This window comes from Zonotrichia leucophrys, chromosome 20 (genome assembly GCF_028769735.1).
Source record: "Zonotrichia leucophrys gambelii isolate GWCS_2022_RI chromosome 20, RI_Zleu_2.0, whole genome shotgun sequence".
NCBI classification, from domain to species: domain Eukaryota; kingdom Metazoa; phylum Chordata; class Aves; order Passeriformes; family Passerellidae; genus Zonotrichia; species Zonotrichia leucophrys.
The window spans coordinates 13,918,962-13,982,060 of NC_088189.1; the positions used below are offsets into that span (position 1 = coordinate 13,918,962).

The following is a 63,099-nucleotide window of genomic DNA, read 5'->3' on the forward strand; positions in this document are numbered from 1 at the left end:
GTTCCTGAAGCAGTTTTTTTTATAAGCTCCAGAGGAACTGAACCCAAGGGTTGTTCAAGGCCTAGTAAGCATTTTTCAGATCATGGTGCAGCCTGGGGGGGATGCACCACCATTTATTGGCATCCAACCAGTAAGAGTGGGATAGACTGAAGTTCCCATTCCCCAAAGGCTTTATCTGCATTCAGTGGGGTACAGCTAGATGTTCATCCTTAGTATTACTTCTTTCTGTTGTGAGGGAAGTATCTCCACTATACATTTTTCCTTATCTTGTCCCATAAACATTTCAAATAAACATTTGTTACTAGTATGAATGAGTTTCCCTAACCTTTACATGTAGAATTTTTATTTTAAATCTTATCAAATAAGAAGTGGTCAGAATCTTCAAGATTTGAGGTTCCCTTTTGTCAAAATAACCACAATTTAAGTTATTTTAGTTTAAAAAAAATTAGAGCAGGCAGAGTTTGAGAAGAATCACTCTTCAAAAGTCAAGTGTCAACTCGATGATGGCAAACTTCTTACAATGCTCACAGAAAAGCTTACCCTTTTCTGTTGCCTAATGAAACCTGCAATACAGCAACTTATTGATTGTCCTGCATGGTTCACCCAAAAAGGCGGATCCAAAAAGACTGACAGTAGCCAAGTTTAATTCTTATGTGCAATTTTTTATCACTTTCAAAACACAAAGAACAATTCCTAAACATATATTTCTAAAACATGCTAGGAAAGCATGTTATCACATGCTTAATCCAGAAAATATGTGGGGCCCAAGGATGAAAAAGAGTACATACAACACCTCCAAAATGTATTTATGCATATGGTATTTTAAAAAATATTGTGATGAAATATAAGGTGCCAGCACTATAATATTAAAACTGCTAAAGCTTGTAATTTTGAATAGAACAACCAGGGATTAGCTTTGCATTACAAACGGCTAAATCTGTCCTTAGTTACAAAAAATGCACAAGCTTCTGTAACACAGTCCATCTTGTGAGATTCAGCTTCAGCTTTTACACAACATGGTTGATCCTCGAGGTAGATTCCATCCCATACTGAAGGTGAACATGTTGTCTATGGGGTACACCAAATTCAGCAGCTCACACAGCATCCATCAATCAACACAACTAATTTGAGAGCTTTTTGTTTATGCATTGACAAAAAGGCACTTTGCCATACACAGGGTTGGGTTTCTTACTGGAAAGATCACCAAAGGGAAGAAAGGAGAAACACTGCTACAAATTAATCTCATCAAACCCTCTTTAACAGATACTTCCCCCAGCATGTGCAGGGAATGGATTCCCATGTGAATCTCTAGTCAGACAGTACAGTCTGTGAGACAAAGAAAACTTCAGTGCCAGGTGTTCTTATCTTTCTTATGTCCAGTCAAAATATACTGGCTGAGCTGGGCAGACTCCTTGCAGCGACAGAAAACAAGGGCCCATAGGCAAACCAAGTAACAGCAAAGATCTCATGACAAGGGGAGGGAAAAAAAACCCAAAACCCCAGACTGCCTTAAGACATTGCACTGTATCTGCTCTCCCCACCACCTCTACCACTCATGCTCCCACCAAACTGGAGCTGCCACCAAAGCTGACATATTCTGCCTATCCCCTCCCCCAGTCATTCAAGTTTTATAACCTCACTAAGGAAAAATTGCATGGAAGAAAACCAATGGAGGGGACAGCAAAGTGCATCATGATTGTATCATAAACTCTGGAACACAGAAGAATCTTTTGAATTAATGCACACACACACACAAAAGATGCACACACAAAGAAACCAAGGAAAATATGCCAAAAATACTAAATTTCAGGGAAAAAATTGTTCTTAACTATACATAAAACTTATCTGTGAAGGCACATGGCCACACTGAGGCATTGCTTTCCTCTAGAGATCCAAGTGTCCTCCTATCTGAGAATTTCTTGCAGTACAAGGCATTTGAGAGGCAAAACCCAGCTGATGTTGCAGGATACCTACCTCAAACAGAACAAATTTGCAACAGGTCTGTGGTGCAAACACAACAGTGACATGGGATGAATCACACCGAGAAGCAACCTCTTGCCAGAATTCACTGGCCTAGGAGTAACACACTGATTTAATTTTCTCATTAGAAATTTCATTTCTGAATAAATTACATTTTAGCATAAATTTCTGTGTGTCAACAGAAGCACAGTATATGCTGGATCAGCCTGCCTTTCTCCATGTTAAAAACTAGTTTTATTTTTGGCTTCTTAGAGCTTGTGGTCTGTAAAGATAGTTCTCCAATCAAACTGCAAGTGTCAGAAAACAGAAGTGCTGCATAATTTGCTCAAGACTGTGCAGAAAAATGTGTTTTAATCCATATCTAGTCCACGGATAGCAATGTTTTCTCAGTGCTGAGTCCATTTAATGCTTTTGAGATCAATTCCATCCTGCACCATTTCCCAGAGAGGGCTGTAAAGAAAAGCAGAAAACTGAGGGTAGCTAAAATGCACAGGACATCATCAACAATAATTAAACAGATTTTTTCAATGACACAAGGAATTAGGAGATATCTATCTGCCTGTCTTGCCCTTCTGGAGGTCAGTGAGCTTCAGGTGATCAGCCCTCAACTGTGTTCTCAACCAAAAATACAAGAGATGAGAGGGCAGATGCTCCACCTCATTTCCTGCTCCTACTTTCAGCATAAAGCACTGGTGTCTCCGAGACTGAGCCCTAGCATTTTTACTGTCCAGATTAGTCACCAGTCTTTCAGTTTCATCAGAATAAAACAATTTATCAATACATTAACTCAGTAATACCATCTCTGGCTTAAAATCTCCTAAGTACTGCCCTATGTGTCTGCCGTACTCGTATTCTTTCTCTGAATAGAAAAAGTTTTGTGTCAGGTTTGTTTCCTTAGAAATTTGTCACTAATGTTAGAATCAGGCTCCTACCCACCTGGGGGACAATGTTGCTAATATAGAGAAACACCAGCAGATTCTTGAAGCAAATTACTTGCAAGTAAATAAATCCAATTCTTCCCATGATTATCACACCTAAGAAGTCTTTGTGTTCAATGAGACAATATCTCACCTCATTTCCCTCAGCCTCTTCACATGCTGTATGCACTTCTGCACTGTATAATCCACTTCTTCTTCTGTAGTGAAACGACCGATGCCAAACCTAAACCAAAAGAAAATCTTAAGGAACTGAATAACAAGTACATGAAGAGGGTGGAACAAATCTACCATTTATTTTTATCAGGAAAGAAAAATATTTGGAAGCATAAGGGCAGACCACACCACACACCTTATAGATGAGTGAGCCAAGTCTTCATCTGTTCCGATTGCCCGCAAAACATAGGAAGGCTCCAGAGAAGCTGATGTGCAAGCACTAGGAAAGGGTAGGCAGGGAAATGTCAGACTTTTGCTTCATCTCCTCCAACAAAGAACAGGTCACTTACCTCTTTACAACACCATCTATCTACTTCCCCAGCCCCCTAGAAACCACAAGTGAATACAAGCAAGTAAAGTGATATTTCTGCTACTGCAGAAAAAAAGAATACAAGAACCAGGAATGATTGAGAAATGAGAGTAATAAATTAGGAGTATAAGGAAAGGAGAGAGAATACAGGTAATACACAAGAATAAACACAATGCCACACAGAGGCAGCAGGAATGCAGATTAAGAGGTAGCTGATGTAGAGGCTGTGAAAAAAAGACAGAAACTATCCGGAGAAAGTAATACACCCAGAACATAAAAGGAAAAAAAAAAAAAGACTTCACAAGCTGCTGTTTGGCAGCAGAACAAATAAATGAAAAACAGTGCACAGAAGGATCCAGAGTGAGATGATTGCAGTTGTCAATAGAGAGAGCTTCCACTTTGCAGCAGTATACAGAACTGGTTACATGACTCAGTTGGCCATGACTCCGTTTTTACAGGCAGCAACTTGCAGTGCCAATTGGAGAGCTGTAAAAAGCTCCCCAGTGCACTAAGTGGAGACTCAAAAGAGATCTTCACATTACAGAAGTGTTTGGCTTCAGGGGCAGTCATGTGGAGACTTGCTCTTCCTCCTCATAGTGCCAAATAGTTTCTAATTAGGATATGTTGACCACTTTGTTCTCAAAGGTGAGAGAAGGAGAGGAGGGGCATCTTTACACTCCATTCATTTCATCCTGAACATCAGGTTTGTCTGGGTAACTGAAATATTTCTCATCATTCCTGTAGTCAGGAGAGCTCCATAAAAGCACATGCAATTTTCTCTCTCAGTTTGGCATTTAACACAGGAACTATGAGCTGATTTAATTCAGATATGTGCCCAGCTTCATTAATCGCAGTAAAAATCTGCCGAAGGACAGAAGTTGTTCAAATTTTGGTGGCCTTTAGAATAAAAGTGTCACCAGTAGAAGTTAAGGTTACTCAAATAACCAGTTTGCAAGGCTAGTAGGTAGGAATTTCTGGGTTAATTTTGTGGTTTTGTGGGGGTCTTTCTGTTAGGATATTTTTTTGGTTGGTTTTTGTTTAGTTTTGTTTGTTGTTTTTTTTTCCCATGATAAAAAAATTTGACCTTCAGTTGAAATGTGTCCCTAAACACCACTGTAGAATGTAATCAATGCCAGGCTGACTCATTAACTGAATATGTGAATACAGGGCACAGAGGAAACTACTACTTAGCTTTTACCTTCATTAGCAGATGCTATTTTCTCTCAAAAATATACACTGCTATCCTTCCCATACATTCCACATACCTTCCTGAAGACAGAGCCACATCTTTCAGAGCCATCAGAAGACTCTCCCCTTCCACATATGCAAAAGATAAATTGATGCATCCTACATACACATAAATGAAACAGAAAAAAGAATCCATCAACTGAAATCTCAGGCAAATTGTCCCCTGCAAGGCAGGATTTGCATCATGTGCTCACGTGCATTATTCAGCTACGGCCATTAACACCAAGGAGCCAACAGGCTCAGAATTTTGCTTGAGTTACCTGGATAGCGATGCTTTTGATCTCCATTCATCACCACATCAGGAACTTCACTCATTATTTTTGTAACCAATCGTTCTGCCAATTGTGAGATTCGCTTATGATCATACTAACAGAGAAAGCAGAAAAGACACAAATAATAAACAGTGTACAGTCAGACCTCACTCAAACTGCTGCATGTCACCAGCTGCAAGCAGAATTAAGTAACTGGGTTTCATTCCCAGACAAGGGAATGAACATAGCTGAAACTTAAACTGTTAAACTTTGCCTGCTCTGGAGACTGTTTTAAAAGAGAATAACCCCTTGGCTTGTAGCTAGCTCAGTCTTCACAAATGTTTCAAACCATTCAGAAAGATCTACCTACACAAGCTGCCAAACCGACTTTCATAACAGCATTGAGTTCTTTGGGTTTCAAGACAAGTTAGGCAGTGCAGAAGATGATGCATTTTGCACACAAGAAAGGGCTCCTATTACAAGTGCCTCTTATTTCCCAGGAGCTCTCTAACTGTACCACAGAAAGACATGGACTTGCAAATGACTATGAACTCAGCTTTTACAATAAGTAACCTGCACGGCGAGACACATGCCCATGTGCAGTGTCTTTCTCTAGACTGAAAAATGAGGTCATTTATACCAAGAAAGCAGTAAAGTGTAGGATCAGCTTTGGCACACAGGACTGGCCACATGCACACATGCAATTCATGCTTGTTTACACTTGAAAAAGTTAAAAGAAAACCAGGCTAGCTCCAACACCAGTTGGTTTTAAAATGCCGTAATTCTGCCAGGCAAGGAGGAGAATCCAGATTGGGGGTTTGTGCAGAATTCAGACTCTGCAGGCTCCCTAGCCTCAACTTCCATAACCACACAGCTCAGAAGGTGGAATTCTTCTGCTTATCTCCTGGAAAGAAGCCTGATCCTTGGGTGCAGGTATCTGGCCTATGCATCCCATTGTCACTGTAAGTATTTTTACTTTCCAGCTGTAAGGAAAACATTGGTGCTCACAAACCAATGTAGCACCATACAGAGGCTCAGACACCAGACCTAGCAAGTAAACTTTACTGTCCAAGCTACGAAAAAAAGAAAAATAAATTCTTAGTTGCAAAGCTGCAGTAAACTTGAAATTACACTTAATAGGTGCAATACATATAATAACAGACTGGGAAGTCTTATTTTTTCAATATACATTACATAAACATGACAGTAATTTCAAATATGTTGCTAATACGCATGTGCATAATGGAGAAGTAAATACAAGCACATAAAAACCATATTTCACTAAAACTGTCAATTGTAGCCTTGTTGTAGAAAACTACGACTCTTCAAGAAAAAAGAAACTTTAGAAAGAACTTACAATCACCCAAAAACATCCCTTAAATTCTCAAAACATTCACTTAATGCTAAAACATGAGAATCAAATTTAATTCAGTTACATGGCTGCAAAAAGACCTAAGGAATCCAAAACTTAAATGGTGCTTTTACCCTATTTTCTGGAACCCAGGAAAAGTTTCTTGCTGCACATACCTCCATCTCCTGCTGTGCCACTTCACATGCTGCCCCCAGTCCCACTGCTAGAGGTGTGGGCACAGTCCCAGACCGCAGTCCTCTCTCCTGGCCTCCCCCACTCTGCAGGGGCTCCAGCCTGACACGTGGTCGACGGCGAACATAGAGAGCACCAACCCCTTGGAAGCAAGGAAAGCTGTTTTACCATATGCCCAGAGTTCTGAAATTATGAACAGGGACTCCAAGCTTTGGTAACATTTCTTATTTCCACAGCAAACACACACGTGGACACTTAACGGGAGAAAAATAAAGTGAACAAGTTCAGTATTACTTTCTAGGAAATGGTGCTTGTCCCCAATAACCATGTTGACGCTTGCAGAGCTCCAGCCATGGGAGCTCAGTTTCTTCAACTCTGCTTCAGTCACCCAAGGACTCAGTGCTTCTCCTCCTTCCCACAATTCCTGTACACAGCTGAAGTTCAGCCCCTTGCACTAAAGTTTTTATGGGCATTCACCAGTGTTGTCTTACTGACTTCCAAATTCTTTCCCTCGATTACTAGACCAGCACCAGTTCCAGGAGTCCTCTCCCTTTCTTCTCATTAGGAAGACTCATTAGTGGCAACAATTTTCAGCGAGTGGATTAGATAAGCCAGTTTTGCTAGTCAGTCACTTTAGTGCTCTACTCTCCTCACCTTGAAACCAAATTTTCATGTCTTTGAGTGCTCTGGTAGTACACTTAATAAGTGACTGTCACCACAGGAAGGACAGCTGCAACTTCCCAGCATAACAAATGGTGAAAATTTATGTCTATCACTTGTCCAAAATTACTAGTTGAAAACTTAGTCCTTGTCCAGAGATAATGTCTTCAGCTCTCAGCACAACTCAGAAAAAAAACCCCCTTGTTGAAAAATAAGAATTTTGGTTTTTGTTTCTGAATAGGATAACAAAAGTTATAATATTAAACTTATAACATTATATATAATATAATGTTATAAGTTAAAATGCTGTATGTATAGCATACAGCAAACCTGATTTCTGGCTCTCTAACACCCACTGTCACAAGCCAAATAGACCTTGACAATAATAATAGCTGGATTTTTAGTATTTGTCAGTCAACCAGAAAATGTATAGCTGGATATTAAACCCCATTCTGCAAAGAAAATGCACAAATGGAGTTGTTGGAATGCAGCCACTGGAAGTAGATAACAATCAAAAATCATCTATCAGTTACCTTTTGGTCTCCTTGTTTCAAATCACACTCTGGTCTAAACTTTGCTCTATAACCAAGTGATTTCATTTCAATAATTTCAGCATTAGTTCTGCTTCACACCAAGCAGATGACTCCTGAAAAACCCACTGCTGCTATGCTGCCACCATCATACAACACTCTTTCTTCTTTCAGTGAAGCCACCTCAACCCATCTAGCATTGAAGATCTACTTCCTGCAGCTCTACGCTGGCAGCAGTGCCTGAGCTACTCTGCAGTCTGTCCAACACCATTCAGAACAGCTTTCTACAGCTCAAGTAACTGACACTGTGACAAATGGCTTTGACTTCACACCTTGTGTTGTTACCTTAAGGTAGGCATGGAAACAACAATTCCCTATGAAGCACTTCAGTGAGTACCTTTGGGCCCATAAATTTTATGGCCACTGATGCTCATTAAGTCAATTTTCATGTTGTTGACGTCCATAGGAATTTTACCAATCGCTTGTGCAGCATCCGTGTGGAAGAAAACGTTACGTGCACGGCAGATCTCACCTGCAAGAAAACACCAAACCAAAACCAGATTACCTTAACTAATTGCTATGATCCCAAAGATTCCAGCACTGGATCTAAAGCATGACTGAATCTAAACCAACAGGAAGTTATTGAGCTATCTGAGGTGACAAAGGCAGAAATGGGGGCTGTGATGTTTCTTTTACACTGAAGTGGCTAAAGCTGTGCAGGGGCTACTGTAGTTTGATGCTTTGGCACAGGTTTAGGCAGGTAAGACTACAGTGAATTTCTCCAGCTGAGAAGTTAAAAAGTCTTCTACTGTTCAGAATTGAGATTATTTCCAAACCCACACCTAACAAGCTTAAGAACAAATGTTTACATGAAATATCAAAGTCTCCACACAGAAATGACTCCACAGTTGGAAAATATTGGTTTTTCTTGCTTCTTTTGCTTTTCAACATCCAGTACAAGCCAGCCTTCCTTTCAAGTTTCTATTTGCCATATATTTTTATGTCATTCCCTCTATTTTCCAAGTTTTCCAGCACTCAGCTTCAAAAACATTCTCAGAATTGTCACACACACACACACTTATTACTACCACATGAAGTCAGCTGAGCTGGTCACCAGGCTAAAATATATGAAGAAATAATGTATTGTTCATGGACAGAAAGCGTAAGTATTATTTATTTGTATCATCAAAAAAATCACAATACATCTTCCACAGGATCTGCACAGCTGTATCCGAGACCTCTCCTCTGCACAAGAGCTTCAACGTGGTACTTCACAGGATAAGTAACCCCCCTATGGTCCAGCAAGGTCAGGCCACAGGCCACAAGTCACACAGTAGCAGGGCCTCAGGTTCCCTCTGCAAGGCCTCAGGCCTGGCCTGTTGGACCTGTTCAAGGTGTCAGGAGAACATACCAGGGGAACTACAGCTGGCACCAGCTGTCTCTGGCATTTAAACATGGGACCATAGTAAGGACCTTGACAATATAAGCACAGGAGGAAAAAAAGAATCCCTGGGGCTATAAGCAATTAACTGGTGGTCAAATGCTTGTCAACAAAAAAACACAACCAACCTTGAAAAACTTTGGCAAAAATAATGCTTTGAGCTTAAAGAAAAAAGAAATAAATGCAGCAGCTAAGGAAGAAAACCAGATACATGAGATGCCTGCCACATGCCTAAGAAAACAATACCCTACGGAATATGTACTCCAGAGCAGTCCAAATATTGTCCAAAAACTCAAACATCTTATGAAAGGCTATCTTGAATATGAAGGTGTGCTGGGTTTGGCTGGAGTAGAGCTAACTTCCTCCACAACGGCTAGTATAGGTCTGTGTTTTGGATTTGTGTTGAACACAGGGGTAATAACAGATGTTTCTGATATTGCTGACCAGGGCTTGCACAGAGCCAAGGCCTCTTCTGCCCCTCATATGGCCAGACTGGCAAGGGGGCTGTGGGTATGTGAGGCTGGGAGGAGACACAACCAGGACAGGTGACCCAAACTTACCAAAGGGACATTTCAGACCATATGACATATGCCACACACTTTCAGTATAGAAAACTGGGAGGAAGAAGGTGGAAGGGGGAGACATTTGGAGTGATGGTGTTTGTCTTCCCAAGTCACCACTAGGATGGGGCCCTGCTCTCCTGGAGGTGGATGAACACCTGCCTGTCCATGGAAAGCAGTATGGAATTCTTTGTTTTTCTTTGCTTGTGTGCACGGTTTTTGCCTTCCAGATTAAACTGTCTTTATCTCAATCCCTGTGTTTTCTAGCTTTTACCATTCCAATTGTCTCCCCCGTCCTGCTGGTAGAGGAGTGACTGAGTGGCTGCAAGGTGCTTGGTTGCCAGCTAGGGTTAAACTAGGTCAGAAAGGGTATCTGTATATGTTTTGCTACTGTCACAGTAAACTATCAACAAATCACATGGTATTCAGGGATCTGGAGGATCATCAGGGAGGCACATGCTCACCCTGTTTGCTCCAACAACCGTGGTTCTCCAGGGTCTCCCTTCATCTGCTCTGAGGTCCCTGTCACTCTACCTGCCAGCTCAGAGCCTGGCTCACCCTCTCCCTGCCTCCTGTTCCAGAAGCATAGCTCTTCAGTGGGCTTTTGGCCTACAAAGCAATTGTTCATGACTCTATACGGCAATACTGGGGGAAGGATTGTCCAAGTGTGGTGCTCACTATCCTCTCCCACTCCAAATCCTGCACATTTCTCCTCTTAAACACTACAAGCGCTCAATAAATCATTATGGTATATAAGCTCAATTTTGGCCAGTTATTCTGTACAATTTTTTAATCCATCGTACAATCCAATGAATTGCAGTTGATCCGTCCAGAGCAATGATTGCTGCAATGCTCACCATAAAGGTAGTACATTTCATTCCCATTTCCCTTTGAAATCAATTTTTATTTGGGACAGTAGTATTATTTATTTATAGTACATTTTTTATTTTAAAATATTTATGTTATTATTTTTCCTTTGCTATATTACACCTAATCTTTTGCATCAGTACCATTTGGAGATTAAAACATTATCTAAAATGAAGCACAAGCAACCTTAGTTGGCATCTAGAAGCCACAGTGTACTTACCAATGTCATGAATAGGCTGCTTTACTCCTATTTCATTATTTACAGTCATTACAGAAACCAAACTTGTATCAGGCTGGAATGCAGCCTCCAGCTCCTGGCGAAAGATTCAGAAGGACAAAAGTTGTGACTAACAGAGAAGCAGGATTCCTGTGCACATCTTCAATTTACCAGCAACTCAACCACCAGTCCCTCATTTGCAACAAACACCTAGGTTTCTGACACACAGCTCTGGGGAGAACACTAACCCACGTGAACATCAAATGCCTGTTGGAAGAGGAGTGAATCAACTGTGTCTCTGCATGTCCTAACCCTTCAATGCACCTGGCACCCCACTTGATTAAATCAAATCTCAACAGGCTTTGCTATATCCCATATATGTCTCAGAACTATTTTCTTTAATGAATTAACCATCCACAGTACAGCTTAAGCCTCCTCCAGCCAAGGTGAGGCTGGCTGTAAAGGAACTGCTCTTTAAACAAAGTCACATCACATCTGCAGCAACATGCTCAGAAAACACCACTCATTGCTGTGCCCACAGGCTGATCCCTTGGTCCCATCACAAACCATGCTCTCCATGGCAGGTGAGGGACTGGGAATAAAACTGTTGCTGCCCTGTGCTACAGGACGTCAGCGATGAACTGAAAACATACAACTTCTAAATTTTAGGGCTGCAGCCAGTACACATAGAAGGGCTGGCTCATGGACAGCCATAGGAAGTACTGTAATCACTGAAACAGTGCCTCAAGTACTGGGCTCCTTATAGGGGACTCAACAGCTCCACCTGCACAGTAGCAGCTGAAGGGTGGGACAGAAGGTGGATGTTCTGGTTGAGAAAAAGTGTAGGATGTTAAACAGAACAGAAAATCCTTTTCCAGGTCTGACAGATTTAACTATGATTCTCATACTACTTTGTGATATTTATTATCCTTTTAGACAACATAAGGTTTTGAGCATCAACTTGAAGCAAAAACCTCTTCTTTTTTTAGTTTCTTTCTGTCAGTAACAACTTACCTTCAGATCTACGAGCCCATTTTTTTTAACAGGTAGGTATGTGATGTGAAAACCTTCTGTTTCCAGGGAACGACACGAATCCAACACACACTTGTGCTCTGTTTGCGTAGTAATGATATGCTTTTTTCTGGATTTATAGAACCTTGCAACACCCTGTCAGGCACAGTCCATGAAAAAGAAATTGGCCACTGAAGAAAGCAGGCATTACACAGTATGATTGAAAATAAGAAATTACTACCTAGATATAGTTCATTTGGATCTTTCCTGTTTGACCCAAGTCATGAATCTAAAAGGTACTGACAGATAATCCACACTACATATCTCCATCAGCACCTGCTTTTCAATGCATCTTACTTCTCAAAAACTCTGTGAAAATCTTTATTGCTGTTAAGCTGTAGAAGCCATTAACCAAAGCATTTTTTTGAAAACTTTTGCAATGGAGTCATAAACACTGAGAAGTCTGAACAACCACATACTACATACAAAACCTAGTCTTCATAAGAAAAAGGTTTCTAATCTGCATGTCCACTATATTTCACAATAAAGATTTTAATTATATAAGCAGAAGGAATGTATTTAGTGCATGCGAGATAAACATCAAATATTTTACATTGCCCTCAAAATCATGTCCCAGGCATCAAAACATTCATCCATGTATTTCCTCCACATACGTAAGAGAGTATCACAAAAAGTAAATCCAGAAATGCACATATGTTATACTCCAACATATTATTAACGTTTCAATTGTTGAGAGACGCATACAGTTCCTAAATACAAAATTTTAACATAATAAATGAGAATCAGTATAAACTTTTTACCTTAATTGCCATATTATTGGACTCTGTTGCACCACTGGTAAATATAATTTCCCGTGAATCAGCTCCTATTAAATCTGCAACTTGCTGTTTAAAAAGAAATACAAATTTAACTTGTTAAGAAAACATAGAATAAATTCACTACAGCAAAATACATGTGAAATGTTTTCAAGAATACTCCCTTGAGCTTCAAAGGATTACAGCTGGTACCTAACAAAGTTATGCTAAAAATAGTCTAAATATCTGAATTATAAAATACACAAGGAATCTACAGTCATTAGAAGTGGTATTAAGCATTAACCTGTTATAACACAGATAAAAGCTTAAGAAGACAAAAACCCACTACATATTACTTAAAAAAAATGAAAAACATCCTTCCCTAAAATTAGAAGAATGATAAGATATGGAGTTAGTCCAATGACTGCAGCAACGTGCTTGTGACTGCAGGAAACCAATAATACTGTGGCACTTTTACTTACAGTATTGGTTTCTGCCATTTCAGTTGCTCTAATCTCACTGTTGGAGCAAGTGCCGGCTTCTACACCTGGGACTGGAGAACCCTGGGAGCCCAGACAGACTGGGGAACAAGAGGCTGGAGAGCAGCAGCACAGAAATCTGAGACCTGGAAGTTTGGGCTGAGGGCAAGTGCAACAGAAGCCAGTAGTGCCCTGGCAGCCCCAAGGGTCAGTCTGTCCTACGGGATATCAGGCCCAGCACTGCCAATCGAGCAAGGGGGAGACTGTCCTATCCTGTCCTGCTCTGGGGAGGCTGCACCTCAAGTCCTGGGGGCACTTTGGGGCAAATCTATATAAGGATATGAAGTTATCAGAGAACATCCAGAGGAGGGCCATGAAATGGTTAAGGGCCTAGAGGAGAGTCTGTAAAACAAACAGCTGAGGTCACTTGGTTCTTTCAGACTGAAGAAAAGGAAATTGAAGTCAGACCTCACTGAGGGCTGCAGCTTCCTCATGAGGGGCATCAGAGAGGCAGCTCTCTGCTCTCAGTGACCAATGACAGGGCTTGAGGAAACAGATAGAGCTGTGTCGAGGACGTGTAGGTAGGAGAGTAGGAAACAAGTTTTTTACCCAGAGGGTGGTCAGGCACTGGAACAAGCTCCCCAGGGAAGTGGTACAGCCTGACGCCTACCACAGTTCAAAGAGTGTTTGGAGAATGCTCTCAGGTGGTGGGATTGTTGGGGCATCCTGTGCAGGGCCAGGGTTGGACTTCATGATGCTTGTGGTTCCCTTCCCACTTGAAGTATTCTATGAGTCTATCTTTTCCTACAATAAATCTACTAAAGTTCAGCTAAGCAAAGAGGAAGCTGCTAAATCCAGCCCACAGAGAACAGGGGTTTTTTTCTTCCTTTTTTTGTTAGGTTCTTTTGACCCTAATTTTCCTCAACAGCAGGAAAACCAACGCAACCAACAACCAACAACTCACCCGCCTCGCTTTCTCCATGGCAGCCTCACTCTCCCAGCCATAGGCGTGGGTCCTGGAATGGGGGTTGCCATAGTAGGCTGTCAGGTACGGGAGCATGCTGTCCAGGACTCTGGGATCCTGTGGAACACAAACCACCCAGCCTTAGAAAAGGAGAAGGGAAACTATATGTGATCTCTCTGGACATACCCCCTTGCCACAGTATCAGCAGCACTTCTGTGGCAGTGTCTTGCTTTAGCTTAGACCTGACCTTAAAAACTTGAGGCTATTACATGTTATGTGTAACACAAGTATTCAGCAGTTATGCTCTGTGCACATAACCCTGATCTGCACCGAAGGTTAAAGAAGAGCAACATAATTTGAGAAAACAGAATCACAGACCAGTATGGGCTGGAAAAGACTTTAAAGCTTATCTTGTTCCACGCCCCTGCCACGGGCAGGGCCACACTTTCCACTAGGTCCGGTTGCTCCAAGCCCCATCCAACCTGGCCGTTCTTCTGAGCAGAAAAAAAACCCCAAAGTCTTAAAATGTTAAGAAAAATGTCAGATCAGTATTTTGGCTGAATTCACTTCTTGCTTCTCTCAACTGTCTCCACTCCCGCAGGGGTCGGTGCGAGCCACTTCGCGGCTCGGCCACGCTCCGGCCCTGCGGCACGGGGGCTGCCCATGCCGGGGGCTGCCCCGGCGTAGCTACAGCCCTACCGGGGGATGCCCGCACTGCCCTGTGGTGACAGGAACAGCCTGTGTCGCTACAGGTGGCGCCGAACGCCGCCTCTGTCCCCCACGGCAGCTCGAGACACACGCGACCGCTCGGGCAAGAGAACCGGGAGTGTGGGGCCCTGCTCCGTTTCCCGTGCTCGGTACGGCCCTTACCAGCGGGGTGGTGGCCTGGACATCCATGTAAAGCGGCCGAGGAGCACCGCCGCCATCGATGGTTCGCCCTGAGGGGAGAAGAGGGGGAAAGCTGCTGTCAGGGGCCGGCAGGAGCGGGGGAGCTGTTCCTTCCCAGACAGGGGCTCTGCCCGACCGCGGCCTTACCCGATCCTGATCCGGATCCCGGTCTCGGTACTGGTCTCGGTCCCGGTCCCCCCGCTCGGAACCGCCGCGGGGCTCGTTGGCCCCTCAGGGCCGCCAAGCGCCGCCACAGCAGCATAGCGCGCGACGGCCAGAGCGGGGCGTGCCCCCCTCTTCCTGTACGTCACGGCGCGCGCCGGAAGCGAGGCCCAGACAGGCGGAGGTGCGGTGCGGCCTAGCGAGGTACGGGCGGGGCTGGGGAACGGGAACGGGAACGGGAACGGGAACGTGAACGGGGGGGGGGGGAGGGGTAGGGCGCAGGAGGGCGGGGCGCTAGTGAGGTGAAGCGCGCGCTGAGGACCCCGGTTCGCCTCCGAGAGCTCTTGCGCCTCGCAACGGCGATGGCCGCCGTTCCCGGGGAGTCCACGCCTCCACGGCCTGAATATCTGCACTAAGTCCTCGGCCTGGCCTCGATCTCCCTAAGGGAGGGTTCACTGCCCGCTCCTCTGCCTCCGAGACCAAGCGGCAGCCGGGAAGGTTGGGCCAGCAGTGGAGGCTCGCTCAGGTGCCGCGTGTGCTGCTCGCTAGGGACTGAGAACACACAGGGTGAGGCCCCGAAAGAGCCTCGGTAGCCACAGCGGCGCTCGCAGGAGCTTGTTGAGGGGAAACGAGGCCATCGTTCCCTCCTCCTTCCTATCTGACACGCAAGGAAACAAGGCTGGGAGCCAGCACAAGCTCCTGCGCTGCACCCGCGAGAAGCTCTGAGCTGCACAGCCTGGCCTGCCAGCCCAGTTTGCTTATAGAAGTCTGTTAGACAAAGCAGTAAATCGGTGTGGGTATTGTCCTTTCTGTTTTAGATGCCTGTGACCGTGGGCCCATATGGGCAGTCGCAGCCCAGCTGTTTCGACAGAATAAAGATGGGTTTCATGATGGGCTTTGCAGTGGGCATGGCTGCAGGAGCGCTGTTCGGCACATTTTCCTGCCTCAGGTATGCCAAGGAAATGGCTTCCACAGACAAGTGGTGACAGGGAGATAGCCAGAGAGAAATGGTCATGCTGTGGGGTTGGGAAGGGATTGGTTTTGGTCCTGTGCCGGTTCCATGAATGGAACTTTGTCTGTGACTCCCAGCTACTGCAGTAAGCCCCTGGCCTACAAAATGTGAGTGTGGTGCTGGCAGGGCATCACCCCTGGGTGCCCTGTATGCCGGGAGGTCACAGCTTCACAGACCTTTTCTTGCCTCTTGTAAGGAAGGTTCATTGGGAAGCTGAGGCTGTGGAGGATCACCTCCAGGAGGAACCAGATTAATTGTCAATGCAGATACCTGTGCAGCCCTCTCCTGGCCCTAAGGCTTCCTGAGGTGCTCTGTAAGCTCCCAGTGTCTGCATCGTGGTCCCTTTGTGTGTCCCATGCCCTGCACAGAGGCAGTTACCAAACTGACCCTGAGTCTGAATGGCAGGAGTGTGGATCCACCCATGGCTCGCATTGGCACAGTCCCACTGTGCAATGGAGAGTGACAATATTCCACCTTCCCCTGGAACTCAGCATGCTGACATGAAAACAAGCTGTGTTTGTTGCTCTGTGTTTGCTCTGGCACTGTTGACTGGTGTTGCACATCATCTGTGACAAAGAATCACTAAAGTCAGCTCTTTCATACTTTGCAGAACTCTGTTTGATGGTTTTTACCTGTGATTAAACATGGGAGATGATTTGGTAGTGGGGTGAAGGAGGAAGAGGTACAAATGTTAATCCAATGGGAGTTTGAAGTTTTCTAATTTCTCTCAGTTCCCAGAGGATAAGCAGCATGGTGCTGGCAGAAGATACATATTAAGAGCATTTAGAAGAATCAGAGTGGTTCTGTTGTACTTGAATGACACAGCTGCAGTACTTGTGCTGTTCTATTTTTGAGAGAAAATCTCATGTTTTAAGAATGAAGTGCATGAAATTCCTTAGACTCTTAAGTCACTGCACTGTTTAAAAGCCAAATATTACAAGAGTTTCTTGAGACCGAACAATTCTTTTTGTTTTAGTCTGACCTCAGGTAAGTGAAAAATGGAGAACAGAAACACTTTTTGAAGTTTCTAGGCCTTTCAGGTGTCCCACATTAAAAATGCAGAGTCAGTAGTAAATAAAAATTTAAGTTGATTTTAAAATTTTAAGGTGATATTAAAAAGATTGCCACTGTAGCTAGAGAGGATGGCAGTACAACAGCTCAGACAACTCTTTGTACTCTGGCAAGTGAAATACTTGGCCAGCATTTTTTCCCCATATTAAGGGTATTTGGGAGACCAGGATGCAAAGCTGTGCCTGCTAAGGGTGTGGCAGGAAGGTTCCACTGCAGGAAAAATACACATGGGCCATGTGAGGTGGGGGCCACCCAAGAGCCCCTGCAGTAGCACAGGGCACTGCACCCAGTCTCTGGGGAGGCAGCTGTACAATTGCACAGATGTAGACGTAGAAGTGTTCAGTTTGCAACCATGAGCTGATTGTGTCAGATGTTTTCTGCTGCATGTCTGTGATCTGTCAGGTTTCAGCTTTTATATAATCCCTGTGATTTTCTTTATCTCAGGATTGGCATGAGAGGACGAGAGCTGATGGGTGGAGTTGGCAAAACGATGATGCAAAGCGGTGGGACGTTTGGGACATTCATGGCCATTGGTATGGGAATACGCTGCTAATCTGGAGTTTGGGATTTATCCCAGAGTGCCCCCACCCAGCCATTCCTCCACTGTACAATAATAAAATCTTTAGATACCTGGAAGTGAGAGCTCTTAATGAAACAGCACAGTCCTACCCTCTGTGCTCTGCTGATTGTAAGCATACCTTTTACAAAATTTCTACTTTCTTCCCATCTCTTTCTCCCAAAACAATGAGAGTTAATAATCATTTTTACTACATTGAAGTTCCTGTTTTACAGATAGAAATACGCCACACAAGTTTCCCCCTTTGGCACTTGGGCAGCTCACACTGCCGATGTGGATGTGGAGCTGCTTTGTCCCTTCTTGCAGTCCTCAGTCTAGTAAAGTTAGATGGTGGATACTTCAGATTAATTATAAAATTTCTGTCCTCTTGCAAAAATAGGTGGGTTGAAGCTGGTCACATTTCTGAATTCACAGTGTCATGAGGCAGGTGCCCGCAACAGTGTAAGGGACCCCAGGATCCAGGCAGCTCCCACAAGAGCTGTGCTCCCAGAAACAAAGCCTTTTCTTTCATTCTGGTTTAGCAGGCCTACAAGGTGGTCAGGACTTCCCTAGGAGAGCATGGGAATCCCTCCTCATCCTCCCCACCCCCAGAAGCACTGCCTACAGCTGTGACCTAGGAAAGGTGTTGGGTGTTGTAGTCTTCCACTAATTGCCTTTTGAAATAAGGCCTCTTTCTGCTCCTCCTTTAGTTCTGTGTAAGGAAGACATGTGAGCAATAGCACTACCTCAACTGGCACCTGTACAGCCTGGCCCTGGTACAAGTGCCTTTTCCCCAGTTTTTAAGGCAGAAACACAAATTCATGACTCAAAGCCTGTTCTCAGATAAAGCACACCTAGAGAGCCAGTTTTACTTCTTCAGCTGTGTTACTATTCCCAGAATCCTGCTGTATTCCCAGCCCCTCTCCACTTCTACCTTTTGCTTGCTCCAAGTTCTTTGATTAAGGACAGGCCCTTGCCACACTGTAGCTCAAGGACAGCCACGGCCCTGGAGGCTGCAGAGCAGATCCTCTCCCCGCAATACTACAGAACACCCGTAGCACTGCTGCCTGCCCCACCTTCACCCACTGCCAAGGAATGCTCTGTTCTCCCTACTCTCCACCTTGGTCTTTTCTTAGTGGTTAAAAAGGCCAGGGAGGTGGGACAGGGATAGAAGGAGCAAAGCACAGGGGCAGCTTCCCTCTAGAAACCAGACTGAAAGCAAACATAACTGACTCCTCCAGCCCCAGGACTCTCAACCATTTGTGAAGGATGGGAGTGGAGGAGGGCAGGAGGGCTTTGTCTCTGGACTGAACTTTAAGCATGCCTGAGGACAGGAGTTGTGCCCAGATCCTCAGCAACCATGGTCACACTGCACAGAGGGCTGGGAACAGCTTCTGCATGTACTCTGAGCACATGACATCCCAGGGCGTACCTGCATCCTGTGTAGTCGTATCCCAGACACTGGGCACTGCACAGCATCTATCACTCGCCTCCAGGCCTAAGCACACAACTGCCTAAATCACATTGGGAGAGCAGAGAAATAAAACTTCATGAAGGCCTTTTTAAGAGAATTTTATTTGAGTGGTTCTTACAAAGATTGTTGCAATATGAAAGTCTTTGATAGAAATATCAAGCTGTCTTGTCAAACACACTGAAGTAACCCAAAAATATATTTCAGAGCTCACAGAGCTTAAAAAGAGCAAAGATTATATGCAACCAGAACAAAACACTTTTCTGTATTTCCTACCCATTTTCAGACTTGGCTGAAATCCTCCAGCTCTGCCCCACTGCACTCATCTGGAAATGCAGAGATGTTTTGTTTGGAAACTTAGACACACCTCACAGTATTTACAAAGAAACTTTTACAGATACAATAATCAAAAGTTACCATCAAGAAGTAAAACCCTTCAATCCTCCTATTCTTACCAATTATTCGGCACAAAGCAAGCTGAGTAGCTGTCTGCAGTCAGCATTCAGTAGCTTTTTGGATTTTCCCTTTATACAAAAACACTAAATATGTCCCTTCATCCAGTCTCTCTCTGATACTACCCTTGTGCAGATCACCCACATTTAGTGAAATGTAAAATGTCTTTGCTGCATTAAAAGAAAGGCTCATGAAACATTAAAAATGTCATTATGTCCCATCTGCCTTTTACAGAGTACTTGTTATCTATGAGCTACTTCTCAGTTCCTACAGATCACCTTTGTCAATGTACAAGAATTACAAGGCAGAACAAGAAGTCAACAGCTTTGTATACAGTGGAAATGCTAGTTAGGGAGAATGAACACACTGCATTTCTGCTTACTTCATTTTATTTTTAAAGATAGCAGGAAGTGTACACAAAATGACATTAAATCCTTTCCTTTAGTTTTATCTAAATAAAAGATAACTCAATCTTCCTCCAAAAAATACCTATGTACAAAACTGACTAAATTAATCTTCATCGTCGAACAGGAACCAGTAGTTGGGTTGCAGTCATAGAGTCTGGGAAAAGGCTGTGGTATGTTGGAAGAGGTACATACGCTGCTGTAATCATTTTACCTAATCACAAGAGGAAAAAAGTAAACATCAGTGTTTGTCATTTCTGTAATGGATGACTAAATGTAGGCGTGTACATGGAACACTCACCTGCAAACCACCTCCCATGCAAAGCATTGACAGCTGCGATGGCAGCAGCGATGGAGGGACATTTCACATACACATTGCCCTGCAAGACAGAATAGTGCAGCCCATGAGAAGTCAGAGACACTTGCCCAATGCTGTTCCTCAGCTACCCCTGGACCTGGCTGGGACAGAGCCACACCTGCTCCACGGGCACCCGCTGGGATTAATCCGTAACACAGAATGAGCACAAGAGAAGGGTTGCACTGCAACCTTCAATTTTTCTAAATAGGATTTTGCAAGATAGCCCAAACATGCATTTGAGCAGCAATCACTGAGCCATGAATGGCTGATCTGCTCCTGAGAGCCTTTTAGAGAAAGGATCTAAAGGCTCCTAACCATTAACACCGTGTGAAAGAAAATAGCACAAGGGGTCTTACTGCCCCCAAGGCAGCCCAGCTGCCAAGGTCTATAAGCCACAAACCTCAACTACATATGCTCCACTCAACAGGCAAGCTCACAGCCTGTATTCCACAAGAACCAAGCACTCCCCGTTCCCCCAGACAGAAGCAACACTTCAAGGGAGACAGATTCCCTAAAAATTCTCCTCCATAAACATCAGCATGTCTGTCTTTACTCGAGCAAGAACTAAGGCAAAGGGAAAATCCCATCCCTGCAGGGCAGGAAGAGCTTGAGATTGTTCCCAAGGCACATGACAGACTGATCTTTCAACTTCACCCTGAGTTTGCCATCTGCAGATCAAGCACTGTGCCTCCCTAATCCAAAGAACCACAACAGTCACACCCAACAACTCCAAGACACAGGGATGCCCACAGTAATGTGTGGCATTTTTCTGGTTGTCTGCTAAAAAACAGACCATCAGTAATACCCAAAGAAGATCGATTCTAGCTGAAACAGATTTTTCAGGAAAATAGTGCATTAAAAAATAGATTCCAGCCTTTCCTTAGCAGCTTTAGTCAGCTGGTATTAACTCTTCCCACTGCAATCTAACTCATTCCTTTCTCATGGGGCGAACCTGAGCTTAGGGGCTGGTGTTTAAGGCACTAAGGAATCAATTATCATACAGAGCTCTGCTCTCAGCCTCCCCCTGCAAAGGCACCTAAACTGCTTAAATGCCCAGTTGAGGTGCAGGAACACAAAGCTGTGGCTTTCCTTAACACCAGGCAGAACAGACAGATGTGGTACATGAGCCATACAGTCAGCTGGGACTGCAACTGTTTAATCCTCAACAAATCACATGCTCATAAGCCAACCCCTGACAGGCCTCAGCACAGAAGTCTGGGACAGAGCCCTGAAGGCACCCAGAAACCGAGCCTGGAAAACAGAATTGTACAATGGAAACTATCAGTGGGTATTTTATATCTGTGTCACTGCTGTGCTACTATGACAAAACAGATTTCATTTTTTATGAAACATTAACTCATTACTTAGTATGTTGCAGTTGCTTTTTTAAAATCCACCTGCTAACATGAAACAGAATTTTGCAGCTCCATGGGCTTAGAACCTATGTGAGGTATCCTGAGGGCTAGTGTAGTTTTGGGGGTGGTGGTTTTCTGGGGGGTTGTGCAGTGATTTTTTTGTGTGTTTAGTTGCTGAGAGGGTTTTTTGGAGGTGGGAAGTGTTAGGGGTTGTTGGCTATTTTGGAATTTTTTTTCTGTCAAAGAACACTTAATTTTCTCTAAGTAACAAACACATTATGGGGAAGGTTTCTTCCTCTCATCAGTCCAATGGTCCAAGACCACAGGCGTGATCTTGAAGATTACAAGATGCTAGGTAAGGCAGCACACTGTTTTATGTGCTAGACTGCAGCTCCTATCTAACCTCTGTGTAACCCACAAGAAAGGGTTTTAGGTGATATTGGGGCAGCTGCACAAGACAGCAATGGTTGAGTGCAGGGCAGAACAATCCCACCAAAGCACACCAGCAGGAACATGAGTTTCAGCCTTATACCTTAGCATGGAACACAAGATGACACTTTTAGGGTCAGATAGATAGAAATTAACCCAACTGTGAAACCACCTGAAAACTGAACTTCTGTTTGGGCTGTGAATTCTTTTTAAAAAGGGTTCAAGAGAATTAATCTATTTACAGACCTTCCAGAGTTTATGCAGTCTAAGAGCTGAAATACAGAGAAGAGGTAACCAGTCTGGGGTTGATGTAAACAAGGTCAATTCAGAAGAAAAATATATTTACCAGTCTAAGATGCAGGTATTAATCTGGAATTCAGTCAGCAGCAACGGTGTTTCTCTTCCCTGTTCTAACTCCAGGCCCTCAGACTGCTCATTGCAAGACTTTAATGTCCATGAGTAACCACAACTGTTTCTAAGCACGGGATGAGGCACATATTTACCTTATGCTGTAATTCTGCTGGAGCAAAAGCTCTTTTCTACTGAAGCCTGTGCTCTAGAAAGAGGAAACTGAAGTCCTTGACTTGAGGGAAAGGCACAACTTAAGGGAAATGCCAAATGCCTGAACTAGTCACTGCTCTTCTACAGCAACTTCAGCTGGGTAAGCCTTCAAGAGCAGCACCAGAAAGCTGCTCATCCAAGTTACACACAATGATTCGCAATCGGAGAGAACCATCTACATTCTGCACAAACTAAGAAATTTAGGTACAGTTTAGGAAAAGCCCCATATTTGTAATGCTCCCCCTGGACAAAAGAAAGCAACAGAGCTCCTAACATCAGCTCAGTGTGTCATTCCCGGAAGCAGGCATACCTGAGCTGAGTTTTTGTCAACATAGATGTGGATAACTCCTCCATGTTTGTTACATTCCTCAATCACATCATCTTTAATTTCTGTGTCCCAGCCAGCTTCTTCTTCACTGTACAGGGGAAGGAAAAACAGGACAGAGATCATTCACACAAAATCCACCCCCAAAACCCATTAAACACATGCCTGCAACATTCTGATTTCTTTCTTACATGTTAAAGTCATTGACAAATGCCAAACAGACGACAAATCACTTACGTTTGAGGATTAAACATGTTGGAAAGCTGGAAGCACTGTGTTGCAAGTGGTTGTACAGAAGCAGCTGCAGCCAGAACTGTTGTAATGAAAAAAAAAAAAATTAGCATATCTAAGAACCCACTATGCATGGCTCTGATTTATTCAGCATAATAGAAGCAGCTCTGACTAAACAGAAACTGAAGGCAGGAAAGCAAAACTCAAAACCAGGCACTACTGATGATAGATATATTTAAAATGATCAATACAAAAGCCAGCACACTATGAATCACAGTTGAACCTGAAAAGTGAAAATATCATCATGTACATTGATTTTGGCAGATTTTCCATTTGAACATTAAAAGGCACGCATCTTCATTTGCATTTAAAATGTCTGCCTGAGTTGTATGTCAGCACCTTTAATGTTTTGCTCCTCACAGATGCCCAGCAGCAGCTCAGGACAGCACCACCCCAGCTGACTGGACAGCAAAGGACAGACAACCTTGGGGAATTCCTAAAACCTGTTTTAAGCACGTTGAATTATGCTTCAGAAGTGTACCTGCACTTTCATCCCTTGAAAACGCAGACTGAAGGAAACATTTGACACCTGAAATTGCTCTTTCCCTATAACAGTGAAATTATTACTTGTCATTTATTGCTGCTTATCATGCCAGTACATTGCATTAAACACTGTCCCACAGGCTGCCCTTCCACAGACTTCAGACTTCTGTCAATGGAGAAACTCTGAGACAGTAAACCCAAACTTCTGATTCTCAAATAACCCCTCTAAGGCAGGGAGAACACTGCTACCCAATCACAAATACCAGTCCACGCATTTTCTTGGACTAGTACATGGCTGGAGAATGCTACCAACACTGGAGAAAATGCTACCAAGAATTTTCAGTCAAAAAAATAACAGGATGATTCCCCACTTCCCCACAGATGACTAGACAAGTAGGAGAACACAATTTCTCAGGTATGGGCAAACCCTATACCACAAGAATTGCCCCTACAGACACCTGAAATAAAATCTACTAATTACAAGTCATAATAAATGCTAGTTTACCTTCATTCTGCTGGGACAGTCTCGTTTGTAAATCTAAAGAAAAATACAGAGAAGTAATTAGAATGCTTGCTAGCATCACTGTATCATCACCTGCCAGCCAGGTTGTTCAGCTTGTTTTTCTGTGGTTAAGAACTTATTTCAGTATCACTGTTCCTCTCTAGTTGTGAGTAGTTTCGCTAATTTCAGCTTCTGTACTAGAATGTTCTGTACTTGACAGATTCTGTGACAACAAAGCATTTTAAAGAGCAACAATACCTTAAAAGGACAGACATGACCATGTACCTTTAATTCAATGTATTACTCCCAACTTGCTTTTGCTGTGATTGTCTTCAAAAGACATGTTTTACATGAGAAAATAATTACAGCAATTCTGACATGCATTAGAGGCGTCAACACCAACATCTTTACTACCAGAAAGCAGTTAAGCACACAGCTATCCAAACCTGACATGCTTAAAGCAGTTACCAAATTTCATTTCAAGTAGAATAAGGCAATACTTTGTCTGCTTTGCTTTCATATAGATGGCATAATGATACAAGTAGCTTTGGTATTTTTCAAATTCAAAACATTTTCCAGTGTTCAGAACATGTGATTTGCCTGGAAAACATGATTTACTTGTTTAACAACATACACTTGTCCCAATCCAAAGTGATGGGAACAAACAAATGCAGACTTTCTAGCCATTTCCAAGTAACATGACATCTTTAAGCTAACATAAAACTTCAGAATTCAAGACTGTAAGTATAAGCCCCTTCAATCATGGTTCCATTTAAGAGACACTCGGTGTGAGCAAACAATTGCCTTAATTCACTCATTTAGAGAGTAGCAAAGTGATGAGCACCAAGTAAGCTTCCAAGCTGACCTGGAAATACCTGAAGGCACCAGGTATCAACATACTTTTCCCCTTTCTAATAAAACCTCCTCCATGACACTGAAGAACCAACAGAAATAAATGTTTTTCTCTAGATTTTCCTGATGTGCCTTTCCAAGCGTTTTGCAAGGAACATGTACCAGGAACCATACTGAAAAGCAAGGGCTGGAAGGAGTAAGCTCTGAAGGCTGAGTTGTAAAAAGAGCTGGTGATATTTGGCATGTTTTCCATCCAGATCTGAACCCACAGAGTCCTCACCTCCACAGAATGAGAAATATCACAACAGCAAAGGCTGTCTTAGCCTGTATTCTCTGAAGAAACGGCATGGTCTTGGCCAAATCTGTAACTAATTACCTAGTTAATTAATATTCAGACTCTTGTGAAAACAAAGGCCTTTTAAAGAAAACAGCAAATATCCAAACTCCCAATTTAGAGGAGAGACACTTTTCCTGCTACAATTCCAATCCATCATGTCCAGCAGAACTCGTCTATGTGGGTCAGCCTGGGGCTCTACAGCCAAATCCCTGCACCTAATTTGGTAAACCTGCACATATCATCACTGCAAATTCTGTCCACAGCCAAGATCTGTTCTAAACACAGCAAGGTCAGCCACCACTATCTTTTGCAACAGTTTCACAGGTTAATTATTAACCATGTTTGAAACATAACCTGCTGCTCACCAGATCTTTTATCAACAAACTGGATTCTTTTGTTGCTCATGACTCAAGAACAGTCCTGTCCTCTCACTTCTAAAATCACTTAGATTTAAGAAATTAATTGTCACTCTATATAGTCAATTCATGTTTCCCTACACATAGTTTTAAAGAGTATGCAGAAACTAAAATTAATACATCTGACCAATTCAGATCAAAGTAACTCTTTCAGTATATTCTTGTGTAACACTTGTAAGAGCAGCAAGTTTAGCACAATGGGAGTACATGTTTAGTGTACACAGAAAGCACAAATACAGATAAATCTATCAAAGTAATTTGTGTCTTAAAATAAAAAGTTTATTTTTAAATCCAGATGGCTTTAAATAAGCCAAAGTCTGCCAAACATTGCCTAGCATCTTGAGTCATTTCTTAGAACAGAAACCAAACAGAGGTCCAGGATGATAATAGCTATCTTTTCCTCTTTTACAGCACACCATATCAATTTTTTCCATAAACAGATAGCTCCTTCCACAAGTAAGGAATGCTTTGTCCCACCAAACATTAGAAGCATGTTCTATAGGCTGATTATTTTAAATTTTCTAGTTGAGAAAGAGAACAGGGAGTACACAGCGACAACTGTTCAGCTTCAAATTCTTTTTCCTGCTGGATGGCCAAATTCTCAGGTGTCCCCTAGAACTAATTCTCTACCTTCCCTACTTGAGTTTTATTGACTCCCTCTTGAACATGGATTATCAGAAGTGTTTGCAGATGTATACATTACACCTCAGATGCTCAGGCCTGCTTGCCTCTAGGAACACACCTAATATTTTAACGATATATCATGCTGCCAGGTCATGTTCTGGCACTGATAAACTGAAGCATTTAGATATTTTTCTCCTCCCTGGCCATTCTTCCATTGCTAAGCTCCCAGACTATGCGACTGGAATTTTATTTAACCCTGAAGAGGTGAACAATATACAACACCCCAAGAATTTCTTGTCGACAGCACCTGCACATTTATTCACCTCATTTCTACTACTGACCATTTTCATTCATGTAAATATTACTGAAGACCAGATCAACACCTAAACTTTGGCTTTAGCAATAGCCTCCAACTTTCCCAGCTTTCACCTGTAAAAAAGTCCTTCTTTCTCTGAATCAGCTTCCTGACACACCTTGTACTTCCTGTATTACTCACTTCTCCAGTTTAATAACTTCCAAATGACAGGAGTCTAAAGATCAGCAAGAAGCTGCTCCTCGTCTGCCAAGGAAAGGCAATTTAATCAATGACTGTTGGTCTTTAAATACAGTTTCTGACAGTATGCTATACTTTCATAATATTCTCCAGTTTACCCATCTTTAGTATAACCTCTGAAGGAGCAAAGTCTACTCAGTAACGAGACCAGAAACTGGCCAGACCACATTCTTCTTCCTTCAAGTGTACTTCAAGTCTAATTTAGTCACATGTTTCAGCTATATACCACATCATGGACTTAAAATGTTTATCAACAATACCAGAGATGAGACCACATGTTTCATACATGTATTCCATCACTCATTTCATGGGACTTTTACTTCTCTGACCTGTTTACATTAGCCTCTTACTTTTAGCTTTCTTTCTACCTTGGGAAGAATAATTTTCCTTTTTTATTTTTGAACTACATATTCCTAGCTTACCTTCCTCAAATTCTAAACTTTATGACCAGTATGCCCACTACAAGTTGAGGCAACTAAATACATACAAACATCTTGGGAGTAGTTTCTCATTCACCTGAGTCCCACTTCCTTTTTTCTTCAAGAGTTGGTAAACCTTCATCTATTGCTTTCATGACTTTAACAATGTCTAACTCAATCTGACTGTTGGCAGACAATTATCTTTTATCTGTTTCCCCCCAAACTAAAAATCTTGTTTTATTATCAGTCATTTTTCCTATTCTTCATAGGCTGTGTGGTCATTCCTTATTTCTTTTGAGGTAGCTGATCACCCAGGTTCAGCGTGGAGCCCACACTAACAGAACGTTTTCTTCTTTCTGTAGAATACAGATCCAACACAGCATTAGCAATGTAAAACATCCTGCCTATTCAAACACCCAAGTTGCTCAGACCAGATAACTTAACTGCCTTGTTTCTTCAACCATCAGCGAGACCTGTTTGTGTATCCTTCCATTTAAATGTGAGCAACTCATGATCCCTCAAGTCAATGGTCATTTCTATTCTCATCCGTAACATCTTCATTACTTACCAAATTGAGTTTAAAATAGCATCCCCTCTTCATGAGTCAGTGAGTGTTTGATGAAGAAATTTGTCGGATATCACATCCAGGAATATCTGGGCCCCACCATTATTACTAGCAATTCTTCTCCAATCTGTATCGGGGAAGTTAAAGTCTCCCACAATGACATAATTCCTGGTAGTAATTTTCTCTAACAAGAGTAAAGAGATCTTTAATCCATAACCAAATCTCACTTTGGGGACAGCTCATTGACTCTACGGCAGCAAAAAAGCTTTATCTTTTTCCAAAGTTACTTAAGTTGCACATGTCTGCATTATTGCTTTTGTACAATACAAGTGGAAAGAACAATGCTACCCCTACCACCTTTATTTCCACAGTTGCTAACATGCATCTTCTTCTAACATCTGTACTCAGCCTCATGTATTTCTCTGCAGAGAATCATGTTTTCTCATGCTGATTGCATACTACCTGAACCATTCAGCTGTGTCAGACATTTATGGCCATGTTCTTGATTTAGTGAGTTTGGATTTCTTCAGACCTTGTTTGTTTCAAATGCGGGAGAGGAAAAGGACTGGTGTTTTTTTAAAACACTATTCTCATTTCTAATTGCTGACATGTTTCTACATGAGACTGCCACACCACTTTATAACCTGCATAAATTATGATCTAACTTCAGCGGTGGTTAACTTTCCTTCTCTTTCTGGACTAGACACACTTTTTCCTCACTACTGTATGTTTTTCATCCTTCTCAAACAGGCAACCAGCATTTTTCTGTCACTGGCCAGTTCATTTTCCTTCCAAGGGCACATCTCTAAAACAACTCTATTATATTCTTTTAGCAACTGTCTACAGCTTCATATGTATGCTCTTCTTAAGACTGCACCTGACCTTCAGTAACATGATTCAGACCTATCTTATTAAGCCTGAATCATTTCCATCACATGCTCTGCTGGAAGGCAAACAAGAATGCTACCTTTTCTTTGCTACTTTCTGACACATCGCACACATTCCAGCATCTGGTTATTTGTGACATTCAGGTCCTTTCTACTGTTGGGACAGTTTCATATCCCTTGTTCATAGTATTAATCAAAAGTAGCAAAAAGAAAAAAAAAAAAAACAACATTCAGGGAGGCGACTCCCTGCTCTAGCTCTGAAGACCCCATGAATAGTTAGTTTTTCAGACCAGCTGTGAACAAAGCAGCAGCAATCACATCCCTCAGCCTCATTCCAGCACACCCACCTGCAGAACACACATACAACTATTGCCAAATCCAAGCAACAGACACATTCCCTGACATAAAATGTCTTTCCTCATGAGGACATACGCTGTAAAAACGCTGCTGCCATCTTTATGATGTGTCCCCCATAGAGTCCTAATAACCTTCCTGCCCTTTGTACAGCTCTGATTTTTCTACAGGGGTCAATCCCCTTCCAATTCTGAGCCTGCCATTTTCAACAGTCAACACATATTCTGCAGTAGAACATACAAATCCCCACTAGCCCAGAGAACAGTGAAGAGAGGAAGGTTTGGGGTGAAAACCAGCAAATTTGGAAAAATATGGAAAGTGAATCACACACATCCAAATTGTGATATACCATTATTAGTTACTTGCTTATGATTTTGCAGTGTTTTACAGTGCGTAAAACATGCTGCAACACCTCATTTTAAAAGACCAAAACGCATTTTCATTTTAAAAGACAAAAAAACCCATAGTTAAGTACCTCCTGTCTCAAATTTATAAAGTAATTTTGAAAAATATATATAGGTCATGATTTCTTACCTGTCACAGCTCCAAAGGCCAAAGATCCACTCATCTGCAGAGCCTGCTGTGCAGCTGGAGGAATCTGCAAACCAGTACCTGGAACACAGAGACACCTTGGAGCAAACCCTTTCATTTATTTAGGAATGCAGCAACAGAAGCATCATAAACATTCCTCTTGTCATAAGATAAAAAATACCACACATTTAAATATTTCATTCATTTATCCAAACAGTTCTGTGGAGTGTTTTAATTCAAATTCTGCAAACTTCTTCACACACTTGTTATCCAACATTGCACACACCTTCTGCAAGTCTTGCCATCAACTGAAGCCGACCAGTTGTTCCCAAATCAATTCCAGTCCGTTCCAACTCATCACTGTCCAAAAATGAGCTAGCACTGGAAGCATCAGTACGCTCAGTTACATGTCCAACTTTCATTGGTCTCCCAGCCAGCTCAAATCCATTGAGTTGTTCCAGGGCTTTTTTGGCACACTCAGAGTCTGAGAACTGTGGTTTGGAGAAACACAAATTCAGTAATGCTTGCCTATAGGATTCAGCAACGCTTCTACTGTATGTAATATCCACAATTACGCAAACAGGAGAAACTCTTTAAGATAATAGCAACAAGCTAATGTACATGTGCTCAGAATTTTTCATTTAAACCAAACACACGCATATTTTGGTATTTACTTTCTCATGGTTAGGGTACTATATATTTAAATATATTTTTGAAGTTATAGCATCTAGATACTCCAGAAGTCATGACTGTGGCTGTCTTTCAAGAGTGACACTCAATTCTTCTGCAACCTTACAACTGCCACAGTATTTACAACCTTACAACTGCCACAGTATTTACAGTTTATTCCTAACAGATATTCTGCTTTATGCTGCAAAACATCAAAATAAACACACAAGCATTTTATCAGTGTTAAAACTGTCAAGTATGAACTATATAGTAAGTTTGGTTTCATTTGTGTCCATGTGCCAGAGGTCCCAGCCAAGACTTTTTCCTCATGACAAATTGCCAGGTCAGTTAAGAAACTCAAGTTCACAAAACTGTGTACCTGAGGGTAAAGAGGAAAGACTTTTTAACTGAAAAAATTTTAGCCCCTATTATTTCCCCTATAAAGTTCAAATTAAATTATTTTCAGCTATAAAAACACCAGTCTTTAGAAGACAGCATTTGCTTTTGCTGGCACTGACTACAGAGGAAACTATTCCCATCTAAACATATTCACTGCTCATTCTCAATACCCAGACAACCATCAGAAACAAAGAAAAAGCCAGTGCTGCATCCTGCAACAGGACACTTCTGAAATGAAATATACAGTTATCGAGTGGCAATTTAGTACCTCCCATGCATATGTACCAAATTTAGATTGTGCTTAGTTTAGTATGTTTAGATTGCTACTATATAACCACATAAATATACACAGGAAGGTTCATATATAGAGATATTTACTCCTGCATGGGAAGGTTACACTCAGAAATCATCTTAGAAACCCAGCAATTCTAGTCATACCGTAATGAATCCATATCCTTTTGAGCGTCCAGTTTCACTGTCCATCATGAGCTGAATACTTTCAATCTGCAGATAAGAAAAAAGCTATTTACTAACAGACATTTTGGAACAAACTCCAAGATACCAGAACACAACATGAAAACAGCCCTGTCAAACTGTCAAATACACAGACACGAATGTGAAACTATTACTTTTTTTAAATTAGTTTCTCATTCCTTCCTCATTTCAAAATTAGTATACAGACAGCTAAATAGGTACTTGGATAGTAAGAGAAGCAGGTAAACATAAGGATTTTGAGCTCATCTATGGGTAGAGGCTTGATGCAGCATTCTAACAGCATAAGCACACAGAGATGATCAGATCATAACTGAAATGCACTCATCATGGCACTTCATATGCTGAGAAACTCTGTTTTACAAACTAAGAAAAGGAGTATGCCTGACAAGTGCTTTGTGAGTATGAAGCTGAATTATTTCCAGAAGCTGCTAGGGCTCTAAAACTAAGCTAGGTTTTTCAAATAAACTACTCTGAACAACATGCCAAATTAAAGTTTACCCTGCCAAATGGCTCGAAGATTCCTCGAAGCATATCTTCAGTTATATTGAAGTGTAATGATCCCACATAGAGCCTCATAGGACCAGCACTGCCCTTCTGCAGATTATTTGCCATTGCTGCTGCTCTGTTTTTCTCTGCCTACGGAGAAAAAAATTCACCTTCAATAAGAAATCAATAAAAAAACCCTAAAATAAGAAGTAAATACCTATCAGACCTAAACTAGAAGATTCACCAAACAAACAGAAGCTGTTGCATGATCTGCAGTCTATGAGACTTGAACTTAAGAGCTACAAAACCCAAGATCACGACCAAGTACAGAGACAAGAGACTCCAAAAGTGTTCAAATTGAACAACTTCATGCAAAATTCTGACTTCTACCTAGGAAATTATCTAGAAGGCATACACAATATAGCCTTCACTTCTGTAACACTATTAACAATTTCTTTACTGTTATTTGTTTAAGATCAGCATTTTCCTAATACCTTTACACAACTTCCAATCACTTTAATTTGCCTGTTATCTACTGACAACAAAAATCCATTTTACTAGCTTAAATAATCATCCTTGTTATGGTTTTCCAAACATTCAGTAGTAGCCAAATTTTCAAACAAAGTTTCTCATCAAAATACAAGAAGCATAACTCTGCATGAACAAAAATGAGGTTTACAATTCCTTACCTGTGATGCCTGTACTATGATAGGTACACCCAGGACTCTCTGTCCAGTCAGTCCTATTGCCAGGGGCACTGAACTAACATCAACAAATTCAACATAAGCAATCCCCTTTGAACGTCTGGAATTTCTATCTGAAATCATTCGCACATCACGAACCTGAAAGGCAACAACAGAGATGGAAATACTTTTAGAGAAAGATGAAAAAACCTAATGCAGCCTATTTCTCAGACACAAATTAATACTGAGAATTATTTGCCAAGCCAACAGCTTTAATTCTACAGTAGCATACACTTTTTGTAACATGCATATCCCAGAGGCAAGCTAGCACTAAAGCTGTTTTGTTTTGTACGTGACAGAGCTTGCAGCACTCTAATGCTTTACACCAGAACCTTACAGCTGATAGAACAAATGAAGTTTTTCCAACTCAAAAGTTACATGAATTTTCAAATGACACTATAACTGACTGACCTATCTAAAAAAAGAAGAAAATACGAAAAATGAAGTTGAGTCAGAATTGCATCAACATGTTTTGCCTCACATCACATGAACACGCAACTACTCAAAAACTACATTTTTGTGTTCAAAGCTTTTAATAATTAGTTCATCATTAATCCCTCTTTGCACAGGCACAGGAAGCTCCAGAAAGCCACATGCTTACAATTCTGAAAAAATACTGACCCTGTACTAAGTTGTACTAGGGCAGCTTGTGGCAAAATTCAAAATTTTTTTAACTTCCCTATCAATTACCTTCCCTACTGTAGAGAAAAATTCTTCCAGGTCTCTTGGTCGAATTCTTGCAGCCAACTGCATGCAGAACACTGTTCGAGCATCCCTCTCTTCAGGGGTAAGATTATCAATAGGTTCTCTGGAAAGAGTAAAGTTCAGCTAAAAAATCAACTGAATTGAGATAATTCATCTTTGAACCACACATGATACACTTAACAATCAGTACTTCATAGTCTGATAGGAAAAAAAAAAAGCCTGCTGTATTAAAAAAAAGAGAGTAAAGAACTGAAGGGAATACCAAATATTAACATGGCAAGTTGTAACATGACTGAATATCCTATTTCACCTGTGAGCACCAAATATAACTGGAAAATTCTATTTTATATGCAAAAGCATAAAGTGAGGTACCATTTTGCTACTGTCCAGAACTGGTATCAGATACCACTACGGAGCTTACATGTCCTTTTCATCAAAAAGATGGAAGAACAAGAATATAAAAGCAAAGAGGGCAAACTAGCACAGACTGGCTATCCAAATTCTCAGAGAAGTAGTGTGGGCTAGGCTTTACTAACTCACATCTTGCATTTACCCAGTCACTTTGGAGTCACTACAGCCACCGCATAAAACCAGACTGACATCCATGTAAATAGAACGTGCAGTCCTCATTCCACAGTTTCAGCTTGTTAACCCATAAAGAAGTATAAATAGTATTGAATTACTGGAATGAACAGTAGAATTACTTTGATCCTTGATACATTAAGAACTACAATAATTTTATTTATTAGTGGAAATTAGATGCACCAGTGTTAACATATTGAAGCTTCAAATCTAAACAAATCTGACTTGTACTCAAGTACAAAGTACATAAGAAGTAGCATGGTGTATCCTGGATTGAGTATCCATCGATGTCATATGTATTTTTATTAAATTAACCACATAGATACTAATCACTTAGAAAACACAATAAAAATTTAAACATCATTATCTTAGTAAGAGTTTGCCAGTCATTGAAAAACAAAATGAGACTGGTGAAATTTGACTGCATTAACATAAGAGAATAATCTCATTAGCAGCTATCTAAATCCTATTCCCTTAAATGAGAAGACTAAGAATGAATAAGCAGTTTCTGGACTGCAGAGGCATATAGCCTCTCAACAAATAACAGTAATAAATACTGGACAGCAAAAAGAAGCATCTATACTTTCCCATTTCATACTCTAGATTATTAACTATGATTCAGCAGAAAAACTAATTTAAATCATAATTAATGGGGAGAAGATTGAAAATACAGAAACACAAACTAATCAAGACTTGTTTTGCAAACTGACATTATTTACAACCTTTTATGACATGGGGAGAAAGCAACATACTACCAATGCTCTTTTCTCACTAGCTTTCTCAATGAATTCCAGCATCACTTGTGAGTGCTGGAGAGCAATTAGTCATTCATTATTTCATCATCACTTTTCCAACTCCAACTAGACAAAAATAAACAAACCCAAACATAGGTTAAAAGTCATACCTAACAGGGCTTTTGTCTTTTCTGAAAGGACTTTTGCTTCTAGAGCGGCGTCTGCTAAAAAGAAAGATCAACAAGATTAGAAGAAAACTTTCCAATATACCACTCCTGGTTCTAAACAAAACCTATTAATAATGCAATGAAAAACAGAGAAAAGTCAAAAACCTTAATTTGATGCTGTGAGGCAGACCAATCTTCCCTCTGATGGCACTGTTGAATTTTGGACCAGAACTATGGCAGAAGAAAAGACAAAAGACCTGAGTATTTGAATTCAAAATTTCCTGTCTGTACTCACATTACACTCCAGGTGCTCACCCACCCTTGCCTCTGAACTTGTCAGCATTTCCATTAGCAGCACTCACAGCATGCATCAGATAATCAGTTGGTTACCAACACATGCAGCACTTCAGACCATAAGGCACAGAATATGATCCCCTCCCACTTTCATCTACACCACAAAATCCCAGAATATGCAAGGACTCTTCATGAGACAGTCAGCCATAGCACATTTGTATAGGCAAACTATTCTGAGCTACAGTTACTGTTATAACCATTTTCACCTGTCTTTTTATCCACATGCAAGTTCTACATACTGACGACTGCAAAGCACAACATTCATGGCCTGGAACTCCGCTTCAGAGCTGTATGCCAAGTGGTACTGGCAGGATTACTTGCTCAAGTGTAACATTTTAAAATCATAAAGTTCCAAGAAATTTAAGGTGCAAGAGCAAACCAAAAGTGGCTCCAAGCAGACACCTGCAAGGGACACATTCACTAACGGTGTCTCGGCTCTAACCACTGAAGTGCTGCAAATATATAAATGAAGCTTCCTTAAAATTCCTCATGGCCATCAAACCACAGAAACAGTGAACCCAGCAGTCAGCTGTATACACACATGTAACCACAAAAGGAATCCAATCTCTTGACTGAATCTAATTTAATGCCCCAGGCTTCACACTGAGTCTCTTAGAACAAACTGTAATCTGCCCTTCGCTTCCACGTTCAGGACAGTCCTCTTGCTAGTTAATGGGGCACCCAGGAAGAGACTGTGACAAGAGCAGTAAGATTCATCCTATTGTGCTCTCCCTGAATTCAATCTCCTGGTAGAGAGTTGTTCAAAAGGCAAAGAACAACACCTGTTAACATTCTTCCTGTATCTCCACCAAGCGCAGAGGCACTCTGCACAGACTGAACACTGTGCACTGGGCTTTGGCTTTCCATCTGTACACAATTGATTCTTTCTGCTGTTGCTACAAATTGATGTAAAACACCCTGAAAGACACGGCGGGCTGAAGACATTAAGTAGTCTTTCACTAAATCCATTTGGCCACGCAATTTGTCTGAAAAACGTCTTCTTGCTCCTCAGTGGAGCAGTAATGCTTATAGTTAAACTCAGCATCCGCCACAAGGAGGAGGATGCCCATTTTTCTAAGCATGTCATGACACAGGTGGAAGTAGTGGGCCAAGATCCAAAACCGTGCTGGCCAGGTTAAAGCAAGGGAAATATGGCCCTGTACAACACTGGAAAAAAAATAAAGAAAAAAGACCATTTAGAAACTACTCATGAAGAGAAGATTACTACTTACTGAGAGAAAATAAGACATAAAACACAGACACACGTTGAGATGAGATCACAATTGATCAAAACCAGACTCTTTTTTTTTTTGCCTAGGAGAAATTACTCCCTTTCCTGCTCAAGTCCAGACAAATTATTGCCAGGAGTGTCCATTCAGGTTCTTCAGTATCTATGGAACAACTGCCAAAAGCTGCATCTGGAAATACTGGTACTAATTTCAGAGGCTACCTTCTTATCAGACATGGGACTACCTTGCATTTTCACATCAAATGTAAAACATGGTGCTCTCTATTTTAATTCAAATGCAGACAGACAAACCAATTACAGTGACTCCAGAAAACTAACATGCAGACCCAACTAAACAATAATAAATAGTTAAGAGCACGAGTTTTCAAGGAAAAGGTGAAAGAAATATTTTAAGTACTCATCTAAATCTAATGAATAACAAAACCAAAACACAAACAACTGAGAAGTAACAGTTTTCAAATGCATGCACAAGGCGGGGGTGGGGGGTGGAGGGAGGAGGAAAAAGGGGCAGCAAAAACCCACAATCCATCACAACTCCAAAAATCTCCATTTTTCTTTCTTGACTAATACTATCTTATTTACAGAACTCCATGAGACCAACATTAAGAAACCCCAGACCACTGGAACACACCAAGCAGAAAACTGCCTAGGGCAAGGTGAGAGCCCAAATTACCTTCTCAAAATCAACAGTATACCCTTTTCAGCAGTATTCTCCCTGTGTTTTTCTAAGGAGACTTGCTTGTAAAGCTGTAGATCTCCAGTAAAGTTTCTGCATTGCTTCTACTGTCTCTACAACTGTTGCCCAGTTCCTGCTAACCTGTACGGAAACACCGTGTCACAACCATTAATCTCCATGTCTAGGAGTCACCTTCTTTGTAAGCCAAAGTGCCATGTGCAGCCAAAGCACACACTTCCACAAGACCTAAGAGATGCCACAGGGCCCAATAACGTCAGGTCAGAAGACAGCTAGCAAATTATCAGCTGTTACCTACTCACCCATAGTCAAGATTCCAACAAAAAAATGTCGGACAAGGCAAACTCTGGCTAACAGAGTCCAGGAGAATCACAAGGAACTTTCAGTCATCATTGTAATAAACCTGTTTTCCAAACAGCTTTGTCTAGATTGGTAATTTCAAAATAGAAACAGGATGGTCTAAGTGACCGCTACTTTATGTTAGCAGCAGCTGGGATTTGCCCTGCAAATCTAAGCAAGACTACAAAGTCAAGTTCCTTCTCCTAAGAGACCTTATGATACAGCTATGTAACACTTAAGGGACAACATATGTGAAAATAACATGAGATAAAAAACCCTGTGATCACGAAGCAATGCAATACAGTCACCTAATTTTAACCTAATTTAAAATTAAAGCATTTAACCACATTTCAAGCCTAAAGTGAGAAACTCGAAGTTTTCAGGTTCCCTGTAGCACTCTCCTCTCCTTTTCCCTCAGAATTATCTATACTAAACTTTTTTCCTCACTACTGCTGAGATGCCTCCTAACTACTCCCAGCAGTAAAACCATCTTGGTTTACAGAAAATCAGCTCGAAATGAGCCTTTATAAAGCTCATGAGGAAGATCACAAGGAGGAGGAAGAGTAAAAAATAAGATAAAATAGAAACCATTAAGCAATTTGATCTAGATACTGCCGTTAGCCACAACCCTGTCAGCACTAACTCCAACCCAAAACTACCGGAACAGCCCCACAAGGAGAGATTCCAGAAATAAATTCTCCAGCCAGAAAGAGTACTCTGGCAGTCACTTTTGAAACACTGAACTTATGCCACTGATACAGACACAACTTCTTCAAATGAAAGCTCAGTATTGGTAGATCCAAAGGTGGCTGGTGATGCAGGAGGGCTTTATCACCAAAGTATTCATCTCTCTGAAATTCAGCATCTGTTACATAGATTTAAAAGTGAGTCCCTGCATTTTAAGAGCCCTGAACAGGAACTCTTCACAATCCCTTCTCTTTCACACATTTAGAGCCAAAACTAGAACTCTGAAATCACATTAGCATGTTTATCATTTTAACAGGACTGTTCATCCTCTACAACTGAATGACAGCAACTGCTTGCTGACTGCCATCAGTCAACACCAAACCTTCTGGGACAAATGTGCTTGCCCTATACCAGTTTTCCACAAAACCATCTAAACACACTAGAATTCTACTTGGTTAAGTGAAAGCAATGATTTGGCAACTGAAGCAGTGAACAAACTATCAAATGAACAGCACAACTATGTACCCTCAGAGCATACTACATTATCCCTGCTTCTTGCTCCCTGTATCTCAACACCAGAGCAATCACCCAGAACAGCTACGAGAGAGTGTCAGGATAGCAAAAAAGACCCCTTGCAACTACTTACCTTTCTGGCATAACATATCTCAGAGCATTAAAACAGGCATGGGTTATTGTAGAACAATACTTTCCACCTCTACTTGCAGAAATTATTTTGGAAGACCAGAACACTGGAACTCCCAAATTTCTCCAGGTGAAAAACCTTCTCACCCAGTGACAACAAGAAAAACAAAGAATAAAACCCTCCAACACAGCTGGAAGAATGCAGCAACTCCCGAGAGCTCCCACGCAACCACAAGATGAAACAAAGGACATCCTCTCCACACAACACTGCACTGGAGGGAAGGAGGCCAGCACACTCCATACACAGAAGGCTGAAGTTTTTGATCAAGGTCCTCTGTACCTTGAGCCATAACAGTGGCACTGGCATAACCCAACCAGCTACTGTCATCTTACAAGTGCAACAGAGTTGTGGGAAAACTACTCTGCACTGCTGAAATCTTTACAGCTGAAGTCCAGAGCCGTGTACAGAGGCTCTGATACTCAAGACAAAGGAAAAGCAGGGCTGATATATTACGATCCCCACATACACAGGACTGATGATGCACAGGACGCCAGTGCACCTTAGAGGATCCAGGAACTGCAGCAGGTTTTCACGACGAAAATGCCAACATCCAGATGACTTGGCACAGAGTGAGACCCTGAGACCTCAGGAAGTTTTTGTTTGTAGTCCAAGAGTACAAAAAGCCCGAAGAAAAACATTCATGTTCATAAAACTGGACAAGCCTACAATTTATCAGAAGGTAAACACTGTCTGCTCAAACATCTTGAAGAGATTTCTCTATCATGGATGGCATTATATGTCATGATTTAAAAAATACATTCTTTTCAAATGCCTCCTTTTAACATCATCTTTCATTCCAAAATTTGACAACAATTGAGATGAGACCCGCAAAACAACAGAAACAAACAGCAGCTTCAGTAATCAATGACAGTCAAGCATACAGCCCAGTTCTCACTGAGTTTCTGTAGAAAGAGGCAATGGGAAGCACAGGGGAGAGCCACAGTACAAACCACCAGAAACAATACTGATGAAAAAACATCTTTTGAGAATTGATTTACAAATGTCTGGAACCACCTACTGCTGAAGTTCTATCAAGCTAAATATCTGAGAGGAATTGTCAGCCTCTAAACAAGTCTGAGAAAAAAGCAGGGCAAATTTGCAACACACGGGCATTACTAAGACAAGATGCTCCCAGTTTAGATGCATAAACATGGAATATGTTTGTATGAATATCCATTTATGGAGTTAATGTTCAAGAACAGCAAGACAGTAAAAATCTTTAGTAATACCCAAAAAAAAGTGTACGAGCCTGGAACCAAATAAACATACTACTATTAATTTTTTGGCAGTTAAGCCATCAAGTTCATATAGTTTAAATAGTTAGGGCATGGAGAGAATTTGGTTGTTATACTGATTTTGTGATAAACTTAGTTTTCCACTCAGCTGTACACATTCTTTCATTTGCTTTCCCATCTCTGTCTTGGCTAAGAATGAAAACTAGAGGAATATTACTATCCTCATTTTCACTCTGTATTTACTGACATTCTTTAAACTTCACCTCTCACTTTCTTTTCAATTACAATTATTGACCAATTTAGAAAGCAGAGGGTGAAACTTCAACCTTCCACATTGTACAGTGAAGCAGCACACATGCAACTCTGAACAAATAACCTACTAGGGACTTCTGTAGCGGCCTCTGAATCTGCGGTCTCTGCTCCTAGACCGGCTGCGTCTGCGTTCTTTGCTTCTGCTCCGTTTCCTTTCCCGGCTTCTGCTCTTTTTCCGTTCCCGATCTCGGCTCCGTTTGCGTTCCTTACTTCTGCTCCTCTTTCTGTCATGGCTTCGACTTCGACTCTTGCTCTTTTTTCTCCTGACAAAGAAAAGTGCAACTTCAGATACACACACAGTTCAGTGTTATTTACCCCACACTCCCTCTGTTACAGACACTGATGGAAAAAGCTTGTACCTGATGGTATTTGTACTTTTTATTGTAAATGAGTGGCTAAGCATGTCAGCAATCTCCTTTCATGAGCCACATGAAATCAGCAACAGCACATTTTTCTTTTAAATTTTTTAATTGCTAGAGAGTGCTTTCAGAGGAGTAAAACGACTAAAAACCCATTTCCTATGTTAGACCTAGTACACAGCAGTTGCAGTACTTCATCTGGTGTTCAAACATACTTCGTGATTTTAAGAATAAATCATATAGTTAAGTAAAACAAAATGCAACAAAAACAGAAAGAAAGGCAACTCTGGGGTTGTTTCCTCTTAATACTCCCTGCCAATTGTCTTTTACATGCTGCTTCAGAGTTTTGCTTCCTACTTGCGACTCCCACTCATATTATTTAGAACACAAGTACAAGCATGTAATGTGTTTGATTTCAGAAGGTGACAGCAGCATACATGCTGACTTCAGTGCATTTCTGTAATACACAGCTAACTTTTTACTGTTTTGTCAACTATCAACTTTGTAATTTTTCTCTTTACATCAATAACCTCTTCACCAAATGATGCTTATAAGGTAAGGAATTTATTTTACGGACTACACACTTTTTGGGTATCACATCCAGGCGTTCACATACTGCAATTACGCTTGCTGAGCAAGGTGTGCTTGTACTCTTGTTTTTTAAAAAACTTGTATTATAAATTTAGACATCTTCAAAGGGCAAGGATGCAGAGAACAGATCAAGACAATTCAACACCCTAAACCCTTCCAAGAAATCACTGGTGTCTTTAACAGCTTTCCACTGCTCCAAACCTCAATTCTACAACAAATAAGTCTTAAAATGCAAAATCCATTGCATAGGTAAATTAACAAAAGTAATTTAAATATGCTGAACATACTAAGTCTGCATTTTTATCTGATGCTAGGTGAATGTTTCTGCAATTTAGATTACATCCGTTGCAAAGGGTATTAACTGCATTTGTAAACAAAATAAAATTTCCAAATTGCTGCAACTGCAAATTCCAAGCTTTTGCAAACTATTTCCTTAAACACCACTGACACGGATTCACAAGTCCACAAAAACCAGCAGCCTCTACCCAAATGCAGAGAACTGAGAAAATACTTACTTCTTGCTGCGTTCTTCATGGCCATTGGCACTGCTCAATTTGTTCTCATCCTAAGCAGGGTTGATAGAAGAACATCGTGAGGACGAAGTGGAAATATTTCAAGTGGTCAAAGGGTAATGGGAATAGGAATAAGAAAATAAAAAACAAAAATTTTAATACTAAATTACTTGTTTACAGTTTAATATGGAAAGCTTTAGAAAATTTAGGTAGGCATGTTTAACCACTTTGCTGCTTAAATTTAAGTCATACAATTACAAAATACAAGACTTACATCATTTAAAAGTGTGTATTAAATTGTAGATACTTCCATACATGGTTTAGAGAGCAAGTTATCCTGTAGAATTCAGCACTCAAGTGACTAAATGTTATTTCTACAAAATTTAAGAGGAAGTCTGAGGTGTTTGCGAGCCCCTCTGATTAGTACCAAGGCTATATCTCTGCCTAAGCCCCGTGGCCACACTAGCAGCCAGCCACTATGGATTTCCTGTGACCGATGCCATTCCCGAGATCTTCACTCATTTTCGTTGAAGGGTTGTAAGAGCTTGATGTCACCTCTGTCACACATCTCGCCCTGAAGCAAACAGGGATTCACACTGCTTTAGTAACGTCGACTCCCAAGAAAGCCATCAATAATCCACCAGTGCAGCCTAAACATCCCCTATTTCCATACCTGTTTACATGGAAAATATCCATGTTAAGCCAGGACACAAGAATTTTAACACAACAGTTCACAAATTTCTCTTCAAGATGTAAACGTAACTGCTAAATATTACATTAACTAAATATACCACTTAAAACTTACAAATGCTCATCCAAAAATTCATGACATGGTTGTAATAAACACTGCAGAACAGACTGACAACAGCTGCTATATAACTTATATACTGGCTTTACAGTTTAATCACATTGGTTACATCAAAAGTACAATTCCTAGGCGATTTAAACTTATATACATTTCTTCCAAAATCAGTAGCTAAAGCATGCAGTCTGTTAACACTTCACCACCATCTGGTGGAAAACAAAAAAGACAGTATTCATTTGCTGCTGGCTTAAGTGAAGGACATCACTAAGCTAATTGATAAAAATTTTACAGAAAAACTGACATTTCCTAATTAAACAACTAGGACAGAAGAACACAAGAGCTTCTTTTAGAATGATACCGCAGACTGTGATACTGTCTTTTACTTGCTAAGAACATTCTATTCAGGGATCCAAGAATTTCTGTAAATTCATTCACTCAGCAATTGATTTTCATCTGCCCTGTTGAAAGATTACCCGCCAGCAGCCTTCTGCATTAAAAGCAAGTCCCACTCTTCTTGACTGAGCAGATTGTTCAAATATTTACTTGCCATGGGACTGGTGAAAAGGTTATTCTTGGAGCCCCGCTGTTTTCCCAAACCACTGCATTCACCTTGTTGCTATACCAAACTAGAATTCACAATTTTAGAGGAAAGGTTTTAGGATTTTGGTTTCTGGGGTTTGTTTGATTTTGGTTTTGTTTAGTTGGTTTTTGGGTGGATTTCTTTTGTTTTGTTTTGATTGTGTTTGGTGGCTGTTTTTTTTTTTTTTTTTTTTAAACCTAGGGGACCACGGTACAGCGATACGTCACTCAATTACTACCTTATGATTGACAGTTCACACTGGAATCAAAGGTGAATTCATGGGAGTAGAGGTGAGATATCGTTAGGCAAGTCTACAAAGAGAGATAGATGGGCATTTATTCATCACGCTGAAGTGAAACTACTGCACAATATAATTACATTAACAGTATATATTAACTTGAAAGTTACATGTAATGTATGTCCAATAAGATAAATCATGAGGGCTCCAGGGATGTTAGTTTACAGTTCAGCAGTAGTTTCATGAATAATGCTAAATTAAGGTAAACAGGACCTCACTGGCATATTTTTTCTCACCTTCTTGTAAGGAGCTTCAAGCATTGCTTCAATATCAATATCATCAGCCATTTCTCAGGACACCTGAAAGAAGAAACAACTTTCACCTGAGTTGGAAAACACCCCTGTGCTTTATATTCCAAAAGCTTTTGTTGACGAGGTCATCACTGCACTGGCTCAAATTCACTAAATATTTAAAAATTCAGTAGGTATTTCCAACAAAAACTGGAATGAAGTTTTGCCCAATGAGATAGTAACAAATGGGTCCAAAATAATTACAGCTGCAAACAACAAAATGTGACTGAACACTATTAGCCAGAGGAAATCCAGAGGCATTCCATTAATTTCTTTCAAAACAAAGAGCACAGCATATTTATGACACAAACACAGCTCTGGTGGCCATCTTGAGAAGTGCTAGAGCTTCAGCAAGGGACAATGAACAATCAGACACACCGGTTCGCAGCTCCTAGCCTTTGCCACCATCATTTCCCAATCTCAGCATGGGGACACCATGGTGCTTTAAGAAATGTAGCTTAATCCATTACAGGGGTCACAGGAAAACAGTTATGATTCCAGCACTAGGAGCTACTAAAGCATACAAAAAGTCCATCCACTCTGGAATTTCATATCTCAAAACAAAAACATCCATCACACCAGGTAACACTTGACACCATAGACATTTTGGATTTAGCTGCTCCTCTTATTTCTAATTTCAACCCCTTAATATAGTTTTACGTTCACTATACTCTGAATCACTTTGACACTTAGACTCTTGGTTTCCAGCAATCTAAAGTGGATTAGGTTATGGAGTGGACAGGAGGGTGAAGTTATTGTGTTCCTTCACCAGAAGTTGTTCTGACGCGATGATTAAATCAGGCCTGCGGTCTGATCTTCGTCCGGTTGGCTGAGGGCTCGATGTGGTTCAATCAGATTAACAATGCCCGCCTTCGGCCGTACTCTTCTGCCAGAAACTACACCTCCCTTCATGGCCTAGCAGTGTCAGGCAGATTTTTTTTAGCCACCTTAATTCCAAGTAAAACAATCTGTCAATGATTGCTCTTCAGGTGCAGCTTTTGGCCCAAGCCACTGCAGATTGCTGAAGCCCTGAAATTCCATCCAGTTTGGAATTTCACATCTCAAAACAGAAACATCCATCGCACCAGGTAACACCTGACACCATAGACATTTTGGGTTTAGCTGCTCCTCTTACTTCTAATTTCAACCCCTTAATATAATTTTATGTTCACTATACTCTGAATCACTTTGACACGATTTCCTCTCCCTATGCAGGTATGCTATTAAGCACCTCTCAAGACTCTTGGCATCAAACTTAGATATTCAACTTCCTCAAATCTCTTAGTGGAAGTTTCTCTTCTTTTTTTCTTAAGCTCCAGAATGGCCAGTCTTCTAGATCAGAGTCTGACAGCCCAACACTGAAGATTTGTGTGTGCACCATAAAATGGATTTTTAATTATTCAGATTAGTTCTTGCACCTTATCTACAGGCAGTAGAACTGTGCTGTCCTGAGACTTCAGCAGAATAACAAAAATGCTCCAACACATCAAGATCCTTCACACCAGTCACTTATAATGTCGTAATTGAGAATGCTTTGCCAGAGCTGCAGCACACCTGACCCTGGCCCAGGGATACATTCCAGAATAAAACACCATCCTCAAGCAGGATCACAACACTGGAAGTTCACATTCAATACTTAATTGAGGCACATTAACGTCATTTTAAAATTATTACTGTTGGGCAACAGTGCTATCGCTTACAGATATGACTGTCCTTCAAGTGTAAGAGCTCAATTTTACTTTTTACTACAGTATTTATAGTCAGCTTTTCAAGCCATCTACATACATGCACGTGATTTAATTCACAGCTGTTCTACCAGTATGTAGTATAAATAGTACATCAGTGTGATTAAAGGCATGGAAAAGGCAAACCCAGACTTCTACAAAAAAATTCCCCCTGGTGACAACTCCCACCCAAAATTACATTTCCAGACGTGTAATTTAGCCAACATATCGAGCTACACTTGGGGAGGAATTCTTCATCCTGAAGAGGGGTGGCCATACTAGGGACCACCAAATCCTGAAAAGCATGGAAAATTGCAGAGAGAATGACCATTACTGCATTCCCCCAAATAATAAGTGAATGAACTATCATCCAGTGGATTCAAAACAATGGTCCTTATACACAAAGCATTTAACCATTGAATTCACTGTTGAAGGGCACTGTGGATCCTAACAAAGAAAAAGAAGCACATGCAATGTTTCAAAAAAAAACCCAAACCAAACCAAAAAAGTTTAGAGAAAAAGATTTTCATTAAACAAAGGCACGCCTCGTGACCCTGAACTACAACTAAGTGACAACTAAGTGCACACAGACAGAACTGTCAATGTGTGACTGCGCTGCTCATTCTGCTTTTGGCTTTTACTGCCGGCCACCAGCACTGAATCTCCTGAGCTGCACGGACCTTTGGCCTCACCCCAGTAATCTGCACCCTTTGTACTCTTTACAAAACACTTCCACTGGGACAATACCATGCTATCAGAATTCCTTCTCTCTACGTGTACCAGTCCTGCTATCAGCCCTGCGATGCATACATGTAATGCATATAATCATGCTTCATACAAAGCTGGAGGTATTTTTTTAAAAAACGCAAACGAAAACCCTTAATTTCAAATTACTAGAAAATCCTGACAGATTCTTAGGTATCTTTCATTAAACAACAACGCTCCAAATAATTTTCCTAAAAGCCTTTCAGCTTTCTCAAAAAAAGCTAAGTATGGCTAACTTGTTCGTAAAGGGGAAAAAGGAACCAAAACCACCCAAACAAGCACACGAAAAACACCAACAAAAACACATATTATCAAAACATCAAAATTTAAAAAAATGAACTATACTTGAAACTTTGTGGATCTACAGAAAGCGTAAAGGGACATGAAATTTATTGCAACGGAACTAGTCACTGTTTGGAAAGAAATCACTCTCTTTCTGCTAAACTACACTACATAAAAGCAATTTAAAAGGGTCCCGTTCTCAAAATTATTTGTTTTAGAAATCCAACGAATGACAATTCGACACGTTTTACATGTAGTGTCCGGGAAGAACATTAGGAAACTTTAGGGATGGCTCCGACGCCTCAGAAGGGAAGCCAACCTCTCAGCGGGACCCATACGTCTGCGGGCAGGTCCACAGCCTGCAATTCCCAATTCCCTCAATTCCCACATACTCCTGACAGGATCGAGCGGACCGAATTCGGTTTTCCCAGAAACAGCGATGCCCAGCGCTGCCTGCCCTGCCGCGGCCGCCCTCCCACGTCGCTTCGTCCAAAGCCTTCACTCCCCGCCCGCCCGCCCGCGGCGGCCGCTGCTCCCCCACCTCCGCCCCGTCTCCCTGCGCGAAGGGCCCCAAGCTGCTCACGCCCGGTCCCTCCGCACAGCGCCATCACGAGAAGAAAGGGGGAGCTGGAGCGGGGGGAGCCGGGGCGGGGCAGCACGACGCCGGGGGAGCTGGGCCTCCCCGCGACGTGGCCACGGGAACAACCAGACCGCACAGGGCCAGGCCGCAGGGCGGGGACCACCGGCCGCGCTAGCCCTGGTGACGCGCAAAGCGGCCCCCCAGGCAGGGCCGAGGCGGCCATGGCAGCGGGAGGGGCGCAGACGCCCAGGCCGCAGCACCCCGTGGAGCAGGCCGCCGCTCGCCCGGCGGCGGGGCCGGGGCCCACCCGCAATTACCTGCGCCGCGGGCAGTACGATCCTCGCTAGGGCCCCGAGGTCCAGCAGCAGCGGCTCCGGCGTTACTACCCTGGCGGTGGGGAACGGGCCCAAGGGCTTGAGCACCTTCTCCAGGCGTCTGAATATTAAACGGACGGCGGCACTCAGGCAGCCCCAGGGAGCGGGCGGCAAGGGGCGGCGCGGCCGTGAGTCGATCCCGGTGCCGGTCTGGCCCCGTCTATGGCTCCGCAGCTGCTCCCGAAATGGCGCCCGGCCGCTCGCGGCTCCGCGCACGGCACGGGGGCGCCCAGCGCACCGCGCAGGGGCCTCTCGCGAGACGCACGGCCAAACAAGCCCTTACACGCCCGGGCTCGCCGCCTCTCGCGAGATATTGAGCCCGGAAGCAGTGGTTCAATTGCTCGCGAGATTTGGGTAGCCTTGTGGCCTTGTCACGCGCCTTTGCGCTCTCGCGAGGGCTCGCCCGCCCGCCGGGAGGGGCCGGGGCGGGAGGAGGGAGCCGGCGCCGCGGCGGTCTCGCGGCGCGCGTGCCTCCGGCCTTTTGGCGGTCCGGTGCGTTCGGAGCAGCCGTTCCTTCCCTGGCTCTGGAGGAGCCGTGTCCCAGATCCTTCAAGGACATTCTAGAGCCCCATGCCGAGGCCTTTCATAGACTCTTGGTTTCCAGCAATCTAAAGTGGATTAGGTTATGGAGTGGACAGGAGGGTGTTCCTTCACCAGAAGTTGTTCTGACGCGATGATTAAATCAGGCCTGCGGTCTGATCTTCGTCCGGTTGGCTGAGGGCTCGATGTGGTTCAATCAGATTAACAATGCCCGCCTTCAGCTGTACTCTTCTGCCAGAAACTACACCTCCCTTCATGGCCCAGCAGTGTCTTGCAGATTTTTTAGCCGCTTCAATTCCAAGTAAAACAATCTGTCAATGACCTGCTCTTCAGGTGCAGCTTTTGGCCCAAGCCACTGCAGATTGCTGGAGCCTTGAAGCTTAACTCAGAAGGGAAGTAGTGTTTTGTGAAAAAAGCCCCTCTTTAACAGTGCTCGATGCTGTCTCATTAACAATGCTTTGTTTCCCTCAGAGCTCACAGAATTGTTCATTTGTATTTAAATTTAATAATACAGTTTGGGGCAATTGTTCAAAGTAGGACAGACAGCATTAAGTACGTTTCCTGCTGCAATCAGCATGAAATAAATTGCTGGGGAATTTTAGGTTGTTTTGTTGTTGTTGTTGTTTTAAAAATTTGAAACAACATAAAGAGAAATTCTAAACAAACTTTGCCTCCTGAAGTTATAATTTTATCTGAAAATCCCAGACTACTGTCTCATTTAATTTCATTCCTAACTAAGTTCCTGAAATGTTAATAGCAGAAAATCATCCTGCAGCTCTTGCCCGGAGTATCCAAGTCTTTCTAAGATGAAGTAGTCAACTAGTAGAGTTTGGAACATTTAGGAAAAAATATCTGTTTAAAATTAAAAACAAAGCATTACTATAATAGGGTTTTTACCAACCTAATAATTTCTGTACCGTTTGGTTGTAAACAAAATTACTAGTCTTACAGACAAAATGCGGTTTGTTGTATTTGTTCCCATGCACTGCTCTGGCTGCTTGTCTCTTACCCCTCGGCTTCCAGTCAGCCACCAGGTCTCGTATAACCATCTCCATGTTCCTTGTTCCCTCGCTTTGCTGTGATTGTGACTGAAGTATGCGCATAGGCTCACGTTGGTGGATTTACCTACGGCTTTTCTCTATCACCGTTGGCCTGTGGAGCCAGGCTCTGGAACCGGTACACAGACATGGGGTTTTTTGTCTACTTCACTAACACACTCCTTGCCCATGGCTGGTGCCCAGGCAGTGTGGGAGAAAGCATGCAACCCCACGCTAGCAGTACTCACGGAGAGGGTGGAGATGGCTAATGAGGGACCTGGAGTAGCAAATAGCTGCACAAGCTGCGTGTCCAGCCCTGTTGCCAGACCCGGCGTATCGCAGCAATGCCCCGACCCATCAGCTGTCGACGCTCAGCTCCGCAGGGCTATTGGTGTGGTCAGTACACAATTGGCTGGATTCACCTCTGGAGCTGAGGGGAAGCTCTCAGTAACACACTTCCTAAAAAAGGTTTTCTTGTTTGTGGGACGGCTTGATTCGGAGGAGAGAGTGGCTCTGCAGTGCTGAGACATAATGCCGACTTATCGCTGGCGTTCCTTACTCTAAACCTGGCTCCGTACTCGCGCCAGGAAGTTCGTTCGCCTGAGGTCCAGGGTTGCGGGCAGGAGTTTGTGTTACCTGCGCTGCGAAGGGTGGTAAAAGGGATCGCGCCGAACAAAAAAGCAAGAACGCAAAGAAAATGAAAAGCTTTGCTTTCCCACACCGGGAGTCGAACCCGGGCCGCCTGGGTGAAAACCAGGAATCCTAACCGCTAGACCATGTGGGACTGCATGGTAGCCGCTTCTTCCTGCGCCACCCAATGCCTACACAGTTCCGTTCCTGCACTATCCCCTGTCTGCTCTGCTTCCTGCCTGCGCCGCCCGTCCGCGCTACGCGCTGCTCGCCGCTCGTTTCCCGCTGCCGCCGTTCGCTGCTCGCTGACCTCTGCCCGCACCGTTGGTCAGGATCAGGGAGTGGGGTGAGGGGTGCACGGCCACTCCCTGACTTACTTAAAAGATGAGGCTGGAAGTTGACAAAACTGAAGAAGTCGGAAATTACTAATGGGAAGATGAAAAAAGGCACAGAAACTTCGCAACAGCCACCACTGGTGCTCTGCAACCACAAAAGCAGGCAGGACAACTGCACTACCCAGTTTTGACCGAGGACAACCTTATCAGACAGGTACAAGGCAGGTAACAGGTGGCACGCTGAAGTGGCTGGCTGCGGACATGCAGGAAGAACTCACTGCTGAGCACGTGGAGGAGTAATGCTGGATGTTGAAGAAACTTCAGAATCAATGTACCTAAACCATTTTAATCTTCCAAGATGTAGCTGAACCCCTATATGCGGAAAATTCAGACCTAAATAGGCAAAGGAGAGAATTAGGACTATTGTAGTGAACAGAGTGTAAAACCAGCAGTGGTGACAGTAATGTATTTAGGAGGTTAGAGTTGCTACCAAGGCAGAAAACATCATTATGAAAAGTCTCCAATTTCCCCCACACTGAGTGAGTAAATGTTACATCAGCATATCATGTGCTTGCTACATTTAGATATCACAAAGGTTTGATTTTTAGAACAGCTGGTTGGAGAACATAAAAGAAGTGACTGGGTTTAATGCTGAGTTTTGTGAGGGGTTGTTAGAACACTTATGCATAGCAGTGAGTATAATGTACTCTATCTGGTGACATTGAAAAAACAACATCAACAAAGAAATTCCTGCCTCAAGACATTATTAAAAAATGAATAAATGGGAAGGATAACATGGTTGTAAGAAGCATGGAGATTCTAAAATTACTCAGAACACTTGTATTACCACAAAGAAAAAACTATGGCTACAAAGCACCAAAAAAAAAAGGTTATGGAAATATTAAATTAAAGATAAAATGCCCTTCAAAATGTGAAGGTGGCGTAGATCATGTCCATATGCCAGCAGAGAAAATCCTGAATAGGTTATAAACGATCAAATTAATCTGACAGTAACTACAGAAGGTAAATTTGAACAGATTCTCTTTCCTCGCATGGATCCCAAATGCAGCCCACTGACCTCCATGAGGTTGCTCAAGACATGGACAAGGACTGGGTGACAGCCAGACAGCCCAGCTTTTTTGGCACACAATGATCTTAGTCTGTCTCTGAAATGAGGGGGAAATTTGCTCCCCAAGGACTTGACAGCAGTGGTGGAGAGATTTGAGCTTCTTCTGTGTATCAACCTGCCTGTCCTCAGCTTCTCTTCTAGTTCTAGAACTAGATTAATCTCTTTCTCCTTCCAGAAGGCCTAGTGAGATGTCAATATGAGCAGCAGTGCCAGCATCTATGCCACTCCAATTTTGCTTGCTTAGGAATTGCTTGTGAAGGAAGGGCATTTGACTTTGTCAACCATCCCTGAAGATCGGGACCAGGGGGAGGCAGAACTTTGGCTTCATTTCAACTGGCCATGCTCATGCTGTTAATCTCATCTGTCTGTGAAGTTGTTCTCAGGGCCCCAAGAGGACTAGCAAGCACTCAGGCCAGCCTCACTGAGGGCTTGTGCCCCAGCCCTGCCCAGGAGCCCCAGTTCACATCAGCTCTGTGTGGCAGCAGCTCTCTCCACAGAGAGAAGCAGGCAGAACTTTCCCAGGCATTTTCCTGGGGAAGGCTGTGAGAAGATCAGAGAAAAAAATGAGAAACAATTCTTATCTCCACTTGCTGCACCTATTGTTGTGCACATATGGAATGCGTTATGGACATTTGTTTACCAAAGGGTGATTTCTTAATTGGACACCAGTAATGGTGTTTCGATTGATTGACCAATTAGGTCAAAGCTGTATTGGACTGTCTGGAAGGGGACAAGTTTCTTAATGAGTATAGTACAAGATAATATAGTGTAATAAAGCAATTGATCAGCCTTCTGCAATCATGGAGTCAATGCCAATTATTACCAGCTGGGGGCCTGCAGCAACAGCCCTGGACCCTCAGGCTCTGTCTGAGCTGCGTTGAGGTGTGCTTGTCTCCAGCACACACCTCATCAATTGCCCATGCCCAGCCCTGAGCCTCTGACCCTGACCTGGAGCCTGCCTGCGTGACCTAACCTCAGCTCTGCCTTGTTACTACAGACCTGTCATGGGCTGGGGCTGTTCCTGGTCACCATCACTGGCCTTATGCTGATCCCAGCCTGCAGACTGACTTTCCAAGTTGACCTCAGACTTGCCTCATCCCTATGAGCTACTCAACAGTCTGGGCTACCCATGAGACAGCTCCACCGTGGCGGGGCTGACCATGACCTCCTGCAGATGTGCTGTTCTGAGGGACTACCTGCAGGCTGCATGGGGTGGTCCCCTAAGACACTGCTCTGGTGCAATCCCAAGTGTTTTCTCTCTCCTCTAACAGCAGCTGTTCACAATGAGCAGCCTCAGAGGTACAGAGATGGACAGAGATGCACAAGTTCAAACTGCCAGCACCCAGCCTGAGTGCACAGCACTCAAAATATAAGAACCTGTTGGTTGAGTTGATCTGCTTAGTAGATCTCCAAGATGTTTAAAAAACTAACAAAGAACAGCCTTCAAAGGGGTTTACCTAAAGCTGAATACCTATTTGCTGAGAGGAACCCAGCTTGTCTGTCACAGTCAGCGCAGCACAGGGGGACACTGAGCATTGCAATGCTGGCAATAACAGGTTTGGAAACTTCATTTCCCCTTTCAGTTATGTGGTAGAGCAAAGAATTTGCTGCTGTTCCCGCTGAGTTCAGCAGGAACGTGGCTGGTCCTGAAACCCTTGACTCTATGAGAGAGGATAACAGATGAAGAGTTATAACTCACTTCTAGTGCTCATGGTAGGATTTCGTGCGTTTTCATTATGTATAAGTAAGGAGGTGTATAAGTAAGTATGCAGACAGAGGTCAAGACAATACCCAAGAGCAAAAGGGATTGAACTTTAAACAATGAAATCTGTTTTATTTTATTGAAAGGATACAGGAAGAAATAACAAGGTGCATAAATTTCAGTTGAGGACACCTATAAACAACAAAACAGAACAATTTTTTTTTTTTTTTGCTCGTTAAAAAGAACAGGAATAATGGGATGGAGCTGAGAAAACTTAGGCAAAACATCCTGGTGGGATTTCAGATAGGTGTCTGAATGGTCATCCCAGAGACAACAAGGCCAGGAAAAATTACGCCCAGAAATGCCTCTGCACTGGTCAGAAATGGTGAAAGTGATCTCACAAATCCCCATCTTTCTTTATCTCTTGAGACCTGACTGTGGTTCCTGCTTTCCAAGGTACTCACAGAAATGGGAATTCAATTAGTTTGTCAAGGCTAGTTTGTCAAAAAACATCAGGCTATAAGATTAACTTGAGGAGTTACAGGTTCTGCCTGTGGCTAAACAATAAACTCAGTTCTTGCCAAGAACCTAGAATATTACATTGTGCAGCACAAACGTCAACCACAGCAAAGCCAGATTGTAGCAGTTGGTTTGAAGGTCCCCGGGAATCCCCGGGGGGCCCCCTAAACTGTGTGTTCGCTGGTAGCAGCAGGCAGGCAAGGAGACTCCGCAGGCTTCTGAGGGTGCTGATTGGATGAGGGTTTATTGGGGGTCCCACCCCTGGGAGCAGCATGGCTCCTGAGGGTGAAGGGGGGAAGGGGGAGAGAGGGAGAGCCTAGGGAGAAAAGGGCCAAGAGAGCATCTGTGGTCTCTCTCGCACACTTTAACAGGGAGATTCAAAGTGAGCACGGAATGAGACTTGGGCCAATGGGTTTACAGATGCACGATACTACAGGGGAGCATCACAGGCTTGGAATAAACCGTACATTTTTGGTCGGCGAGACAGAGCGTACTGAAATAAACAGGGCCAGGAGACTTCTTCTCCTTTTTAATGCCTTTATTAAAAGTGATCAGCTCAGGATTGGGCGGCTCAGCAGGGCTGCAGTCCCCGTCGCCTCTCCCAGGGTGACTCAGAGGAGGAGGATATGCGCAGCTCTGTCCACCAGGGGCAGAGCCGGGGGATCCAGTCCTCTTGGGAGCCTTTAGGGCGTGATGTCCCCATCAGATCTTGGTTTCCCTGGCTCTGTCCCGCCTGGTCCCGGCGTCGGGACGACTCTCTGCTCAGGGCGAGAGGGGCTCCGCATCTCTGCAGGCTCAGCACTTGGCTCCTCATGTCCAGACATCACTTTAGTCTCTCAATTCTTATTTGGCTCATTGTTTTTGCGGTTTTCTCTGTGGGTTTGGAGTCGGGGTCCCACAAAGCATTCTGGTCTTTGGAGTCACTTTGCATAACCCCCCCTCCCCTCCAGGTCTCTTCTCTTCACTGTTCTGGGAAAGGTACAACTCAGCCTCGGGCAAGGCTCTGCTGATACAAAGGGAGCAATAAGCCACAACGACCCGTGATTATAATAGCAAAGCACTAAGAACCCTGGCAGAGACAGATCTGGCTGCGTCTCTGTAACTCTTTCTCTCAAAAAAAATATTAACCGAATTTTTGTTCATAACAATCATGGTTACTTAACCTTGTTACTTTTCTTGGTTTCTTCAGGTTGGTCTGTACAGCCAATACTGTTTTACTAAAACAGATAAATAAGCATAGTAAAAAGAGCAATCCTCCAAGTCTACACACAGTGAGAAAAACTACCTTTTCCCATACATTTCTTCTGAAAATCTCCAAGTTCTCCCACCCACTGGGATCAAGTGTAGGAGTTTGATCTTGATTATTTACACATGCTAATCTTTTTATTTCGTTTGAAATGTCCCTAATAATTGAATTCTTTATTTTTAATACTGCCTGGAGCCGGATGACTTTGTTCAACACAGATATTGGGGTCCGAACTTGGCTTTTACAATTTTGGATTTTCTCAATTTCTATTTCACTTTCCTGGTTTTGTCTAATTTCTCTCAAATCATTATATATAGGAACTCCCAAACTTGATCCGGTTTCTTTGGGTAATAAGAAAATTGGTTTTATCACTCTAGCAATGCAGTTGCCAGATGAGATCAAACCTAGGGGTTTAGAGCTCCCCTGAAATGTGTTCCAAAAGGGGTTTATCTCTTTTCCAGTACACTCATATAAATACTTGTAACAAACAATTTTTCTTACCATTTTCACCATTTCTTTGCTTTTTACTAGATCTGCTGAGCTTGTTTCAGCAGCATCACATTCAAAGCACAACCAGGCTTCCTCTATAGGGCACTCTCTTAGGAGTGGCTGCCTAAAAGTGGCAGTATTCTGGGCTATCCAATACACTCTCTTATTTTTCTGATAAAGGACCAATTGGGAGGGGTTAACACAATCAGGGTTTGAACTGATGTGGACTCTCGACAAGGAGCTCACTTCCTCCTCATAGAGGGGTTGGTAGCACTCACTGCACAGCTCAGCTGGGCTCCCCGGAGCACCACCAGCAATCAGAGCCATCAGTACTACCCTTCCCAAGAGTCCGGTATGGGTCATCTTGCACAGCCTGCCCACCCGGCCTTGCCTCTTGGGGAATTTTTTACTGAGGAGAAGCTTCCAAGCTCTTTAGAGTCCCTTCTACCCACTTTTCTGGTTAGACCTCTCCTGGCCTGTTCCCTAACAATTTTGGTTTCCCCTAGGGGAGCGTTCTCTAGAGGATTAACCTGGAGTCTTTAGAAATATATTGGGGAACTTAAACTAGAATTACTTATTTACAGCCTTAAACTTTTTTACCAACATAGTTTACACAGAACAGTTTTGAAGCATTTTAAGCAATGTTAGAACTCTGATACCAATTTTCCCCATACAGTTCAGTCTTTTTGACTCTTCCTCCTGAGAGTCAACTTTAAATCCCAGTATACTCAAGTGAATTAACTTATGATGTGGATGAATCCTTATCCAGTGCCCGAAGGTGAGTGGTGTGGACTCTGGCCCAATGCCAGAGGGAAAAACCTGGGAGTCTGGCCCAATGCCAGAAGGAGAAAGGGGTGCAGTCCGGTCCAATGCCAGAGGGAGAAAGGGGCGCAGTCCGGTCCAATGCCAGAATGCCAGAGGGAAAAAAACTTGATGTTGAATCCTGGTCCAATGCCAGGGGGTGAGAGTGATGTGAGTCCAACCTTTTTCTTTTGGTCTTCACAGTCGAATTAGTAATGAAGAGTACCTGAAACGGGCTTTCAAACACAGGCATTAATGGTCTGCTATTTAATGATTTTATCAAAACTCAGTTTCTCTGTTTAATGTTATCAGTATTTTCTCTTTTTCCATAGCTTGTATGTTTCTCTCATCAACTTCTACATACTCTGTATTTTGCAAGGAGTTGTATTTCTCAGCTAACTTAACTCCCAAAGTACTCTTATTCTCCTATTTTTCTGTGTATTTAATTCACTGGTTTTCTGTTCTATTTTTCAAGATCTTATTTATTTATCTCTTGCTTCTGTTTCTTACTTTCACTTACAGCTTAAATACTTCTTTCAACCCCTTACACCTAATTTTTTTTTTCCTTACACCATTCTTTTGCACAATACACTTCCTTCTAAGGAGATGTGGTAAAACTTGTAATGCACAATCTACATTACTTCTATTCTAATTTGTCTATATTCACTCTCTTTTATTTCTCATTCACTTTTACACATTCTTTCACACCTTCAAGACACAAACTGGGTCATTATTCCTAGATAATCACAGGTCCCTGTAGCCCCCCTTTCACCCTGGGGGTTGGCCCACAGGTCTCTGAGCCTCTTGGAAGGGCCCAGACTCTGGTTGCCCCTGGTGCACATTCACCTGTGAGGCTGCCTGCGTGTCACTCACGCTCTTACAGCTACGGCTCCCTCACCCATCTGGGGAGCACTAGTCTGGTTTGCAGGTCACACACACACACACTTTGGTCACAGCCCCCACCCGCCCGGGGGACTCAAGCCTGGTTTGCAGGTCACACACACACTTCCACTGCCCCCTTCCCACCTGCCCGGGAAGTTGAGGCTGACTTTGATTGTGACTCACTCTCACACACACAACAAGACAACAATAAGGTACCTTTTACTTTCACACCACTTATTATAAGTTTAGTCTTACTGGCCAGTTTTGGTGCTATTGGATATCTTTTCTACCTAGCTGGTTTTTTGTCTAACTTCAGATGTTACTTTGTTGAGACAGGACTTATCTGCTCCTGTATCAACCAAAAATTCTAATTCTTCATTTAGGGGTCTCACCTCAAAGTTTACCAAGGGCTCGTCTAGATGTTGCATCGGGTCCCCTAAAGTATAAAGCTCCTGACCCTCTACTCGTCACCTCTAAGGATCTTCCCTAAATTATCTTGTTCCCTGGCTATTGCCGTATCGAGACTGAGCTTTCTACAAAACCTCCTGGTGTGTCCTGGCTCTCCACAGTAATAGCAATGTCATTCTCTCAAAGGGCCTTGAGGTGTCTCTATCCCTCTTGCACCTGACAGTACAAGAGGCCTATCCTTGCCTCCTCCTGGTGGTGGACCCGCCCCCCCTGCACTTTCCCTAGTTACAGCAACCATCATCTTAGCCTTGGCCTTTGCTTTTTCTTCCTCCCTCCTTAAATACACCTTCAATGCCTCTCTTAAGAACTCATTTATGTCCTTCTCTTGCCAATCTTCCATCCTTTCCAGTTTTCTCCTTATATCTGGCCAAGATTTGGTAACAAATTGGACTTTTAGTAGCATTTGACCTTCTGGGGTGTCTGGGTCTATTCTAGAGTACAACTGGAAGTTCCGCTTTAGGCGATTAAGCCAGGCAGCAGGAGCTTCATCTTTCTCCTGTGTGCCCTCAAATGCCAATTGGGTGTTAGTTCCTTTGGGAACTGACTCTTTGATCCCCCGTATTATCAAAGACCTATATTCCATCATGGCCTTCCTCCCCTCCTCCTGGTTAGGGTTCCAGCTGGGATCCGTTAGTGGCAATTTCTGTTCGCCTGTTGGCACCTGGGGTCCTGGACGGTTATCCTTCTCCCAAATTCTTATGCCAGCCACCCTAATCATCTGGACCTCTTCTGGGGAAAATAATATACTCAGGATGGAATTCATCTCCTCCCAAGTGTAGATATTTGGACCTAGAAATTGATCTACTTGGTTAGCTATGCCCACTGGGTCCTCAACTAATTGTCCCAACTCTTTCTTGAATCCTCTCGCCTCAGAAGCAGTTAGGGGTGCATTCACAAAGCCAACACTTCCCGCTATTCCTCCCATAGGAACCTCTCTGAGGGGAAAGAGTCTCTCTGCCTTGGAGGTCTTGGATCTGGTGCTACAGTACGGCCCATCTTCAGATGCCAAACTACTTTGAGGGATATCTGGGTTACCCTGAACTTTCTGCCCATCAGCAGGTGTATTTGCTGATGGCTGTTTACTAGGCGAGGAGGCATTTGTGTCCCAACTAGGAGGAGGTAAAGGGACAGCAATAGGATGGGGAGAAGAGCCTGAGTGAATATTAAGTACAGCTGGAGAAGGGGTGGAGAATGCAGCAGGTGGAGTAGGCACTTGTGGTGGTGCAGAAGGAACTGGACGGGATACTGGGTTTATCATAGTGGAAGCTGAAGAGATAGAAGGAGGAGTTTGAACAGGTGGTAATGAGATGGCAGCCGGGGGAAGAACCGGACCTGCCATTTGAGGTGCTTGAAGAAGAGGATTATAAGGTGGAGGGGCAGAAGGAGGCAGATAATCCAGGGGATCCCATCTTTTACTAGTCCTATCATCCCCTCCTTCATTCCCCTCTTTCTTCCTCTGTACCTTACAAATTCGCACCCCTTCATCCCCAACAGCGCTCTTTAACCAGCAAGCTACATACAATAATTGCTCAGGATCAGTATCCCCTCGAGCTGTCAGATAATTATTTAATTGTTGACACATCCACTTATCCTTTGTCCCACACCAAGGCCATCCTCCTTGCAACTCTAATTCTAGCCACACTTCCATACAATAATGGATCATTTTCACTTTATCTAATCCCTCCATGGCCTCTATAGAATCCCATTTTACTAACAGTTCTCCTAAGGGACTATTGGGGGGTATGTCCCTCAGTCTCTCTCCAGTCTTTTTACTATTACACCCTCCCATTTTCCAGGTCTTAACAGTAAAAAATCCCAAAGGTGCCTTCACTGACTGGTAATTTCAAAAAAGAACCTTCTTTGAGGAGCTTCAGCCTCCTCCACTGAACTTCAAAATTTCTGCCTGATGCTCAGGACTTTATACTGAAACAACTGCTCAATCTCTTGATTGCCCAACTTTCCCCACGTCAGGTCTTACATCTATCGGGACTTGAACACACGAAGCCTCGGCCTAAGAATCCGGGTCGTGCCTGACTCCCTCAGTCAGGAAAAACAACTGCCTGATTTTTAGTTTGCCTAACCCGCCAATTTTTAGGCTTCACCGTATCAGGACTTAAAAGCAAACCACAGCCTCCTTCGCTGGGGTTTGTGCCTGACTCCTGTGTCAGGACTTACTTTTGCCTGCAGGGCTTGTGAGCTACCCGAATCCTTCTCGGGACTGACAAAATCTTACGCAAATCCTTCTCGAGACTTAAAAATGCTACCCGAATGTTGCGATGTGTTGCAATGTCCTGTTTTAAACTTCCGGTCCCTTCCCAGGTGTGCCTATACCTTCTCCCTTCCCCCTCGCCCCTCGCTGAGTGTGTCAATCAGGCTAACATACCAGCAAGGCGCCGTGTGATTGGTCCCTCAGGCCTGGGGGACATTGGCCCGTATAGGTGTCCCTAGTCCCTTGAGACCCTGCCCCTTCACCTGGTTGGTGGCTCACCTGTCCCCTCCCCTTCCCCTGCCCTGAGCTTAAAAGGTTAATGAGACCATGCGGCCTCTATTCTGGTGGCAGCAGTTGCCCTGGTGCAGACACCTCTGTAACCATGGAATAAACATCTGGCAACCCTCCAGCAGAATCCACTCCTATTTTCTCTTCACCATCGCCAGAAGCTCTCTTTCCTGAGGTAAACGGAGTCCTGACAAGCCTGGACTTGCGCCTGTGCCCCGCTGCACTCTCCAGCAGCCAAGGTATCTCTAGAGTAAAGCACCACAGTGCTGCCTTTGGCCCAGCAGCGAGGGTCAGAACTGGCCCAGGCACCATCTAACTGGTTGTATTGGGATTCATATTCCAATACCCGAATCCTTCTCGGGACTGACAAATCTGCCTGACTTCCCTCTGTCAGGACCTATTTTGGGTGCGTGCCACGCATACAAATATTCCCTCCGCATGCCCGGAGGGGGGGGGGGGGCCCTTTATTCCCCATTGGGAGACGGCTCACTCACGCTAATTCCAAGCGCTTCCCCCTGTTCCAGGCCGGCCCCTTCGCAGGAGTCCGGAACCGCGGTACTGAGGGGTCCGCTCTCGCTTCGAAGGTCCGGCTGCCGGCCTCCGTCTCATTCACACACACATGTGGACGTCTCCCACCCCCACCACCGGCTTTCTCACCAATCCGGTGCTCCGGTGCTCCTCTGCGTCGTTGCTCCTGAGCCGATCCCTCTGGTCCTGGTAGCCAGCTGTCCTGAAGTTCCAAGATGGCCAGTCTTGAGTCTTCTTGCGGCGTGGCTATCCCGGACGAGCGCCCCCAGCTGAAATAAACAGGGCCAGGAGACTTCTTCTCCTTTTTAATGCCTTTATTAAAAGTGATCAGCTCAGGATTGGGCAGCTCAGCAGGGCTGCAGTCCCCGTCGCCTCTCCCAGGGCGACTCAGAGGAGGAGGATATGCGCAGCTCTGTCCGCCAGGGGCAGAGCCGGGGGATCCAGTCCTCTTGGGAGCCTTTAGGGCGTGATGTCCCCATCAGATCTTGGTTTCCCTGGCTCTGTCCCGCCTGGTCCCGGTGTCGGGACGACTCTCTGCTCAGGGCGAGAGGGGCTCCACATCTCTGCAGGCTCAGCACTTGGCTCCTCACGTCTGGACATCACTTTAGTCTCTCAATTCTTATTTGGCTCGTTGTTTTTGGGGTTTTCTCTGTGCATTTTGGAGTCGAGGTCTCAAAGCATTCTGGTCTTTGGAGTCACTTTGCATAACCCCCCCGCCCTCTCAGGTGTCTTCCCTGTGCTGGAAGAGAGCACAGCCTCGGGGAAGGGCCATCACCCCACCCCAGCCGGGGCTTTTACTAATACAAAAGAGGAGATAAGCTACAATGACCCGTGATTACAATAACAAAGCACTAAGAACCCTAGCAGAGACAGAGATCTGGCTGCGTCCCTGTAACTCTTTCTCACAAAAAAATATTAACCGAATTTTTGTTCATAACACATACCATTTAACTAAAATGTAACACCACCTAATGGGCCAAGCAGCTCGTGCAGCCCAGCGGGAGAGTGAGCAGGGAGGCACAAGGAGGTGGCACAGTGTTGCAGAATGAGGCCTTTGTCGGGGATGAGCCATTTGTCAGTGAGGGGAGACTTGGACACTCAATATGAGTGATAAGCAAGTTCCGTTTATTGACGAGAGCATCAGACACTTATGCAGCAAATAATAAGTTTATGAATATTCTGTAAGCCAAGCGATCTATTGGTTAAACTATACCATCAACTCTTCCTCATTCCTTTGGGCCTACATTCCCGATTCCCCACGTCTCTCTGTCCGCTTGTTATCATACCCAGCTAGGCCCAAGGACACGCTATCTTGCAGGTGCAGGACTTGGAATTAGCCACGGCCTTGTACTTTTCCAATCTCTAGTCAGCTAAATTCCCAACAGCACAGCTCTGTCTCTTCCGCTCATGCTGCTGTTTGGGTGCACTGGCAGTTCTAGCTCAGTTTTGTGTCATAAGCCCTGGCCACAGGCCTCTCAGCAATCGTCCTCTGCTCTGGGCAGGTGTCGCCCAGCTCAAGGCTGCTGGTGGTGAAACAGTTTCATGTTTTCCAGAGTATAAGGTCACCTGTGGGGTAGAGAGCACTACTGGCCAACTTAGCAGAAATGTATTTGAGAGCAGCAGAGTTTACTAGAAACAGAGAAGAATAGGAGGCTGTGATACGGTAGAAGTCCTTTGGAAACCTGTCAGGAACACAGGTACCTTATTTTGGGGAGTTTTCATCCCACAGGAATTTTGAAGTAAGGCAGGCAAACCTCTGCTGGGGATATTTTCCTGACCTTCACTGCCAGCAACCTCAGAGTTTGGCTCCTAGAAAGCTACCTGGGAGCATGGACCTCCTTCCTGTGTCTTGTCTAGTATTGGAACAAGGACTACCCCGGACAGCAGAGCCAATCTGGTTCACAAGGGACATCCCACTTCTACCTTCCTCCCCTGTATTTCTGACCCATCCTGGAGTGTGGCTGCTTTCCACGTTCTCATCCCAGTGCTTGCCAGATCATCCATCAGGCCAATACAGGTTCCTGTCAAAACACTGCTCACTTTTGATGCCTGCCAGTTTAATGAGCTGATGGGGTTCACCCAAGGTCAGGTGAACACCAAAATCAGGACTCAGAGCAACAAGAGAAGCAGGACTTGTTGGGCCCTCGGCTCAGTTCACCTATTTCACCCACTGCACCCTTCCTTCCCATGCAAGGGCATGTTGACATTGTATCTAATGCCCTTCTGCTCTTGGCAGCTTTCCTCTCAAAGGACGCCGCTTCCCTTTGCTGAAGGGAGATGTTACCCCCGCTATATAATGCCATGGCTTTGTCAGCAGCCAGGAAGCCACAGCAGCAGGGAAGATGGCAAAAACCTCCCCTGTATGTTTTTACTCACAATCTGTTTTAGAAAGCAGGAGAGGAAACAAAGAGCATTTGCTGCTCCATCTGTTTCCATGTCCCGTACTGCACAGTTGGGTTACAGCCAGCTGCTGCATTGCCAAGCAGTAACACGATAGCACTGCTGCTTACTCTGCAAAGGAGCTGAAGATGGTAAGGCAGAAAAAATTAGGACACAATGATTTTTTAAAAGCCCATTGCAAAAGACCTGGCTAGTTATATAAATTTACATCATGCCTGCTATGGGAAAAAAAAAAAAAACCAAAACAAACCACCAAACCACTACAACCTGCTGATCGATGCTCAAAAACATGTATTT

The 63,099-nt window shown here is 43.2% G+C and overlaps 3 protein-coding genes and 1 non-coding gene across 7 annotated transcripts; 1 reads left to right on the top strand and 3 right to left on the bottom strand.

Moving 5' to 3' along the window:
- Positions 1-627: 627 nt before the first annotated feature.
- NFS1 (NFS1 cysteine desulfurase) lies at positions 628-15,221 on the bottom strand. Its single transcript, XM_064729822.1, has 13 exons — positions 15,063-15,221; positions 14,898-14,965; positions 14,028-14,144; positions 12,591-12,674; positions 11,773-11,925; positions 10,762-10,855; positions 8,071-8,205; positions 6,468-6,625; positions 4,950-5,055; positions 4,707-4,788; positions 3,268-3,351; positions 3,052-3,141; positions 628-2,430 (listed from the first exon to the last, which is right to left on the bottom strand). Exons 1-13 carry the CDS (start codon positions 15,175-15,177, stop codon positions 2,367-2,369), a joined length of 1,350 nt encoding a protein of 449 aa, XP_064585892.1. The 5' UTR covers positions 15,178-15,221; the 3' UTR covers positions 628-2,366.
- Positions 15,164-17,796, top strand: ROMO1 (reactive oxygen species modulator 1). Of its 2 annotated transcripts, none has more exons than XM_064729823.1 (3): positions 15,164-15,281; positions 15,896-16,026; positions 17,605-17,796. In XM_064729823.1, the coding sequence occupies exons 2-3, from the start codon at positions 15,896-15,898 to the stop codon at positions 17,711-17,713; spliced, it is 240 nt and encodes a 79-aa protein (XP_064585893.1). In that variant the 5' UTR covers positions 15,164-15,281; the 3' UTR covers positions 17,714-17,796. The 2 variants fall into 2 exon arrangements, with proteins under 2 accessions (XP_064585893.1, XP_064585894.1); XM_064729824.1 differs by lacking the exon at positions 15,164-15,281 and adding an exon at positions 15,520-15,644.
- Positions 17,797-19,272: 1,476 nt separating this feature from the next.
- On the bottom strand, positions 19,273-47,878 carry RBM39 (RNA binding motif protein 39). 3 transcript variants are annotated; one of them, XM_064729820.1, is made up of 17 exons: positions 47,543-47,878; positions 43,821-43,883; positions 41,905-41,954; positions 40,508-40,702; positions 35,032-35,097; positions 34,870-34,923; positions 33,369-33,486; positions 32,625-32,777; positions 31,948-32,085; positions 31,393-31,458; positions 30,173-30,377; positions 29,890-29,967; positions 24,352-24,384; positions 23,310-23,385; positions 23,058-23,163; positions 20,346-20,424; positions 19,273-20,258 (listed from the first exon to the last, which is right to left on the bottom strand). In XM_064729820.1, exons 2-17 carry the CDS (start codon positions 43,869-43,871, stop codon positions 20,158-20,160), a joined length of 1,569 nt encoding a protein of 522 aa, XP_064585890.1. In that variant the 5' UTR covers positions 43,872-43,883; positions 47,543-47,878; the 3' UTR covers positions 19,273-20,157. The 3 variants fall into 3 exon arrangements, 2 of the variants coding, with proteins under 2 accessions (XP_064585890.1, XP_064585891.1); XM_064729821.1 differs by having other exon boundaries at positions 34,870-34,920; positions 47,543-47,826; XR_010442465.1 differs by lacking the exons at positions 19,273-20,258; positions 20,346-20,424; positions 23,058-23,163 and adding an exon at positions 28,118-28,241 and having other exon boundaries at positions 47,543-47,826.
- A 2,010-nt stretch (positions 47,879-49,888) lies between these two features.
- Positions 49,889-49,960, bottom strand: TRNAE-UUC (transfer RNA glutamic acid (anticodon UUC)). Its single transcript has one exon. It is a non-coding gene; the product is annotated as a tRNA-Glu (tRNA).
- Between the last annotated feature and the right edge of the window lie 13,139 nt (positions 49,961-63,099).

Bases quoted from the DNA above. Each gene is read 5' to 3' on its own strand.
- RBM39 (XM_064729820.1), bottom strand. From the start codon at position 43,871: ATGGCTGATGATATTGATATTGAAGCAATGCTTGAAGCTCCTTACAAG. The intron at 40,703-41,904 runs GTAAGTATTTTC...TTTCTTTGTCAG, and splicing joins CATGAAGAACGCAGCAAGAA to GAGAAAAAAGAGCAAGAGTC. The intron at 35,098-40,507 runs GTAGGTTATTTG...CTTCTGCCATAG, and splicing joins GGCCGCTACAGAAGTCCCTA to TTCTGGTCCAAAATTCAACA.
- ROMO1 (XM_064729823.1), top strand. From the start codon at position 15,896: ATGCCTGTGACCGTGGGCCCATATGGGCAGTCGCAGCCCAGCTGTTTC. The intron at 16,027-17,604 runs GTATGCCAAGGA...TCTTTATCTCAG, and splicing joins GGCACATTTTCCTGCCTCAG to GATTGGCATGAGAGGACGAG.
- NFS1 (XM_064729822.1), bottom strand. From the start codon at position 15,177: ATGCTGCTGTGGCGGCGCTTGGCGGCCCTGAGGGGCCAACGAGCCCCG. The intron at 12,675-14,027 runs GTGAGTTGTTGG...CTTTTTAAACAG, and splicing joins CCATGGAGAAAGCGAGGCGG to CAAGTTGCAGATTTAATAGG. The intron at 5,056-6,467 runs GTATGTGCAGCA...TTTCTCTGTTAG, and splicing joins TGGCACAGCAGGAGATGGAG to TATGATCATAAGCGAATCTC.